This window comes from Triticum dicoccoides, chromosome 5B, assembly GCF_002162155.2.
Source record: "Triticum dicoccoides isolate Atlit2015 ecotype Zavitan chromosome 5B, WEW_v2.0, whole genome shotgun sequence".
Lineage (NCBI taxonomy): Eukaryota > Viridiplantae > Streptophyta > Magnoliopsida > Poales > Poaceae > Triticum > Triticum dicoccoides.
The window spans coordinates 521,843,867-521,915,955 of record NC_041389.1 but is presented as its reverse complement, the minus strand read 5'-3'; positions in this window follow the sequence as shown (position 1 = coordinate 521,915,955).

Below are 72,089 nucleotides of genomic sequence, written 5' to 3'. Positions count from 1 at the left end.
CTGAGCTACAAAAGACACATCCCCCAACATTCTCTCACACTGATAGACCTCTTGAGGCCGATGATTGGCTTCGAGACATTGAAAGGAAGTTAATTATTGCACAATGTTTGAACCGTGAGAAGGTACTTTACGCACCTCACTACCTCACTAGAGAAGCTGCATCATGGTGGGAAATTTCCTACACATGCACCCCAATGAAAATAACATCACCTGGGAAGAATTTAAAGGAGGTTTTCGTGGGGCGCACATTTCCAGAAGCGTTATGAAGATCAAGAAAAGGGAGTTTGATGACCTCAAGCAGAGAAGCATGACAGTGGCTGAGTACAATAGTCAGTTCACTCAACTATCTCGTTATGCCAACGAAGAGCACATGACTGAAAATAAAAAGATGGAAAAATTTCTGGACGGTCTGGCACCAGCACTTAAATGCCAGCTGGTCGTACACACCTTTCCGGATTTCAAAACACTTGTGGACAAAGCCATTACATTGGAAAATGAGTGCCACAGCTTGGAGGATTTTCGCAAGTGCAAAAGAGACAAGACGACTCATGCTCGCAACAACCGGAACAAGGCTGATTTTCAAAAAAGTGGAGCAAACAAATCCACGACCAATGTTCCACACCCAAACCAAAATTTCCATGCAAGGGACAAGGACTTTACATATCGCCCAGGTGTTACTTGCTACGCTTGTGGAGAGGAAGGACACTATGCCAAACAGTGCCCAAAGCCAAGAAACTCGGCCCCCAAGCCAAACAATAGTGGAAATAATTCAACACCCAAGCGAAACAACTTCAACCCCAATAACAATCACAAGAAGGGTCACTTGAACCATGTGACCAAGGAGGAAGCACAGAATGCCCCGGATATCGTACTCAGTATGTTCCCTGTCAACACAATACCTGCCACGGTTTTGTTTGATTCTGGAGCTTCTCACTTGTTCATTTCAAAGAAATTTGCTTTGCAACATGATTTTTCGATGCTTCCCTTGGAAAAGTCCATGATCATCAAGTCCCCCGGGATTAAGCAAATCACTCAGAGTTACTACAAAGGTGTGGTTATTGAGTCTGAGGGACTAAAGTTTTAGGCAAACCTCATTGTATTGGAAAATAAGGGACTGGATGTTATCCTAGGAATGGACTGGTTAACCACCAACAAGGGATTTATCGACCGCTTCAATTAGACTGTAATTCTTACCCATCATCACGGGAAGACGATAAGAATTGCAGCTCAAGAAAGAACAATATCACGGCAACCAAGGTTGAACAAGGTGGATGTTTCAGAGTTAAGAAAAGTTCCAGTGGTGTGTGAGTTCAGGCATTTCCCGACGTATTTCCCGAAGAACTACCGGGCATGCCACCAGACCGGGAAATAGAGTTCAGCATTGAACTAGCACCTAGAACCACCCCCATATACAATAAACCCTATAGAATGGCACCCTTCGAGTTGGTAGAATTAAAGAAGCAAATAAAAGAATTACTGGAGAAAGGATTTATACGAGCCAGCTCCTCACCTTGGGGTTCACCAGTATTATTTGCCAAGAAAAAGGATGGGACACTGAGATTATGTATAGACTATCGAGCACTCAACATGGTCACCATCAAAAACAAATATCCGATGCCACGGATAAATGATTTATTTGACCAGCTCGCGCAAGCCAAGGTTTTCTCAAAAAAATGATTTAAGGTCAGGGTATCATCAATTAAAAGTACGGACAGAAGATATCCCTAAGACAGCATTCACCTCCAGATACAGACTATATGAATTTATAGTAATGCCGTTTGGACTGACAAACGCCCCCGCATATTTTGTCCACCTCATGAACAAAGTGTTTATGAAATTTATGGACAAATTTGTTGTGGTGTTCATTGATGATATTCTGGTATACTCCAAGACACTAGAAGACCATGATGAACATCTCAGAATTGTACTGGGAGAATTAAGGAAACATCAATTATACGCCAAATTCAGCAAATGTGAATTTTGGTTAAGACAGGTTGGTTTTCTAGGCCACGTATTGACCCAAGAAGGTGTTGTCGTGGACCCAGAAAAAGTCAAGGCCGTACTTGGCTGGAAACCACCAGCCAATGTAACGGATGTACGAAGTTTCCTGGGAATGGCAGGATATTACCGAAGGTTTATTGAAGGGTTCTCCACCATAGCAAAACCAATGACATAGTTACTCAAGAAGGATAAGAAATTTGCATGGACTGAAGCTTGCGAGAAAAGTTTCCAAGAACTCAAAAAGAAATTAACAACAACACCAGTATTGGTTGTACCAGACATACACAAAAGTTTTGAAGTATATTGTGACGCATCCCGAAAGGGCCTCGGATGCATATTAATGCAAGAAGGCAAAGTAGTCGCATACGCTTCCAGGCAACTACGAAAGCATGAAGAAAATTATCCTACTCATGACTTGGAGTTGGCAGCAGTCATTCGTGTACTCAAAGAGTGGAGGCACTTTTTTCTTGGAAATTGTTGTGAAATATATACGGACCATAAAAGCCTCAAATATATTTTCACACAACCAGAACTCAATTTATGACAAGAGCGCTGGTTGGAATTAGTGAATGATTATGATGTTGGCATTAACTACCATCCAGGAAAGGCGAATGTAGTGGCAGATGCACTTAGTCGAAACCCCAGCTCGGGCAACGACAGTCTACAGAATCTGAGACCTGAATTTCAGTAGGAGTTCGTCAAACTTAACTTAGTGATGGTCACTGAAGGCAATATGTCAAATTTGGAAATACAACCCACCCTAATGGAACATATTAAGAAGGCTCAGCCTGGACACCCCAGCATCGAAGGCATAAAAAGAAAAGTGAGTCTGGGCAAGGCCTCAGAATTCGTCATAGACGATACGGGAATATTATGGTATGGAGACAAACTTTGTGTACCAAATATAGAGGACCTCAAACAGCAAATTCTAGCCAAATGCCACACCGCTCCATATTTAATCCATCCTGGAGGAACCAAAATGTACAAGGACATTCAGGAAAAACTTTGGTGGCACGGTATGAAGAGGGATATAGCCACATTCATTGCCTTTTGAGATTCATTTCAGCGCATTAAAGCCGAGCATGAAAAACCGGCAGGACTATTACAGCCAAACAAGATACCTGAGTGGAAATGGGACGAAATTGGAATGGATTTTATTGTTAGACTACCTCGGTCACGACACGGGAATGATGCCATATGGGTCATCACAGATAGATTAACTTAGGTGGCACATTTCATCCCAGTAAAGACAACCCACACCACCCAAAAGCTTGCCAAACTTTATCTCTCCCGTATAGTTTGTCTGCATGGAATTCCAAAGACTATAATATCTGACAAAGGCACTCAATTCGTCTCTAGATTTTGGGATCATTTACAACAAGCTCTGGGAACTCAACTAGTATTCAGTAGAACATACCACCCCCAGACTGGAGGACAAACTGAACGTGTGAACCAAATTCTAGAGGACATGCTAAGAGCATGTGTTCTCACCTATGGAACCAGTTGGGAAGAAAGCTTGCCGTATGCCGAGTTCGCATACAACAACAGTTACCAAGACAGTCTGTAAATGGCACCTTTTGAAGCCTTGTATGGGCGAAGATGTCGTACCCCATTAAATTGGTCATAAATAGGAGACAGTTGTATCTTCGGCCCCAACATGCTCAAGGAAGCTGAGGAGAAAGTTAAACTAATCAGGGATCGACTCAAAACAGCCCAGAGCCGACAAAAGAGTTATTACGATCAAAAACATTGTGAAGTCGGCTTTGAACCCGACGAATACGTGTATCTACGGATATCTCCTATGCGGGGCCTGCAACAGTTCAAAGTTAAAGGAAAGCTAGCACCACGGTTTATTGGACCCTTCTGTGTGATTGCACGAAGAGGCATAGTAGCCTACCAGCTAGACCTACCCAAAGAGCTGTCAGACGTCCACGATGTGTTCCACGTCTCACAGTTGAGGAAATATGTAAGAAACCAAGAAAAGCATGTATCTCATGAGAGCATTGACATGCAACTAGACCTCACCTACAGGGAACATCCAATAAAAATATTGGAGGAGTCTGAAAGAAGGACCCGTCAGAAAACAATTAAGTTTTTCAAGGTTCAGTGGAGCAATCACTGTCAGATTTCGGGTTCTGGCAGACCCTTGAGGTTCGAACACTGGGGGTGCACGCGGAGATTACGCCCCCAGACTACTCATGTCTCACTGTCTCGCTAGGATCTAAACTACACAAAGAACAACTCAAAGGACACGAGATTTATACTGGTTCAGGCCACCATTGTGGTGTAATATCCTACTCCAGTGTGTGGTGTGGTGGATTGCCTCTGGGGCTGATGATGAACAATACAAAGAGAAGAACAGCCTCGCGAGGGTCTGTTCTTGTGGTGGTGTTGTCCCTTTGGAGGGGGCGATTCGAGATGCCTCTATACTATGGTGGCTAGTCCTATTTATAGGCGGAGGCCCCGGGCCTCTTCCCAAATATTGAGCGGGAAGGGCGCTAACAATTGGCCATTTTGAAGGGGAACATCTAGTACACTTATCCTGACTAAAGTTGGTCCTCGCCTACCAAAGATCCTGACGATGATGCTGGCTTGGGCTCCACGATGACCTCCGCTCTGTCATCCTGCTGGTCTTGGTCTTGTTGCACCGAAATGGTTGTCTTTGCTTGATTCCCTTGCCTGCGCTTGCCCCCTTTGCACCAAAGGGGAAACAAGGACTCTGCACAGGCCGGCGCCCGCCTGGTGCCAGCCTGGCCTTGGTCGTCATGGCTTGCGTCATAGGCACCTCGTGAGGCACCCCGCCTTGATCTCTCCACCTCCTCGTGAGCCAGCCTGACGAGGCCGTGCCTGAGGAAGCCTCCTCTCGTCTTTCCCCACGAGGCTTGGCCCCTCGCGAGGGTCTTGAGCATGTGTCGATGAAGATGGGCTGTACTGGGCCACTCCTTGAGCCACGCCGCAGGCCGCAGGCAGGCAAGTCTGGGTACCCCCATTCCCAGAACGCCGACAGTAGCCCCCGGGCCCAAGGTGCGCTTGGACTTGGCTTAGCAGAGAAGCGAAGGGGCAAGTGTGAAGCGCCGCGGGCCCCAATAGCCTGCGGCCTTGGGCGGCGCGTGGCGGTTGATTGGACATGGGCGTCCTGGCTCCCCCGCAGCATCTCGGCAACTGCAGAAACTGGTAAGGGAGCAGTACCCGTCTAGGCTTACCTTCTTTGCCTTCTCCTTCGCTGCCCAGATCCCCTTTCTTGCTCCTGTCCTTCTCGCTCCCGAAATCTCCATATCTACTCCAACCCTGCTGATGTCTACTACACAACCTTCTTCTTGTAGAATTTGTTGGGCCTGCAAGTGCACAGGTTTGTAGGACAGTAGCAAATTTCCCTCAGGTGGATAACCTAAGGTTTATCAATCTGTAGGAGGCGTAGGATGAAGATGGTCTCTCTCAAACAACCCTACAACCAAATACAATGGTAAATTGTATAGGTGCACTAGTTCGGCGAAGAGATGAAGATACAAGTGCAAAATAGATAGTAGATATAGGTTTTTGTAATCTGAAATAATAGAAACAGCAAGGTAGCGAGCAATAAAAGTGAGCGTACATGGTATTGCAATGATAGGAAACAAGGCCTAGGGTTCATACTTTCACTAGTGTAAGTTCTCTCAACAATAATAACATAGATAGAACATATGACAAGCCCTCAACATGCGACAAAGAGTCACTCCAAAGCCACTAATAGCGGAGAACAAACGTAGAGATTATGGTCGGGTACGAAACCACCACAAAGCTATTCTTTCGGATCGATCTATAAAAGAGTTTGTACTAGAATAACACCTTAAGACACAAATCAACCAAAACCCTAATGTCACCTAGATACTCCATTGTCACCTCAAGTATCCGTGGGCATGACTATACGATATGCATCACACAATCTTAGATTCACCCAACCAACATAAAAGTACTTCAAAGAGTGCCCCAAAGCTACTACCGGAGAGTCAAGAACGTGTGCCAAACCCTATGCATAGGTTCCCAAAGTGTCACGAAACCCGCAAGTTGATCACCAAAACATACATCAAGTGGCACATGTTATCCCATTGTCACCACAGATAATCACGGCAAGACATACATCAAGTGTCCTCATAAAGACTCAATCTGATAAGATAACTTCAAAGGGGAAACTCAATTCATCACAAGAGAGTAGAGGGGGAGAAACATGATAAGATCCAACTACAATAGCAAAGCTCGGGATACATCAAGATCGTTCCATAGATGGAACACGAGAGAGAACATGAGAGAGAGTGAGATCAAACACATAGCTACTGGTACATACCCTCAGCCCCGAGGGTGAACTACTCCCTCCTCGTCATGGATAGCGCCGGGATGATGAAGATGGCCTCCGGTGATGGGATCCCCCTCCGGCAGGGTGCCGGAACAGGGTCCCGATTGGTTTTTGGTGGCTACAAAGGCTTGCAGCGGCGGAACTCCCGATCTATTTTCTGTTCTGGAAGTTTTAGGGTACGTAGGTATATATGGGTGCAGGGGGTACGTCGGTGGACCTCCGGGTTGCTCATGAGGTAGGGGGCGCGCCCAGGGGGAGGGCGTGCCCTCCACCCTCGTGGGCAGCCCGGGACTCCCCTGGCATGCACTCCAAGGCCATCTGGTTGGTTTCCTTCCAAAATTAACTTCTCCAGTTGATTTCATTCCGTTTTGACTCCGTCTGATATTCCTTTTCCTCGAAACACTGAAATAGGCATAAAACAGCAAATCTGGGTTGGGCCTCCGGTTAGTAGGTTAGTCCTAAAAATAATATAAAAGTGGATAATAAAGCCCAATATTGCCTAAAACAGTAGATAAAGTAGCATGGAGCAATCAAAAATTATAGATACGTTGGAGACGTATCAAGCATCCCCAAGCTTAATTCCTGCTCGTCCTCGAGTAGGTAAATGATAAAAAAGAATTTTTGATGCGGAGTGATACTTTGGCATAATTTCAATGTAAATCTTCTTAATTGTGATATGAATATTCAGATCTGAAAGATTCAAGAAAAAAATTCATATTGACACAAAAATAATAATACTTCAAGCATACTAATAAAAGCAATCATGTCTTCTCAAAATAACAAGGCTAAAGAAAGTTATCCCTACAAAATCATATAGTCTGGATGTTTCTCTATCTTCATCACACAAAGTATTTAATCATGCACAACCCCGATGACAAGCCAAGCAATTGTTTCATACTTTAATAATCTCAAACACTTTCAACTTTCATGCAATACATGAGCGTGAGCCATGGACATAGCACTATAGGTGGAATAGAATGGTGGTTGTGGAGAAGACAAAAAAGGAGAAGATAATCTCACATCAACTAGGCATATCGACAGGCTATGGAGATGCCCATCATGTCACATCCCTGGTCCTGTTATGCACTAGGCTAGACCTCATGTGAGCATCATGTTTTAATTCAAATGAAATTTGAATTGAGGAATTTTCAAAGCCTCAGAAACCTTCTAAAAATGATCAACATTAAAATCTCCTCAAAGAAGTCCAAGAAAATGTTCCTCTTAGTCTCTGAAAATATTGCAAAGAGGTAAAACTCAAAACAATATTTTTGGTATCTCAGAGTTAATTATTTTGGGTCTTTGAATTAAATAAATAGCTATTTGCATTGGATATATATTTGATATATATAAATAACATATGTCCAATAATTACTGGAACATTTTATGTGGTTTGGTATATTTTAACTCTAGCCACATAACTATTTTCAGGATTTTATAAAATGGTTTAGTATTTTACTAAACTAAAACAACACAGAACAAAATAGATAAATAAAAGCAGAGAGAGTGAACTTACCTCAGCTTACCTGGCAGCCCACCCGCAGCCCAACACTGTGCAGCCCAGCAGCGGCCCAGCCCACCACCGCCTCCTCCCTGTCGTCTTCCTCCCTCGCCAGAAGGACGGAGGCGCGTGGCCGCCCCACGCCGGCCACCTCCTCCCTCCCTGCCTGTCTGGCTCTTCCCCGGCCCCTCCTAACGACGCCACGACGATGCCCCGTGTCCCCTCGCTCCTCTCCCTCACTCGCTGCACCCTCTCCCCTCCTCTGCTCTCTCTCCCTCTCACCACCGAGCGCCACCGCCGCCGCCGTTCACCATAGCCGTAGCCGCAGCTACCCCCTAGCCTCGCCGATGTGCTCAAAGGCTCCGCCTCAACCCCCTCTTCTTCCCCACCGATCCACGGCCCTCTGGAAGCCCTGGATGCTGCCAGCTTCGCCGTTCCCCTCCTCGGCCACCGCAGATCGCCGCCGTCAAATCCTCCCCCGTCCGGCCTCCCTCAAGCTCGCCGTCCACCTCCACAGGGTCTACGTGAGCTCTCCGTCCGTTTCCCCCTCTCTGTTTCGTCGTTCGCACGCCGTAGCTAGGTTATCCACCGTGGCCGAGAGCTTCTCGCCGCCGGCCATGGCGTGGCCGTGGCCACAGCCACCGCAGCTCGCTCCCGAGCCCACCGTCGTGCTCACCGCAACCCCAGGAGGCTGCAGCGCCCTTCCGTTTCCCCTCTTGTGCACCGTAGCGCCGTTCCCGCCAACGCCCGAGGTCCGGCAGCCACTGAGCTCGACGCCGGCAAGGATTACGGCCGCCCTAGCTTCTCCCGTTTGCCCTGTTAGATGTGCGCGAGCCTGGGCATTCCGTAGATGCCCTCCGCCGCCATTTGGTCGCCGGAGCAAGAAACCCGAAGGCCTCCGCCGCCTCGGCCTCGCCGGCGACTCAACGCCGGCGGGATTGAGTCGTTTGACCAGGGGTTTGACCTCCCCTGGGTCTATGACAGGTGGGCCCCCGCCGTCAGGTGATTAGTTTAAGCTAATCACCACCTAATCTAACCCCCTGACACTGACATGTGGGCCCTAGTGCCCTAATCTTTAATCAAACTAAAGTAACCCCCCCCTGTCTAACCTGTGTCACTGACGTGTGGCCCCCACACGTCAGGTTTGACCCTGGGCGACCCAGTTGACCTGCTGACCTCAGCCTTACGCCATGCTGACGCAATATTCCTTTTCTAGAATTTAGTTCATTTTATAAATATTCAGGAAATTCCAGAAAATTGTAAAAACTTCTAAAAATCATAGAAATTCAACCGTAACTCCAAATTAAATAAATTATATATGAAAAATTATCAGAAAAATTCAAGGAATCCATCTGTACCATTTTCATGCATGCTAGAACAACTTATAGCTGCTGTTTAGCACAAATCAATTAAATGGCATTTGAATAATCACATATGGAGTTTGAATTTGAATCTTGTATTCAAACCAACTTCATTTAATCTGTTGCTAGTTGCATTAGCTCAAAACACATTCATATTGCCATGTCATGAGCATGCATCATATTGTGCATTGCATTGATTGTATTTCTTCTTTGTTGCCGGTATCTGTTCCCTCCCGATAGACGATGTTCCGACGTTGTGATCGTTGACCCTGATGAAGACTCAATGTTATCTTCAGAAGTGCCAGGCAAGCAAAACCCCCTTGTTCATTCCGATACAATCCCACTCTCTCGCTCCTGCTCTCTTTTACTGCATTAGGACAACAACGATTCATCTGTTACTTGCTGCGGTAGCTGAACCCCTTTATCCTCTGCATGACCTGTCATTCCACAGTAAATAGATGAAACCCACTAGCATGAGTAGGAGTTGTTTGAGCCCTGATGTGCCTACTCATTTATGTTTGTTTGTCATGCCTGCTACTACTTAGAGTTGAGTCGGGTCTGATTCATCGGGGATGAATCAGAGGCGTGTGAACCTGTCCTACTGTGTGTGAGCTAAGTGTGTGAATACGATTTGGTAAAGGTAGCGGTGAGAGGCCATGTAGGAGTACATGGTGGGTTGTCTCATTGCAGCCGTCCTCAGGAACTGAGTTCTGTGTTTGTGATCCATGATTCAGCTACTACCACGCATTGGGCTCGAAACCAATGGACCCTCTCGGCTTCTTGATCACCCTTGTCCTCTGTCCAGGAGTTGCAAGTAGTTTCTGGTGTTTGTAGTATGCTGGAGGCCATGCACAGCGCTGACCGTAGGGGTGGGCTGTGATGCGGTAGGCACGTGGCCGGGCAAACCGGGCGCCCATTTGGTGTCACGGAACCCTGTACACATCGTTTGGGGCTGTGAGCGAAACTCCTGCCGGATCTCCTCATGGATGGAACCCGAATAGGCGATAAACCTGGACTAGAGACTCGAGTGTTTAGGTAGGCCATGGCCGACACCCACGTTGGGCTTCCGCTTGAAGGTTGCCGAGTACATGTCGTGTAAACGGCGGTAAGTGGTGAGAGCGTGTGTGAAGAAGTACACCCCTGCAGGGTTAATATGATCTATTCGAATAGCCGTGTCCGCGGAAAAGGACTTCTGGGTTGCTTATATCAGTTCATAGACAAGTGAAAGTGGATACTCTAAAATACGCAAGATAAGCGTGAGCGCTATGGATGGCGTTCTCGTAGGGAGACGGGAGCGGATCCATAGTGGTGTATTGATATGGTGAATATGTGGACTCGTGTGCGCCACCTCAAAAGAGTTACTTGCAGTCGTAGTTCAGGTTAGCCACCGAGTCAAAGCTGGCTTGCTGCAGTTAAACCCCACCATCCCTTTGTTGATAATGATGCATATGTAGTTAGTTCTGATGTAAGTCTTGCTGGGTACATTTGTACTCACGTTTGCCTATTTTACGTTTTTGCAGAGAGACTTCGGTCTCGCTAGTAGTATCGCGTGGACTTCAACGTTTAGCTTGTTACCTCAGCTACGATCTTGTGCCTCGGCAGGATCTGATAGATAGTCAGGCTTTTCAGCCTTTTTCATTTATAGATGTCTGTACTCAGACATGATAGCTTCCGCTTGTGCTTTGACTTGTATGCTCTGAATGTTGGGTCGTGAGACCCCTGTTTGTAATATCTCGCTCCTCGGAGCCTATTGACAAATACCTGAGTTATAGAGTCATGTTGTGATGCCATGTTGTATTTGCACATATCGAGCATATTGTGTGTATGTTATTGAAATGCTTGGTATGTGTGGGATCTGACCATCTAGTTGTTTATACTTAGTAGCCTCTCTTACCGGGAAATGTCTCCTAGTGTTTCACTGAGCCATGGTAGCTTGCTACTGCTCCGGAACACTTAGGCTGGCCGGCATGTGTCCTTCTTCGTTCCTGTGTCTGTCCCTTCGGGGAAATGTCACGCGATGAATACCGGAGTCCTGTTAGCCCGCTACAGCACGGTTCACCGGAGTCCTGCTAGCCCAGTGCTACAGCCTGGATTCACTCGCTGATGACCGACACGTTCGATGCTGGGTCATGGATGCCTGTCCCTGTAAGTCTGTGCCACTTTGGGTTTACGACTAGCCATGTCAGCCCGGGCACCTTATCATATGGATGCTAGCGACACTATCATATACGTGTGACAAAAGGCGCAAACGGTCCCGGGCAAAGGTAAGGCGACACCCGTGGAAATACCGTGCGTGAGGCCGCAAAGTGATATGAGGTGTTACATGCTAGATCGATGTGGCATTGAGTCGGGGTCCTGACACATCAATAGATATCGATGTGAGTGAGTAGGGATTGCCATGCAACGGATGCACTAGAGCAATAGGTATATGAAAGCTCAACAAAATAAACTAAGTGGGTGTGCATCCAACTTGCTTGCTCACGAAGACCTAGGGAACTTTTGAGGAAGCCCATCATTGGAATATACAAGCCAAGTTCTATAATGAAAAATTCCCACTAGTATATGAAAGTGACAACATATGAGACTTTCTATCAAGAAGATCATGGTGCTACTTTGAAGCACAAGTGTGGTAAAAGGATAGTAGCATTGTCCCTTCTCTCTTTTTCTCTCATTTTTTTTGTTTTATTTTGGTGGGCTTCTTTGGCCTCTTTTTTTGTTTGGGCTTCTTTGACCTCTTTTATTTTTCATAAAGTCCGGAGTCTCATCCCGACTTATGGGGGAATCATAGTCTCCATCATCCTTTCCTCACTGGGACAATGCTCTAATAATGATGATCATCACACTTTTATTTTTTCTTACAACTCAACAATTACAACTCGATACTAGAACAAAATATGACTCTATATGAATGCCTCTGGCGGTGTACCGGGATATACAATGAATCAAGAGTGACATGTATGAAAGAATTATGAACGGTGGCTTTGCCACAAATACAATGTCAACTACATGTTCATGCAAAAAGCAATATGACAAAAGTAATGTGTGTCATATGAACGGAACGGTGGAAAGTTGCATGTCAATATATCTTGGAATGGCTATGGAAATGCCATGATAGGTAGGTATGGTGGCTGTTTTGAGGAAGGCATATGGTGGGTGTATGATACCGGCGAAAAGTGGGCGGTATTAGAGAGGCTAGCAATGGTGGAAGGGTGAGAGTGCGTATAATCCATGGACTCTACATTAATCAAAAGAACTCATGCACTTGTTGCAAAAATTTAGAAGTCATCAAAAACCAAAGTAATAAACGCATACTCCTAGGGGGATAGATTGGTAGGAAAAGGCCATCGCTCGTCCCCGACCGCCACTCATAAGGAAGACAATCAATAAATAAAATTGTGCTCCAACTTCATAACAAAGCGGTTCACCATACGTGCATGCTACGGGAATCACAAACTTCAACACAAGCATTTTTTAAATTCATAATCACCCAACTAGCATTACTTTGATATTATCACCTCCATATCTCAAAACAATTATCAAGCATCAAACTTATCTTAGTATTCAACGCACTCAAAAGAAAGTTTCACATATCTTGAACACCAAGTATATTAACATTAAGCGAATTACCATGCTATTAACGACTCTCAAAATAATCTAAGTGAAGCACGAGAGTTCAATAGTTTCTTTAAAACAAATCCACCACCGTGCTCTAAAAGATATAAGTGAAGCACTAGAGCAAATGACAAACTACTCCAAAAGATATAAGTGAAGATCAATGAGTAGCTAAATAATTATGCACCTAAACGAAGGCTCTATCTCAATAAAGAATTTTAGATCTTGATACTTTATTCAAACAGCAAGCAAAGCTAAAGAAAACTACAATGCAAGGATAGCACAACGCATGTGAAGAAGCAAAAACTTAGGCTCAACCGATACTAACCGATAGTTGTTGAAGAAGAAAGGTGGGATGCCTACCGGGGCATCCCCAAGCTTAGATGCTTGAGACTTCTTGAAATATTATCTTGGGGTGCCTTGGGCATCTCCAATCTTGAACCTTTTTGTCTCCTTAATTCCTCTCATATCATGGTTTCTCTTTTTATCAAAAAGCTTCATTCACAACAAACTCAACAAGAACTCGTGAGATAGGTTAGTATAAACCAATGCAAAACCTTATCATTTTCTACTGTAAAAAATCACTAACATTATTATTCAACATTGCATACTAAATGCCTCTGCATACTTAATACTCCTATCATCAAATAGAATCATTAAACAAGCAAACATACGCAAACAATGCAACCATAACAGCAATCTGCCAAAACAGTACAGTCTGTAAAGAATGCAAGAGTATCAATACATCCCTGACTCCAAAAATTATGAAATATAATTCCCACTGTAACAAATTTATCATAGATCAATATGCAAAAATATTCAACATTATACCATGCTCTGACTTTTCTAGGGAATTTTTGCAACAGCGGTAAACTTTCTGTTCTCAAACAGCAACATGCAAACTAGCAAAATAAGCATGGCAAAGGCTATCCTTGACTTTTTTTATTGAAACTAAAGACGAAAAACATTATTCTAACTACAGCAAGCAAAAACTAACAAAAGAAAATGATGCTCCAAGTAAAACACATATCATGTGGCGAATAAAAATATAGCTCCAAGTAAAGTTACCGATGAACGAAGACGAAAGAGGGGATGCCTTCCTGGGCATCCCCAAGCTTAGGCTCTTTGTTGTCCTTGAATATTACCTTGGGGTGCAATGGGCATCCCCAAGCTTAGGCTCTTTCCACTCCTTATTCCATAGTCCATCGAATCTTTACCCAAAACTTGAAAACTTCAACCACACAAAACTCAAAACAAAACTCGTAAGCCCCATTAGTATAAGAAAATAAACCACCACTTAGGTACTGTAATGAACTCATTCTAAATTCATATTGGTGTAATATCTACTGTATTCTAACTTCTCTATGGTTCACACCCTCCGATACTACTCATAGATGCATCAAAATAAGCAACCAACACATAGAAAATAGAATCTGTCAAAAACAGAACAGTTTGTAGTAATCTGTATAAAACGTATACTTCTGTAACACCAAAAATTATGAAATAAATTGCTGGACCTGAGAAATTTGTCTATTAATCATCTGCAAAAAGAATCAACCTAAAAGCACTCTCCAGTAAAAAAATGGCAGCTAATCTCACGAGCGCTAAAGTTTCTGTTTTTCACAGCAAGATCACATAAACTTCACCCAAGTCTTCCCAAACGTTCTAAAACATGATTACTACAGTAGCATAATCATGTGTACACACAAAAAAAGTAAGGATAAATATTGGGTTGTCTCCCAACAAGCGCTTTTCTTTAATGCCTTTTAGCTAGGCATGCTGATGACAATGATGCTCACATAAAAGATAAAAACTGTAACATAACGGGAGCATCATGAAGCATATGACTAGCACATTTAAGCCTAACCCACTTCCTATGCATAGGGATTTTGTGAGCAAAAAACTTATGATAACGATAATCAACTAGCATAGGAAGGTAAAACAAGCATAGCTTCAAGAATTTAAGCACATAGAGAGGAAACTTTACATTATTGCAATTCCTACAAGCATATGTTCCTCCCTCATAATAATTTTCAGTAGCATAATGAATGAATTCAACAATATAACCAGCACCTAAAGCATTCTTTTCATGATCTACAAGCATAGAAAATTTTCTACTCTCCACATAAGCAAACTTCTTCTTTATAGCATACGTATCATCACAATAATCATCATAAATAGGAGGCATGCTTTCATCATAGTAAATTTGCTCATCAAAGCTTGGGGGACAAAAAATATCATCTCCATCAAACATAGCTTCCCCAAGCTTGTGGCTTTGCATATCATTAGCATCATGGATATTCAAGGAATTCATACTAACAACATTGCAATCATGCTCATCATTCACATATTTCATGCCAAGTATTCTATGTAATTCTTCTTCTAGCACTTGAGCACAATTTTCCTTTCCATCATACTCATGAAAGATATTAAAAAGGTGAAGCGTATGAGACAAACTTAATTCCATTTTTTAGTTTTATTTTATAAACTAAACTAGTGCTAAAACAAGAAACAAAAAGATTCGATTGCAAGATCTAAAGATATACCTTCAAGCACTCACCTCCCCGGCAACGGCGCCAGAAAAGAGCTTGATGTCTACTACACAACCTTCTTCTTGTAGACGTTGTTGGGCCTGCAAGTGCACAGGTTTGTAGGACAGTAGAAAATTTCCCTCAAGTGGATGACCTAAGGTTTATCAATCCATAGGAGGCGTAGGATGAAGATGGTCTCTCTCAAACAACCCTGCAACCAAATAACAAAAAGTCTCCTGTGTCCCCAACACACCCAATACAATGGTAAATTGTATAGGTGCACTAGTTCGGCGAAGAGATGAAGATACAAGTGCAAAATAGATATTAGATATAGGTTTTGTTAATCTGAAATAATAAAAACAGCAAGGTAGCGAGCGATAAAAGTGAGCGTAAATGGCATTGCAATGATAGGAAACAAGGCCTAGGGTTCATACTTTCGCTAGTGTAAGTTCTCTCAACAATAATAACATAGATAGAACATATGACAAGCCCTCAACATGCGACAAAGAGTCACTCCAAAGCCACTAATAGCGGAGAACAAACGTAGATATTATGGTCGGGTACGAAACCACCACAAAGCTATTCTTTCGGATCGATCTATAAAAGAGTTCGTACTAGAATAACACCGTAAGACACAAATCAACCAAAACCCTAATGTCACCTAGATACTCCAATGTCGCCTCAAGTATCCGTGGGCATGCTTATACGATATGCATCACACAATCTCAGATTCATCCAACCAACATAAAAGTACTTCAAAGAGTGCCCCAAAGCTACTACCGGAGAGTCAAGAACGTGTGCCAACCCCTATGCATAGGTTCCCAAAGTGTCACGAAACCCGCAAGTTGATCACCAAAACATACATCAAGTGGCACATGATATCCCATTGTCACCACAGATAATCACGGCAAGACATACATCAAGTGTTCTCATAAAGACTCAATCCGATAAGATAACTTCAAAGGGGAAACTCAATTCATCACAAGAGAGTAGAGGGGGAGAAACATCATAAGATCCAACTACAATAGCAAAGCTCGGGATACATCAAGATCGTGCCATAGATGGAACACGAGAGAGAACATGAGAGAGAGAGAGATCAAACACATAGCTACTGGTACATACCCTCAGCCCCGAGGGTGAACTACCCCCTCCTCGTCATGGATAGCGCCGGGATGATGAAGATGGCCTCCGGTGATGGGATCCCCCTCCAAGAGGGTGCCGGAACAGGGTCCCGATTGGTTTTTGGTGGCTACAGAGGATTGCGGCGGCGGAACTCGCGATCTATTTTCTGTTCTGGAAGTTTTAGGGTACGTAGGTATATATGGGTGCAGGGGGTACGTCGGTGGACCTCCGAGTTGCTCATGAGGTAGGGGGCGCGCCCAGGGGGGAGGGCGCGCTGTCCACCCTCGTGGGCAGCCCGGGACTCCCTTGGCATGCACTCCAAGGCCATCTAGTTGGCTTCCTTCCAAAATTAACTTCACCAGTTGATTTCGTTCCGTTTTGACTCCATCTAATATTCATTTTCCTCGAAACACTAAAATAGGCATAAAACAGCAAATCTGGGTTGGGCCTTCGGTTAATAGGTTAGTCCCAAAAATAATATAAAAGTGGATAATAAAGCCCAATATTGCCTAAAACAGTAGATAAAGTAGCGTGGAGCAATAAAAAATTATAGATACGTTGGAGACGTATCACCTGCATCCTAGCAAGGCATGGCGCCTCGCCCGACCCCAGCTGGAGCATGGTACTCGCCCGCCTTCGATCCTCCGAATGTGTCGGAGAAGAATCTTGCGCGGACGCGCCAGATGGTGGCGGCGCAAGGCAACGATGGGGCGGCCGTGCTCAAGGCCGGCTATGCCCTTCCTGAGGGCAGAGGAAGCACCTTCTACCCGCTCTTCGTGAGCGCCATCACCGCCGGTCTGGTGCCCACTTTTTATGAGTTCTTCATTTCTGTTCTCCACCATTACAACCTGCAAGCTCTGCACCTCTATCCCAACTCCATTCTTCTCCTGGCGATTTTCGCCTACTACTGCGAGGCTCATGTCGGGGTGAGGCCTTCGGTGGACTTGCTGCGCCATTACTTCTACCTTTAGGTCTCCCGCGGCCCCATCACCGCGTGAGCAAGATTTTTCACGCACGGCAGTTCTAACGCCATCTCGAAGCCCAGGAAGAGAATCGAGGGCTTCAGGAGCAAGTGGGTCATGGTGGACGCTGGGCGCACCCACTCCCGACTGATTCTGCCCACGGGGCAGCCCAAATCTGTTGACGCTTGGTCCCACGCGGAGCTCGTTGATCCCCGCACGAGGCCGGTGCTGGAGAAGATGGATGCGGACCTGTGGCCGGACAACATGGCGACGGCGAAACTGACCGGGGCGTCGCTCCTGAGGGAGTTTCTGGAGCATCGGGTGGCTCCGCTTCGGGAGCACTCGCTTCCGCTGTGGAAGCTTGGGAGGGCCGACGCCGCCCTTCGCTCGAACCCCGAAGCCCTGGCCGACGAGGATCTGGCCGCGGTCCTCCAATCTTTGGTTGGGGGAAACGTGGCGAGGTTGGAGGATGCTCCCGTGCCCTTGTTCCTTCAGGATGATTGGGAGCAGGTGGTGAACTCCATGTCCGCCTTCAACAAGGGCGGGCCTATGCCCTCGGAGGTTCCTGAGGACCCGGCGGCCCTGGCGACGGTGAATGTATCCTCCAGCGACTCCAGCGGAGAGGAGGAAGAGGAGGAGGAGGAGGACGAGGAGCCCGATTCGGAGGCGACCGACGAAGAGTCGAGAACGCCCCTCCCTCGGTGTAGGTCCCGCGCTCTTCGCCTCATGCTGGATAACGACGAGGACGGTGACGAGCGGGGTGGCGAGAGCTCGCCCTTGATCCCGAAGAAGGACATGATGGGGTTGGTTCCCCGCGGGTCCGCTCCGACTCCGAGGTGATCCGCAGACACGCCTCCTGCTCCCGAGCCTCTTGAAGTTGACCCCAGCATCCGGCTCTCGGCCTTCAAGTTCGGCCGGAGGTTGCTTGAGCCCCCGAGCGACGATGAGTAAGTGCTCGATTCTCGATTGCTTCCTGCTTTTTTTGTTGAGGCGTGACGTCCATATTCCTTGGCTAGGCCTGTCCCTGCGGCGAAGAAGCTGAAACGGGCTCCTGAGGCTTCGTCCGAGGCAGCACCCCCATCCGCGGGAGAAGGGGGCAACAAGACGCGAGCCTCTCCTGCCCGGTCATCCTCGCGAGGCCTGGCGGGGCTAGCTGGAGCGAGCTCAGCCCCCATGGCCCAAGCGATTCCCGCGGTGTCTTTGCCTGGCGCCACTGCCGCAGTCGTCGGGGCGCAGAAGGCCCTGACTCATGGCGTTGTGATTACGCTACCGTCTTCACCTCCTACTCTGCCAACCGCTGTCTCTCTGGCTCCTGCTACTGTTCTGGATCGTGCTGCTGCTGAGCTGGACCGGCTGCGGAAAGATCTTCTGGGCGCCGACCCTCACTTGGTGGCCGGGCGCCTGGAGTTGGTCTCTGGCTGGGTCCGCTCTGATGCTTCAATCGGATCGGCGCTGGCTCAGGCCGCGACAGCCTGCGACGAGGAGAAGTAGGCCGTCCTTGAGGCGAAGGCCGCTCGCGACGCTGCCTTGGGTGAGGTTGCGGATGTCTAGGGCCGCTACAAGGTGCTGGAGAGCGAACTGCAAGGCCTGCGCGACCAGCTTGTCGAGGAGGCCCGTGTCCGCCAGGAGAAGGAGGAAGGCATGAAGGCCCGCGAGGCTGCCGCCAAGGACTGGGATGCTGAGCTTGACGAACGCCAAGGCCGCTTGGGTTCGCTAGAGCAGGAGTCGGAGGCGAAGAAGATCGAGCTGGACGGCAAGGCGCGCGTCCTGGCCGAGGACCGCGTGGCCTTTGCAAAGCTGGAGGTGAAGGCTCGCACCCTACTGAAGTTGATGTATGACAGCGGCCTAGAAAGCCCGCTGCCCGGCGCCGAGGAGGGCCCCGCCAAGCTGCTTCCCTTCCTGGTCCGCGCGCTTGAAGATGTTGCCCTCGGCCTTGGCCCTACGGCTGAGGCTGAGGCGCGCGTCCTTGCTTCTGCGGCGCTAACGCATGTCCTTACCCATGTATACCTCCGCGACCCCAGCGTTGACCTCGACAGCCTGCTGGAGCCTGTGAGCGGCGAGCTTGCCGCTGTCGCTGCCAAGGTCGTGAAGGGTCGCGCGGAGGCTCTGCTGGCGAAGTTCCGGGCCTTCAGCACCAAGCCGAAGAGAGGTGCTGCCGGTCTTGAGGCTCCACGAGGCGAAGCTGCCCAGCGTAGCACCGTCACCAGCGATGGCGCCGCCAAAAAGTGACCCCTTTGCAGCTCACGTCCTGCTTTTAATTCCTGCAACATGCATTCTGCCTCGTGGAGGCGTTTAAACTTGTGTTTGGCATTGTCAAAGTACTCTATGGACTGTAACATTTGCTTTTGAATTTCTTGAGATTTGCGTTTTTCCTTCCTACTTGCTTGTGTTCTACGTCGGCAGAGCCCAGCCCCGCGCATACCTCAGCCGTCGTTAGCCCCGACCGGAAACCAGGACGGGACCAAGGAGTGAGGGGCTACGTGACAAGTTAGGCTCCTGAGTCGCGATGCTCAGGAGTCCCCCTTAACGCACGAACATCAAGTAGGGAGGTGAGATGCATGGGTGGATTTACCGTTCTATGTCGGCAGAGCCCGGCCCCGCGCATACCTCAACCGCCGTCAGCCTTTCGGAACTAAGGGGTCAGGGGCTACGTGACCAGTTAGGCTCCTGAGTCGCGATGCTCAGGAGTCCCCCTTGACGTTCAAACAGCCTTCGTACCTTGGCTCTGCTCGGGGAGAGGCATCCGACGAACCAGGCCCGAGGGGCCTGGCTGGGTGGCGTGCGCCTGGGCGTGACCCTGGCGCAGCCCCCGTGCCCAGCCCCCTCACGCGGCACTCCCGAGGGGAGGCGTTATGATGAGGCCGGACATTGAGCTCTGGGCTCCCTGAGGTTGATGCGGCCGGGGGCCACCCTCAGTTCTTTATCACCAGCGCGGAGCATAGCGCTTCCGTATGTGTACGGGCATAGCTGCTCCTCGGTAGTGTCGTCAGCCAGCGCGGAGCATGGTGCTTCCACTGGTGCGTGGGAGGGGGCTCCCCTCCGGGAGGAGCCCCTGGGGCGTGTACAGCCCCGCCCTGACACGTGGCTGGCACGGTAGCGCCTGGCGAGGTGTATTTGGGCACCCGTGAGCCAGCGCGGGACTCACGGGGCCCTACCTCAAGGCGGGTTGCGCCTGGCTCTGGGCCTTTTCTTGTAATGTGTTCCTGCAGATTTGGTTAGATGTTGGTGCTCTACGTCCTTGGGTCCCGCCCTCGAGCGGGGCTCAACCGTCGCTGGTATGCCAGGTCGTGATGCCGTGGACAAGGCCAAAGGGTGAGGGCTGGAGAGCCAGTAAGAGCCCATGAGTCGCGATGCTCAGGTGCCCCCCCTTTAACGTGCAAGCGGCCGACATGAAGAAAGAAGGGTGCCCTAGGCAAGCATCACACAATGATAATGATGGGTCAAATGCACGACCCGGATAAACGCAAGAGGGATACATGCCACCGGGTCTGGCCCATGTGGCTTGGGGATAATGCAGCCCGAGGGGCGCCCCCAATAAAGTAAGCTGAAAACATGAACTAAAGGAGATACATGCCGCAGGGACGGACCCATGCGACCTGGGAATAATGCAGCCCTGGGGGGGCGCTCCTAGCTGAAAATGAAACTCGAAGGATGTCACCCGATGATGCTGAAGATGGAGGAATGTTGAAGTAGCGGACGTCGTGTGCTGCAGGAGACGATCTTCACGAGCCCCCAGGCCCAGGGGCCTCAGGAGGCTCCGGAGGCACTGGCGGCTCCTCGCGGACCATCTCCATCTCTGGCAAGACTGCGGAATGCCTGACCGCCTGAGCCTCCAAGACGCTCCTCATGAGGCACTGACACACAGCAGCCGCGTTCGGTAGGTCGTGAGGCATGCGAACATAGCTGTGGGGTGGACCTTCACAGCGTCCCACGCATGAGGGCCAGAGGCGCTCCTAAGAGGCGGCAAGGTTGAGTCCTGGTCTGTCGATGCAGACGCGCAGCCCGCCATCCTCGCCTGGATGGGGAGCTACAGTGGGTAAGCGGCGGCTGCCACTCATCACTCTTAACTCCTGCAGTTCCCGAACGTTCTCGCTGATGAACTCCTGGGGGTTTGGCCCTCCTTGTCTTGCTCCTTCTTGAGGGAAACATGCTTTGAAGCACGCCTCCAAGTGGTGCCCGAGCGCCTCCCTCGTGATCTTAGCAAAGTCGATGGCCCTCCAGGAGAGAGCCCCCGAGCCTTGCTCATGGAGGGCGCCGGGCGCACCTTCCTATGCAACAGAAGGAGGTGCCCCCTGAACGGGCGCGGACCCTGAGGGGGCTGCCTCCCGAGGGGTCGGGACAAGCAATGTCTTCTTCTTCTGGGGGGCGGCCTCGAGAAGCCTCCCGCTTCCGCGATCTGGGTCTTCAATTAATGCGGCTTGGAAGGCGCGTTCCAGAGAACACACAACATCTCTCTCTTCACAGGGCACCGTGATGACTCCACCGCTTCCTGGCATCCTGAGGACATTGTAGCCATGATGGGTCAAGGTCATGAACTTGGCCAGGGCTGGGTACCCGAGGATGGCATTGTACGGCAGGCGGATGTGAGCGACGTCGAAGTTAATGAGCTCGGTGCGGTAGTTGTCGCGCTTCCCGAAGGTGACAGGAAGGCGCACCTTCCCTATCGGAACTGTGGAACCTTCGGTGACTCCTGAGAAAGGCTTGGTCGGCTGCAGCTGATTGTATGGCACTTGGAGATTGTTGAACGTCTCGACGGATAGGACATTGAGCCCTGCTCCGCCATCGATGAGGGTCCTGGTGACTTGCAGATTGCTGATGATTGGGGAACAGAGCATCGGGAGGACTCCTGCTGTGGCCGCGCAATTGAGCTGATCGGCTGAGCTGAACGTGATAGCGCATGATGACCACCTGAGAGGGCGCGTGGCCTCAAGCTTGGGGAGGACTGCATTCACTTCGCGGGCAAACTGCTTCAAGATGCGCTGAGAGGCCGGGGCTTGAGCGCCGCCCAAGATGCAAGCGATTGTGCGCGGCTCCTAGAAGCCCCCAGCCCCCTCATCTTGGTGATGGTCTTCGTTCCTTCTTGGCAACGGTGGCAGAGGAGGGAGGCCCGCATTGCCTTGTGGGTGATCCTCGCGAGGCTGATCTCTCCAACCTCCCTCGCGAGGCTGGTCCTGCCAGCAGTCCTCGCGAGGTCCGTCACGCCACCCTTGGCAAGGGCCACGGTCTTCCCATCGTCCTCCACCTCTTCCTCCTCCTCGGCCGTAGCCCCGGTTGCTGCGCTCGGGCCATCGGCCGGCACGCACGTCTCGCACAGCTCTGAGCTCTTGGCATTCGTTAGGGTTGTGGGTGTGGAGGTCGTGGTACACGCAGTACCGGCTGCCCTTGGATGACTCTGGCTGATCCCTGCCTCGCTTGGTGTCTAGCTCTGCTGCAAGCACTGCAGCCCCCTTGCGCTTCACGTCCTTGGTCTTGGGCTTCTTCTCTTCTGGGTCGGCAACTGACAGCTCGAGGAGGGACAGGCACCCTTCCTCAGCCCTAGCGCACTTGGTCGCCAGATTGAATAGGTCCAAGGAGGTGCACAGGTCTTCATGGATTGGGAGCTCCTCCTTCATCTTGACGTCACGCACGCCGTCAAAGAAGGCCGAGATGATGGCCTCCTCGGACACCTTGGGGATCTTAAGGTGAGCGTTGTTGAAGCGCTGGATGAACTTCTGCAGGGTCTCCCCCAGCTGCTGCTTGATGCGATGCAAGTCGCTCATGGCCGGAGGCCGGTCGTGGGTGCCTTGGAAGTTGGCGATGAATCGGGTGCGCATCTCATCCCAGGAGGATATCGTGCCTGGAGCCAGGTTCAGGAGCCAGGTGCGGGCGCCGTCCTTGAGAGCCATGAGGAACCAGTTCGCCATGACCTTCTCGACCCCGTTGGTGGCTTCGATGCCCAGCTCGTAGAGCTGGAGGAACTCAGTAGGGTATGTCGTGCCATCGTAGCGTGGGGGCAGGTCTGGCTTGAACTTGCCCGGCCAGGCCACACTGCACAGCTCGGCAGTGAAGGCGCGGCAGCCTGCGGTGGCCGCAGGAGGCCTTGGGCGATGGAGAGCTTGATCTTGGAAGTCCTGGTGCGCTGCCTCTAGGCGCAGCGCAGGGTCTTGATGCACCGGAGCAAGTGCGCAGTCGTGCCAAGCCGGTGCAGGGAGCACGCGGGCGGCTTCTTTGGGACGAGGGATCTCCTGGCAGCTCTTCTCTTGCTGCGCTATCGCCGGATGGAGTAGGTTCCGCCCAGGGGCCATGCGCCTTGGGGCCAAGGCGCCTTCTTGCGGGGGAGGCGGCTGAGGCTCCCCCGGAGCTTCGTCACCCGCGCAGGGCGGGGCGCGATGCAACAAGAGGGACAGTGCGGGGGAGCCCCCAGCGGCGCTGACGATCTCGGTGATGCGGGCGAGCCACTCATCGTAGAGGTCATTGACGGGACGGTAGTGCAAGAGCTCTCGCTCCAGGAGCAGCGCGGCGTGCGCGTCCGCATGAGCGCGACGGGCATGGGACGAAGAACCAGCTGGGGTCAGCGACGGGGTGGCGGTGCGGCCTTCTCGCCGCACGTACGGATGCAGGGACGACGCCTGATGTTTGTTCCCCGTCGGGCCGGTGGCGGCATTGACGGCGGGCGACGGGGAACAGCGGCGGCACCCGCCTACGGGGGCCGTCTGGGTGACGTGAGTAGCGAGAGCGGCCCGGCGCTCGGCGCAGGCTCGACGGGCGTCGGACATGGATGGAACGAGCGGCGAAACATGAGGCGACGGAAGGCGGATTCCAGTGCACCCCTACCTGGCGTGCCAAATGTTGGATTTTGGGTTCTGGCAGACCCTTGAGGTTCGAACACTGGGGTGCACGCGGAGATCACGCCCCCAGCCTACTCATGTCTCACCGCCTCGCTAGGATCTAAACTACACGAAGAACAACTTAAAGGACACGAGATTTATACTGGTTCAGGCGACCATTGTGGTGTAATACCCTACTCCAGTGTCTGGTGTGGTGGATTGCCTCTGGGGCTGCTGATGAACAATACAAACAGAAGAACAACATCGCAAGGGTCTGTTCTTGTGGTGGTGTTATCCCTTTGGAGGGGGAGATTCGAGATGCCTCTATACTATGGTGGCTAGTCCTATTTCTAGGCGGAGGCCCCGCGCCTCTTCCCAAATATTGAGCGGGAAGGGCGCCAACAATTGGCCATTTTGAAGGGGAACATCTAGTAGACTTATCCTGACTAAAGTTGGTCCTCGCCTGCCAGAGATCCTGACGATGACGCTGGCTTGGGCTCCACGATGACCTCCACTCTGCCGTCCTGCTGGTCTTGGTCTTGTTGCACCAAAATGGTTGCCTTTGCTTGATGCCCTTGCCTGTGCTTGCCCCCTTTGCACCAAAGGGGAAACAAGGACTTTGCGCAGGCCGGCGCCCGCCTGGCCTTGGTCGTCATGGCTTGCGTCATGGGCACCTCGTGAGGCACCCCGCCTTGATCTCTCCGCCTCCTCGTGAGCCAGCCTGACGAGGCCGTGCCTGAGGAAGCCTCCCGTCGTCCTTCCCAGAGAGGCTTGGCCCCTCGCGAGGGTCTTGAGCATGTGTCGATGAAGATGGGCCGTACTGGGCCACTCCTTGAGTCACGTCGCAGGCCGCAGGCAGGCAAGTCTGGGTACCCCCGTTCCCAGAACGCCGACAATCACACCGAGGGTGAACCAACGTGGGAAAGAGAGGATTTTCTTCGGACAGAGTACCCACACCTATTTGAGGATCAGCTGAAATCTCGGGGACGAGATTTTTCCTAAGGGGGTAGGTGTTGTAACACTCCAAAAATTTTGATTTGGTTTTTATCAAATTCTTTAATTATTTGGAAGGAGGTTATTTAATTTTTTTAAAGACTCTCCTTCTCAAAAAAATTCTTTTATGACAATTTTTTTTGGGTTCTTCTCAACCTTGATTTTGGGTCTTGAGGGTTTTTCATCTTGTGTTGGCTCAACACAAATAACCTTGGAAAGTTTTTAGAATTCTTTCTATTAAAAAGAATTTCTATAAATTATGAATTTATTCTTTCCCACTCAAAGATTTCTCTCTTGCCATGACCTATGTAGAATATTTCTTCCAGAACCCGCCCCCTACTTTGGGTCAAGTCAAACATCCAATTCCAGCAAGTTTCAACCTCTTTTAGATTTTATTTCTATTTATTTTATCCTCAAACATTTTTCTATAATTTATTTTGGACTCTTGGGATTTACAAAGGAAGTACCAGATCCCTTAAGTTTTTGAGCCCAAGAAAATTACCCTAGTTACTCCTTAGTTCCCTCAACCTAGACCCATCAAGATCTACTGGTCCACGGTTCAAATTTTTCAAAATGTGCTTACTGCAAGTTCGGACCAGATTTGCCATTTTTGGTGAAATTCATTCCTTTTATTTTCCTAAAAATCTGAGATCAACCAGGCAGCCTCTAGATGCATCAAGAGATCACTTCACCAAGTCCCATCTCCAGAAAAAATTTCCACGTGCCTAAATCATTTCGTTGAACAGGTGGTCAGCATTGTTTCTGTCAAGATTCAGAGTTTAGTGTTCAGTTCAGTCGACAGTGTTGTTTTCTTTAGAACCGCGGCATCAATATCACTAGTGCATGCATTGGCGCCTTGCTCACTGCTCCCCCTTCTTATCCAGTGCGCCGCACGGTCGTTTAGACAGACGCGAGCGTCGGTGGCGGCGTGTCTCGCCAACACCAGCGTCTTCCGCGGTGGCAGAACCACCCGTGGCGGCCAACAGGGGCCAGCCCTGCCATACAGCGCCGTCCAGCACCGCCCACACCACCTGGAGCCTCCGCGTGGCTGTCCTCTTCCCCGTGCGTGCTGCAGAATAGTCACCGTGGCCTGAGAGGCGCATAGCACTCTCTCTGCCGCCGACGAGCCCGTGAGCTCCATTCCATCGAAACCACGGGAGCAGGCCAAATCCGACCAGGTTTAGACGTTGAATGGTGCCAGTGGACCAACACGAAGCTGCCTAGTCACCTAACTCCCCCGTCCAGCCACTGCCTCGCCGTAATCACTCGCGGGAGTGATCTCGTTCTCGTCAACCGCCTCGGGCCGGCTATAAATGGAGGCCCCAAGCTCGTTCTCGACCTAGCATTCCCCTCCTCGCCTCAGAACCCCGCCACGCTCATTAGAAGGCCTCGGGAGAGCCTTCTTCCCCGGCTTCGGCCGCCCCGATCCTCTTTGGGCTCCGGCAAGATCCTCTCTGGTGAGAGCACCCCCGCCTCCGAAAATGCGTCAGTAGCCTCCTAGTACACCCACTCCTCTAACCCGCGCTACAATTTGGCGTCTACAGCCCTCCTCGGTGAGATCCATCCTCGACCGAACCGTCGTCCGCCGGAGAGGAGGCCGCCATCGACGTGGTGCTCGCCGACGACCAACTCCACCACCCACAGACGCGGGAGAGCTCCGTGAGTCTGTAGGTACCCTCCACTCCCCCTGCCTCATCGTGGATCGACGCGGGCGACCACCGCAAGCCTCGGGCGCCGGCGGGACTCTGTTTTGATTTTTAAACCTGACAGGTGGGACCCCCTCATCATCTTTTTCTCTTTTATTCGAAACATTTTCTAAAAGCGCCTTCGGGCAAAGTACGTTTTCTAACCAAACGTTTTTCTGGCTTTTTTAAACTAGCCCTTCGAAAGTTTCTGTTTCATCACACATTAGTCCCTGGACTAAAACCCTTATAACTTTTTAACAAAAGACGATTTTGAGTCGATTCTTTTTCCATCATCTTTACTTTTATATCTAGTTTTTTATCATATTTATTTGAAAAATAGTTGGAACAATTTTTATGCACGCACGGTATTTACGTTAGTATCCGATTTCTTTTATAACGTAGACACCGAAGGAGGTGACGGAGCCGCGAACTTCACCGAGCTCGACTACGACTACTCCGAACCAGGCAAGCATGTTTAAACCTTTGATATGATGAGTGTCTTGCATGTTTACTTGAGAAGTTCTCTCATGGCATGTTTATATAAGCACTAGTGAATGTTATATTGCATGCAAGGCATGCTACAAGTGAGCTTCGAAATTTGCTGTGTTTATATGAAGGTAAGATAACCTGATCATGTGGTGGCATGATAGGTTGCAAGCTGGTATTGTTGAAGCATGCCAGTCTTATGCCAAACGTTTAACTCCAGTATTAACGTGGATCAAGTCATGTTCCCGTTTGTCCCCTTTTTCGTGCTGCCACATGTCTTCTGCAAAGAATGCGGTCTAGTCAGTTGCAAACCTCTTTCCTTCTGCACACCAAATAGAGGGGCCGTGATGAGGGTTCCATGGCCCTGGATTAAATCCCATCATCCGGTCAGGGGGCATGGGTGTTTCTGATTGGGACCGAGTGGGGGGCACCCCTTAGAGCGTGCGATATAAATTTGATCCCATGCTACTCGAGGTTGTGGCCTCCCCGTCTCAGAGTTTTTCTTGAACGTTGCCTAGGGTGATTCCTGGTAGCGGGATGTGGAATGGGTGTGTACTGGTTAGATGTGTTTCTTCTAAAATACCGTAAACGGAACTAGTCCTTTGTGACTACGGAAATCCGTTGGCTGTGGGTAAAGAGTACAAACTCTGTAGAATCAAAACCATTCGAGTAACCGTGTCCATGGTCAAGGACTGTGATCAACATTTCAACGTCAGTATCAGTGTCAGTCTCAACGTCCGTCTCAGCGTCAGTCTCAGTGACAATCTCCGGTGAATAAACATGAGTGGTAAACCCGGCTGAATGTTATTCCTATGGATGGACTAACCCGTTTATTATTATGTACTAAGTATTTCCTTGGGATGATTTAAATTCATGAGCTACTTGAATTCGAATGGTGAAATATAAGCCCTTTATGTGATGTTGCTCAGACGTCCGACTGTGGCATTCTTGTTATTTACTTTTGATATAAGCCCTTTATGTGATGTCGCTAAGATGTCCGACTGTGGCATTCTTGTTATTTACTTTTGATATAAGCCCTTTATGTGATGTCGCTCAAACGTCCGACTGTGGCATTCTCGTTAATTACTTTTGATATAAGCCCTTTATGTGATGTCGCTCAGATGTCCGATTGTGGCATTCTCGTTATTTACTTTTGATATAAGCCCTTTATGTGATGTCGCTCAGACGTCCGACTGTGGCATCCATGTTATTTACTTTCATTATAAGCCCTTTTTGAGATGTCGCTTAGACGTCCGACTATCCCACGCACTGTCATTTACACTTCAATATAAGCCCTTTATGTGGTGTCGCCCTGACGCCCGACTGTGGCATGTTAATTTATTTGTACCTTTCGAGGCGTCGCGTCAGACACCCGATCGGTCTTCAGTTATTTTATTGGGATTTCGGGAGGACTACCGCCTGACTTCCTTTTTTAACATGCCGTGCAAATTTATTATTTGAGTGTGCATTACTAATCTGCTCATGTGCATCATGTTTGCATTTGTTATATCTTACGTCCAAACTGTCTTGCGAGTACATTCATGTTGGAGTATCGACAAAGAGCTAGCTATGGACAGGGGTGCGTGGAAGCTTGCTATCCATGTGCCAGAGCCATGAGTTGGTTGCGAGATCTTATGGGTTTCACCTCTAGCCTACCCCAACTTGTTTGGGACTAAAGGCTTTGTTGTTGTTGTTGTTGTTGTTGTTGTTGTTGTTGTTGTTGTTGTCTTGTGAGTACATTCAAAGTACTCACCTGGCTTGTTGATTTGGCCAGTGTTGATGAAGGCGATCTTATGGATGAAGAGTACGATAGCAAGTCCGACGCCTTCAGGAGTCCTAGTCAGTCCCGTGCGATCCTGGAGTTCGTCACTTGTATCATATACGCTTCCGCTACCCTAATAAAATCATCGAGCCTCACTCCGGCGCTTGATGAGCTGTAAGATTTAGGAGTCATGTCACCCACTTCACTGTGACATATCCACCACCACTTTTATTATGAGTCAGTAGTTATGCCACCATACTCCTTGTGTCATATCCTCCTTTATGTATAATATCGGCATGCTTGTAATAGATTGTTGAGCAGCCTCAGCTCAACCTTGTATAATATTTAGTACTTTTGGATTTCTGTATCAAGGATTTGTCTACCAGTAAGGAGGATTTTTCTATACTGGTCGGATAAAATGGTCGATTTTTCAATAAATATTTTATTGGAAAACCGGTCCTGACAGTTAGAAGGAGTAGCGAAGGAATCGCTCGATCGGGTTCAGTTAACAGCCATCGATCAATCGCTCGGGTTCAGTAACATGTAGTCTGCAGTGCAATCGCTCGGGTTCAGTAACATGTAGCCTGCAGTGCAATTGCTCGGGTTTAGTTAGAGCCCAATGCCTCGCTCGGGTTCAGTTACAGCCCAACGCCTCGCACACACGCGCGTATGTGTACGAGAGAAATACGCATCGCTCGGCCCCTGACCACCCACCGTAACCGGGAACTCCCCGATATTTTCCTCGCCCTCGCTTCTACCACGGTTTTTTCCATCATGGACGGCCCAAAGAATGTCATGCAGCTGCGTCTCCGGCCCGCCCAGGATGAAAAGCCCATTTTCTCTCATGAATTTTTGTCATAGAAGTAGGAGCCCACCACATCTATTATGATACCGGGTTTTGTCACAATTATCATCATAGAAGTGTCAAAGTATGACAGAAAAAATTTCGTTCGGCCCAAAATGTCACGGATGTGTCTTTTTTTTGTTGTGTTGCCACTTGGGGGCTAATGTCTACTGAAAAATTATTCATGCAACGGTTTATGTGACTAAGTCCCAAGCACTTTGCGAGCAAGAGTACTTGGCACTTGGCGGCTAATGCATATTGCTTGTCCTCTTATTACTTTACGGTGACCTGGTTATGTTGCAAACGGCCACAGCCGGCTCATGTGAACTATACAAATCCTTTAAGTCGGATCTTTAAGCAGTCTGGCAAAGAGTATTGTTTATGCTCATAGCTAATCTAAGTCTACAGCATATTCATCATAAATAGTAGACTTGGGGGCTGGCAAGATGAGTATAACTTATTACTGGAGGAGCTCATACCTGAAATTTTTGGTGCATTTGTTTCACCATGTCAACTTCAAGTTCATGGCTGTTGTGTACGACTGAGAAATCCGGAGTATATTTCACCAATGCTCAGTTGAGAGTAGTTGGCGACGTCAAATCTCACTTTGTGTAGGTCGAGGTGTTCTTCTTTGGCAGAGTGCTTAGCCAAAACAGCAGGCCTTCCCAGCTCTTTAAAGATGGTGTTGGTGATCACCACATCATCATGAGTATCAGCCATCTTCACTGGACTAGATGCTTCAGGACTCATAGGGTCATCTCTTGCTTGCTCCATAGGAGGGTCAGAAGTAACTGGCGGGTTAACAAGAACCGACTGTGATGGTGGAGGAATAGAGTTTTCAGGGGCTGTCGTTCGTTGCTCCGGTTCACTAACTCTCGGGTCTTTGGCCGGCTTGTTCACCTTTGCTTTCTTCCTGGGTTTGGCTTTTCCACTTCATAAGTCAGGAGAGGTCAATATAACAGCTGGTCCGAGTCTGACACCGGCTCTCATGTTGTTGTTGCTTCAAAAGAAAGTGAGGATCCAGATGAGCTAAGGGGTGTGAAAATCTTGCTTTCCGAGTTACTCTTTGAATTTTTTGTCTTGTCAAGGGCTCGGAGTCGGAGGAAATGATAGTTACCTCTTCTTCAATTGCTTGACAGGTCCCCGTGTCATCCTGATGATAATCAATGTCAATAAGATGGTTGAAAAAGGAGCCAAGAGAGCCAAGGGCTACCTCCGACTCAGAGCTATCGTCTAGTTCAAGCATCTCAGAAGTACTTGGGGTCTTCTTTCCCTTCTGCTTCTTGGCGGTTTTCCTGGTGGCTTTCTTGGCTTTCGTGGCCCTCTTGGCAGCTTCATGGTCATATTCTTTCTTCCAAAAGTCATCATCATCCTGTGAAAGTCATCAAGCTTGAGTTAGAACAAGGTATTTAAGGGTGAAGGCAAAATAAATGATTTGGTGGCTTACCTCTGGTGTCGGGTTAGATTTGCAGAAAGGGCTCAAGCCCACCTTGTCGTGGTCTGTTGGGCTTTCATGCAGAAGGGACTTTGTCATCTCGTTGATGGCTTCGACAGTTAAGTCCAGGAGCTGTGGCACAGTGGATCCTTTTCTCAACCGTATAGGTACACATTAAACCGGCACGTCATCTCAAGGGAATAACCCGCCATGCAACCCAGCACCGGACCAAGTCAATACCGGTTAAGTCGTTCCCCAACAGAGCTTTGACCTTGGCAATGGTGGGGGCGAGTTTCTTGCCTTTAGCTGCTGTAAGCTTGTCAGGGAGAGGGTGATTTGATTCAAGACATAGGGCGCGAAAGCCGGCAGTTGGTTCTCATCAGCCGGAGAAGTATCCTTGCAGTAGAACCATGTCTGGTTCCAATCCATGGGATGACTCGGCACATGAGCATAAGGAAATATAGCATCTCTCCGTTGCTGGATTGAGATCCCACCAAGTTCCAAACTGGGTCCATTAGAGTACTCTTCTGGCGGTTCAAATTGAAGTACTCTCTGATTAGCTCCACACTGGGCTCCTCTTGAAGGTACACCTCATAGAACACTTGGAAATTGCATATATTTGACATAGAATTTGGTCCGATGTCTTGAGGATGAAGGTTGAAAAAGTGCAGAACGTCCCGGAAGAATTTAGAGCCGGGCAGTGAGAAGCCCCGGTTCATATGATCAGTGAAGACAATGACTTCATCATCTTTCGGTTGAGGTTTCTTTTCTTCCGACTTAGGAGAGCAGTACTGCATGACGGACTTCTTTGGCAAATAGCCTGTTGCTACGAAATCTTGGAGTGTTTTCTCAGTGACAATGGAAGGAACCCAGTTACAGGAAGTGGCTGTCTTTGGGACCATTGCAAAGAAGCCTAAAGAAGAAAAGAACAAATTTGCCAGTTCAAATTAAGCCGGAGGGAAAGTATTTCAGCACATATTCAGAATGGCGGCTTAAAAAGGGGCCTAATGCACTACAAAAAAGACACATCCGTGACATTTTGGGCCCAACAAAATATTTTCTATCATACTTATGACACTTCTATGACGATAATAGTGACAAAACCCGGTATCATCATAGATGTGGTGGGCTCCTACTTCTATGACAAAAAATCATGACAGAAAATGAGCTTTTCGTCCTAGGTGGGCCGGAGACGGAGCTGCATGACATTCTTTGGCCCATCCATGACGGAAAAAACCGTGGTAGAAGCGAGGGCAAGGAAAATTTTGGGGAGTTCCCAGTTACAGTGGGTGGTCGGGGGCCGAGCGATGCGCGTTTCTCTCGTACACGTACGCGCGTGTGTGTGAGGCGTTGGCTCTAACTGAACCCGAATGAGGCGTTAGGCTCTAACTGAACCCGAGCGATTGCACTGCTGGCTACGCATTACTGAACCCGAGCGATCGATCGATGGCTGTTAACTGAACCCGATCGAGCGATTCTTTGCTACTACTGCTAACTGAAGCCAATCGATGCTGCCTCTGGGTGAACAGTGAGTGTTGCGGGGGGGGTGGATGAACAGTGAGCGGTGGGGTGGATGAACAGGACCCCGTGGCGTTGCCTCTGGATGAACAGGACCCCCAATCGATCGAGCCGGTTGGGGCTGGATGAACAGGACCCCGTGGAGGGCTGGGTGAAAAGGACGACCCTGTGGAGGGCTGGATGAATAGTAGAGGGTGGAAGAACAGGAGCCCGTGGAGGGGTGGTTGAACAGTAGACGGTGGAGTAGCATGCGGTGGAGGCTGGATGAACATGAGCCCGCGGATGAAGAGTCGCAGGTGGAGGCTGGAGGAGGTCGACGGTGGATGAACAGTAGCCTGTGGAGGTTGGAGGAGCTCGACGGTGGAGATGACCAGTATCCCGCGGAGTCCCGTTTTGCGGTACGCCACACCCCTTTTGATGAACAGGACCCCCGTTTCGACCATAGCGCTCCAACACAAGTCTGTTCGTCCGTTTTGCGGTACGCCACACCCCTCCCGATCAACAGGACCCTCGTTTCGACCATAGGAGGTCCGTTTACTCCGTTTTGCGGTACGCCAGACCCCTCCCGATGAACAGGACCCCGTTTCGAACGGGGCTGGTTGAACACAAGGTCGTTTCCTCCGTTCCGCGGTACGCAAGGCCTCGTTTCCATCGCGTGTTCCGTCCAAGCCCTCCTGATGAACACGACGACGCATTCCGTTCCGACCGATGGGTTGGCTCCCCATGAACACGACGACGATGTTGTTTCTCCTTTTCGACCCAGCCATGTGCACGAGCCCTGACCATATGTATGCGCGAGTAGGCGTTCGAGACCCCACCCGTATGTACGTACGTGGCCGTATTTTCTTTCTTGCACCCTGCCCGTTGTATGTACGTGTACATGCTACGTGCGCGCCTCTACTATGACACGTGCGCGCCTCTACATCGACCAGTTTATATGTACGTACACGTTCGCGACCAGAATGACAATGCTACATACACTTCGACCAGGTGCGTCCCGACTGTCAGGCACTTCCTTGCGTGTGAAGATGTAGCTGGTGGGTCCCAACAGTCAGGGGGGCGAATCCTTTTTTTTGCCCAGACGCACTTACTTGCATGCGATGATGTAGCTGGTGGGTCCCAGCAGTCTGGGGGGAAACGTTTTTTCACAAAATACGGTGGCCCGTCCGGTGGGTCCCCGCTGTCAGGTGGAGGAATAATTATTTTGCACGTAATAAGGAGGCACTTCCTTGCGGCTGTCGTGGACCCAGCTGTCAGCCTCTCCATGTAAAGTACTCTTCCAATGGAAGTCAATCGTTGAACACATTGACCACGCCGCGCCGAGAGCACCACAGGTTGGACGACGGCGAGGCCTCGGAAGGGGGCGACACGGAGCCGGGGAAGACGCGGCAGTGGATGCCCATGCTGAGAGGAGTATGAGGGTTCACTGGTCCGGCTGTGGTGTCAGGCTGTCGTCGCCGCAGAATAATAGGGGGGTGGGTGAGTAGAGGGATGGCCTGGCCAGCGGTGGGAGTAGTAGGAGGCGGTGAGGCCTCCGCGGCATCACAGCCGGCCATGGGAGGCAGGAGCATGCGGCACGACCGGCACTGCTTTGGGCGGCAGGAGCAAGAAGACCAGAGGTTGAAGAAGCACTTCGGCCGTTGGATGGACATCGTACGGTAACTGGAGCTAGAATTGTCCATATTGACTAAAGTTGACAAAGGCCACCGTCCCAGTCAACTTAGTAGGCCAACAAGTCAGCCTCCCACCAAGGTGGGTCCCAGCTAGCAGGGGGTATTCATTTTTTTGTGCGTAATAAGGAGGCACTTCCGGTGGGTCCGAGATGACAGCGGGGGAAACGTTTTTTCGCGAAATACGGTGGGCCGACCGGTGGGTCCCAGATGTCAGGTGGAGGAATCATTTTTTTGAGCGTAATAAGGAGGCATTTCCTTGCGTGCGGCCATGGACCCAGCTGTCAGCCTCTCCATGTACAGTCCACTTCAGATGCATGTTGGTCGTTGACCATGTTGACCACGCCATGCCGAGAGCACTAGGGCGATGGACGACAGCGAGGCCTAGGAAGGCAACGACACAGAGCCTGGGAAGACTCAACAGTTGTTTCCCACGCGGAGGGGAGTACGACTCTACGAGAGTTTACTGGTTCGTCTACCGTTGCCGGAGAATAACAACAGGTGTGGGTGAGTAGAGGGATGGCTAGGCCAGCGATCGGAGTATGGTGGGGCGGTGAGGCCTATGCGGCAGCACAACCGGCCACGGGGAGGAGGGAGCAGGCAGTCCGCCGGTGCTTGTTTTAGCGGCTGGAGCAAGAAGAGCAGAGATTGAATAAGCACGACGGCCGTTGGATGGACATCCAACAGTCACTGCTTGTGCGTCAACCTTTTTTTAGGAAAGCCTCAAATCGGTGGAAAATAGCATACAGGCCATCTTCCATTATTTCTAATAATTTACAGCCCATTTGCTCATTCTTACGGTTTTTTGGAGCCTGTATACTTTTTGTTAGCATTACAGCCCATATTGTGGCCACGGTTAAAAAATTATACGAAATTTTGCATATGTCGGTGCGGTCTGAACTGTTTTTAATCCCTAAATTTTGAGTCACATTCAGACTAATTTTCAAAATAAATATATATCAATATAAAATCCAATAAATTGTCCGCGCATAAAAATCAATGCAATTTAAAATCTCGAAGTGAAAAAAAGATATTTGAAACTAATTGCCAGTTTGATGTGTTTTAAAAATGTACAACCCATTTCTCATTACTGATAGGCCATTTTCTCGGCCAGCCGAATGAACCTCTCCTCGTCTTGAAAGATTTGCAGCCCAACAGGCCTGACAAATCGACTTACTTGACAAATCACAAAAAAAAAACTGGCTAGCCATTTTCAGAAAGAAAAAAAAACTACTGGCCTGGTGTGTGATAAACATAAATGAAAAGGCTGTCTAGACAGGCCAGAGTGTCCCGCACAGCCCAGTTGACACCCCGCATCCGTCTCAAAAACAAATTAGATAAATGCCACTCCAATTATGGTAAATCATAAAAATGCCACTGCAATTTCCAAACTTTGAAAAATGCCACTGCAATTTTTGCAAACTTTAAAAAATGCCACTGTAGTTTGCAAACTTTGAAAAACGCCACTCCAGACTTCTACAAATGCCACTAGAAATGGCATGAAATGGCATTTTGCAAACTTCGGAAATTGCAATGGCATTTCTCGGAAACACCAGATTTGGAGTGGCATTTATCAAATTAACCCAAAACAAAAATAACTAGGCGAGCTGCTGGGTCCCTGGTGTCAGCCGCTCGTTGTGCAATTCTCTCGTTTATTGACTACGTTGACAATGGCATGGGACCCACATGTCAGAAATCCATTAGGAGGAGTCCTTTTTTTATTGGCTTGAAATAAGGAGGCACTTGCTTGCGTACTGCCATGACCTTGGCGGGTCCCTGCTGTCATCCTCTCCACGTACAATCATCTCCTGATTGTGTACGCATCAACTTGGTAGGCCCACAAGTCAGCCTCTAAACCCGTGGAGGACAAATACAACCCATTTAAAAAAATAACAGCCCATTCCATACGTTCAAATGGAAAGTTCAACATTCAGAGCAAAGTAATAGGTCTGATCCACATATAGAGTACTGAACTTCCACGTTGACAACCATCATAGCCAAGTTAACTACCTACTCCCAGTAATACTCTAGTAGCGTACAAGTACTAACTTACTCTTAGCTAACTAGATGATGTCGGCCGCCATCTGCGGTACACACTAAACGCCGGCACCAGTGTCTTGCGCCTCACCTCGGACTTGCCAGAGGTGCGATAGGGCGCGTTGCTCGTGCACGTTGGCCCTTTCCATGCCGGCGTGGTCCACCGAAGCTTCGGCTTCCAAGCGGGAAACCCACTTGACAAGCTGGTAGTAAAACTCGGCATCGCGAACGCGTGCGTGCCCGACAGCCTCCAGGGCTATTTGCCGGGAACCGGCCTCCACATAGTCGGCCCAGTTGCGGGCATTCTGCTCGCGACTCAGAGCGTTGGTGCACTGCTGCTCCATGTCCCGCTGGCGGCGCAAATCGGTGATACGCTGCTCCTCCGCCAGGCGGTCACGCTCCAACAACTCCTGCTCCTCCGCCAGGTGGTCGCACTCCAACAAGTCCTCGATCTCCGCATTTCCATCTAAAGACAGATAGAATGCCTCCTCCCTCCGTCCGCCTTCCGGTGAAAAACCAAACACTAGTTCTGGCGATGACCGCCTCCGGCCTCGCCTACCGCGGATGGGCAGGGGCATGGCAGACGTGGCGAGCGACGTCGGGCCGGTGGGGGCTTATGAGGATATGGCGAGTTGGGTCATGGTGCCACCGGAGAAGGCTGGGAAACAGTACTTATAGGCGGAAGGTAGTGCGACGGTCATCAGAATTCAATGCATAAGCAGACATGGCTTAGCGCGCCAACTTGTCGTGGAAAACTAGAGAAACTGAAATTATGACTGTGCCGTCCCGTCCCGTCTGGTTCGCACACCGACATGACGGTCAAACAAGTGCACTCGAATTATCTCTCTCCTTGTCAATAATGTTTCCACGGATTTTAAAAAGCCCGCAACAATTAAAGCGCATCTTTTTTTGCATCAGTTAGCTACCTTAATTACGGTCGGCTGCATGCAGGCACTCAAAATCGCTCGCAGCCAGTATGCAGAGCAGCATGCAACAAGTCCTAGCCGAGGGCACGCATGCAGCCACTTAAATCGCTGGAATTAATTAGGCTTAAACTTCTGCATGCCGTTAATTATTGCCATGCCTTGGTCTTGCTACTTTGCTCACGTGTCTAATAAACCCGGACGGAGGGAGTACCTTACTTGGTGAGAGGTTTGAATTAAGCCCTGCAAACCGGAAAGGAGGTACTAGTACGTGCGTGATCCACTATTTATTCGTGTAGGATCGAGTAGGTCATTTCTTGAATTGAGCCCTGCAAACTGGAAAGGAGGTAGTACGTGTGTGATCCGCTATTTATCCGTGTAGGATCGAGTAGGTAGGATAGTGTAGCTTGTCAGTTCCTTCAGAGGTAGGCATTTTTATTCAAAAAACTGCCACTTCGGATCTTGCGTCGCAAATAAAACTGCCAGGAGCGCATTAGTAGGCTAGCTAGTGATTGATCAGTAACTTGTAAACACTGAGCGAATAGAAATAAGTAACTGTTAATGCATCTCAATGATTCACAGATCATATACAAATATGTAGCTCCAAAAGCAAAGACCAGCCACTTCGGATCTTGCGTCGCAACTAAAACCAACTAGTACGATTCCCATACATAAGATCAACATGTTAATGCATCTCAATGATTCACAGATCATATAAAAATATGTAGCTCCAAAAGCAAAGATCTAGAAAAAACATATGTTCTTCCTACTAACATGGATGCTTCTCTGGGCCAACATTCAGTACAGACTGAAAGACAAATTCGTTTGTGAAGTCTACAATTCCTCTTGCAAACATAAGTGGTTTCACCAACAGCTGGAACCATGAGAATGAACCACACATGATGGAGGAACATCCACTGCAATATGATTTGGTCTTATCTCGATCACACCGCGAGACTATTTTCGGAATACAAACTTTAACTTAGGAAAAATGATGCCCATCCGCAATGAAGCACCTAGTGTTGGCCAATAAATAGTACAGTACTACTTTTCTGTAGTCCATGAAGTGACTATCCAATCTTCCTGTGTCTATTTTCAAATGGCACTGCATGCAGTGACTATAATATTCTCTTGTGCAGTTCAACCAAATTTGTGGTCACTTTGTTTGTTTGCCAAATAGCAACGGGCAGACATCTCTGTCTGCACAAATATCAAGTAGCTAGTAAACATATACCACACCTTGTATTTTTCGGTTTAAACATGTCTCTTCCGCTTAGCATCTGTCATGTTCTGCACTAGATAATTTGATACAGTTATGTTTTTCCCTGGACAATTTCATACTGAATTGATTTGTTGGTTCAGAGCAGAAATATAGCACCTATTCTTCATCAGACCAAGGATATCCATGTTCGCAGTGATGGAAGAGGTGAAATCGATACAACCGAAATTGAGCATCCAATGATTGAATCATGTCTTGCACCTCCAATGTAGGTCCACCCTGCCAATAAATTCACATGCAAACCACTAGTATTACTATCTAATGACAGTACAAAAACAGTAGCAAGATAGTAGAAAACCATGTACCTTCGTAATGAACAGCTCATAGTGCCACAAATTGGATATAAAGGTTTGGAAGAAAACATGCTCCTAATGTTGAACCAGTTGACCTTTTTGTGCAGTTCCACTAAAATCGAGCATCCCTGTTTGCATAGATATTGAAAGTGTGATTACTGTAAAAACGACACTAGTTGAAGCATAGACTCACAAATATAAGCATTCCAATTTCTTAATGGAAAAGGTAGCAAGACTGTTTCTAACCACCTGTTTGAAGGAATAAATAAGGCAACAACGACTGATGTCAGAAAGTCATATATAGTTCTTTTTGATAGAATGATCGACTCCTGACCTTTCCTCTTCTTTTAAGCATATTTTGTGCAGTTCAACTAAAATAAAATGCCATCACCGCCTTGACAATTCAGTGACGCAGAACAAAAGCAAATGACTTAACATTACATCATGATGTCAGGTATGTAGTCGAAAGGCATTAGAGACAAACATACAGACCTCCTACGATAACACAATGAACATTAATTTTAACAAAGGTGTGACTAGCTTTACCGAGATAATTTGAGTGAACTCTACACCCTCTGTTCCTTAATATAAGACGTTTTCGCGGTTCAATTTAAAGTACCCAAACGTCTAGTATTTAGAAAAACAGGTAGTAGTTTTCTTGAGCACATATCTGGGAAAGCTTGCCACACTTTATTTATGTCGATACGCTAATGCAACACCATTCGAATACTACAAATATACACTAATCCAGTGGCTAGTGCAACAGTAGAGTAGTTAGTTTGTTACAGGGTATAGTACAATGGTTTTACTGAACAGATTTCAATGGACTCTAGCACTGGAAGATTTCTATAAGAATTAACAATACAAAATGTAAAGGTAACAAGTTTCATCATTGGTATACTAGTTGTGCATGAGCATTAAACCAAATACAAAATTCTGAAGGTAACTAGCATTATTAACTAATGACAGCATAAAAATTGCAAACCATGTACCTCCAAGGTAAATATCATTTTGAACTCGTGGGGACCTAAAAAATTGCTATCCCAATCTTGATAATCGATCAAACATAAAAACTTGATCGTACGAATCAAGAGAACAGCCGGAGGAGGAGGTGCCCACTCTTGACCTTTCCTCTTGTCTTCATAATTTTTTGTGCAGTTTAACCAAAATAAATTGACATCAGCGCCTTAGCATTTTGGTGACACTGTACAAAAAAATTAACGTATCTCATGAAAGTGAGTTCTGTAATCTATAAGCATTAACAGTGCAAAAATCTGACGGTAGTAACAAGTTTCATCACTGGTATACTGGATGTGCAACGGCATTAGAATGCCTTAGCTGGAAAATCTTTAATACATCCACAATCAACAGCTAACCCTGAAATAATCGAGTGACATTAAATGGCATTGCTTAAATTTATCGGTGGCATTAGACTGAGTGTGGCATTAGTTAAATGTGGCATCACTTTAGTAGTAGCATTGCTTTACTCGGCTGCTGGCGTTATACTAACAACAAAAAAGTGGCAATAAGAGCATGGGAGGCCCATTCGGACAGTGGGCGCACCAGTATGATGTACCTACACGGACGTGGAGTTGTGAGGGAGGTATGGTTGCCCAGAGCAACAAATATCTAGGCAGCATATGTGGATTATGTCCCATTTTTGTTCTCTTTAGCCACCTTTTTCTTATGCGAGGACAACAAACCGATCGACCTGGTCATTATCTATTGCGTTGTCATGCCTTTCTACCCTTCTTCAACCAAGAGACACGAGACACGTTCCGTAGCTACTGATTTTCCCCTTTTCAACCTAGATGCGGGTTCGATGCCTACTCTCTTGGACAGTATAGTCTCCCTTCCTTTCTTTATTAAACCCAGACATGGATTAGTCTACATGAAGTAGGGTTTCCTTTAATAGTGCAAATTAAGGTTTTCGTCTGCATGGCCAGCAAAGCAGAGGATAGCAAATTGGGAAGATGGTGGAGTGGAAAAAGACCCACATGCAACAACGTGGCAGATGGGGCAATAGAACAAGGGTATGGTTCGGAAAGAGGTAGCATACCTGAGGGTCGGCGGGAAGTGGCTTCGCTCGTGGTCGTCGTCCTTCACACACACTACAGCAGCGAGCTTTGGGACAGAGGCCATCCCGCACAGGCGCTAGGTCTGAGAGGACGGCCTTGCCGTCAGTGCGTGACCTCGCTCGTCGACGACGAGTGTGTCAATGCTGCACGTCCTTTTCTTCCCCGGCGGATGTGTGACCACCGGTAAGGAGGGAGAGAGAGGTCATCTTTTTTAGATCTGGAGAGAGGGTGATAGTGTGAGAAGCAAGTGGGCAACCCTTAGCAAGAAAGCGCTGAAGCTCCAGCCTATATATCTTTTTTATACTACTAGCACTAGAGGTGGAGTAGTGGTAGAGTAGTTTATATTTTCTCTGCGTACAGTACCAGTTTAGTCGTGCTTCAAAACTGAACGGCACGCCATTAAAAAATAAAGGTCGATAACTAATGCAGCACCTCGGGCCAACGCGGCCAGATTGCATTTTGGACGAGAAATTACACACCATGTTTTGTTGACATGTGGTCCCGTTCCAACATATTAGTGAGATGACGGCGAGTCCTTTTCTACTAGTATTTCCGAATGGACGTGTAGGCCGGGGTGCCTCTTCATGTACCGTGTCAAACTGGCAACCGTCCACCGACTCTTCGCCTTTCCCTCTCGATTTGGAACTGTTGTCGCACGCTCTTCCTCTCCCTCCTCCATTTTCCTTCATCCTTCCTTCTACCATTGTTCGACTGTCTTCTCCATGGAGGGAACAGGCCGGAAATGACCCCGTTATTCTTGCCCCAATCTGAAAGATGACGTGGTGGAGGAACTCATTGATCGGTGCGAGGTCATCACCTCGGCTAGCATGGCAGGTTCGTTCAAGACCATTCTTGACTCAACTAATAACATCATTACAAGGAACCCAAGGGTCAAGGAGCGGTTTGATCTCCCCTATCTTCTTTGCCGTGACGTTGATGACTAGCGCGGGGACGACGGAGGCCTCGCCTTGTGCAAGTTGATGTCGCTTGATAATGATATGAATAATGTTAAGATGCCATCGCTTGAGGGAAAGGCTTGGGCAGGCACAAATGGAGATTGGGTTGTTTATATTGGGTCCAACTGCGAGTGGGAACTTGTAAATGTGTACACTCGTCAATGGGTTCCACTTCCAAAAATCTCAGCAGACTGCCCAGAAGTTGAGCACACCGGTATTGTACGCACGTTCATATGCGATCATGGTGACTGTCTTCTACGGAAGATAGCAATTTGTCGAGTTCCCAACCGCTCTTGGAATTACAAGAACTATGAAGTTGTTTCTATCTTCGACAAGCTTGTTGCCGTCCTTTGTGGTTCGACTGGATGGATATTGCTCAAAAATCAGTTTCTGTACATGGATGAGTACTGTGATGCAATTCAATACGAGGGCCTTGTGTTTGCTTCCACCACACATGGCACTGTTTTTGCATGGGATCCTCGTAGTTTCGGTACGTTTGTCTTCCACCGTAATTATAATTGTTTCATCCACATGCATGCGGGTTAGCAAGTTTCCTTTTACTAATTAACCTTCTTCTTGTGTTTCCAAGGTCCTGTGAACATTCCACCACCTATACTTGAAAAATTTATAACCAAGGGGGAGATGACGATGGTGATGATCACGAGCATGAGGACGAGCAGCGCCCATATACTCTGTGGCGCCTGGCAACTAATTCCAATGGATCACCTCTTCTTGTGTGTATACAGCCCACTGATGATGTTACTACTAAGGAAGTAGGTGTAGTCTCCCATGGTTGCACTCTCCGGACCTATTCCAACACCCGTTGCATGGTATTCAGGATGGATACTAGTGTGGTAGCGCCAACACCTTCTCCCTAGTATAGAATTGATAGTCTTGGAGAAAACTCGCTCTTCCTTGGATAAAACTATCCAATGACGGTGAAAGGAGATCCAACTGATGTTGACACAATGTTACTAGTACCATTTAATTATGAGAAGCAACTGTATCTATACCTCGGACATTTGGGTGGTTCCCTACCCTGGTACTGATATAGTAGGCCACTTCAGCCAGGATGATCAGTCATGCGTTGGTCTCGAGATTGACAATGGATGGCCCGTCCCAGAGAATCACTTGTGGTTCAAAGCAAGCGTTTCCAACGCCGAGGATTGGTTGAGTTGAAGTTCATTTCATTCCTTGTTATTTTTTGTGTGATGAAAACTTTAGTATTTATAATGTATCCTCGTTGTCGATGTGGGTTGATGACCTGTTGTATGTAATAAAATGATATGCCTGTGATAAACTTACTAAATTTATGAATGGCTTTCGAGTCGCTTCTTTGAGTTAGTGGTGCGATGAGGCAAAAAAATATTTTCTGAATACATAATTGTACGTGCATTGCAACAGGTTATCGGATGAGGCCAATCAACAATAGTAGTACACTATTTGTACTAGCTTCACATGCTTCGCACGTCGGGCGGGTGTTTTTACTGTAGCATTATGTTAATGTGCTCACTGTATGTAACCAGCACCTCAAATCCTCGATGCTAGTACTATATAAGTAGTAGGAGTAGTAGGGTGGCATGGGCCAGAACAAGCATTCACGTCCAGGAGTACGGCACACGCTACCAGCACGACATCCATCTGACACCATATTTCTTGGAGTCCGTGCTAGAGCAATCTCTTCAACCTCGTCGTTTCTCTAACTTCAGCCATCGCGCGGCGGGCGAGGTGGGGTTTTGCCGATAGTCGGTTTCCTCAACTACGGTCCCACTTGTAAGGCAAACTCCAACGCATGACCCAAAGGGACCTCCATTTTTCACGAACTCCAACGATAATTTTGACTAGAAAAGCAAGACCAAATAAAACAAGAACCACAAGAATACATTTTCGAAGATATCCAACTTCCATAACTGCTCCTGTAAGTTGGATTAGTGCCTTCTCGATGCATTCATTGTTGATCTGCGGAGGCTCGATCTTGCGTGCTTCTTTATTCTTCGAGTGTAAATAAGTAGACGCTGCTTCCACGCATCTAGTCTCATGTCTAGCCTCTATTCTAGTAGGAGTATCAACAAGTGCACTAGTCTCATCTCTAGCCTCTATGCTAGCTAAAAGTGCTAGAACATCTACTAAATTGCGCTCTATCAATATATCGATGTACTCTTCTTCCCAGTACCAAAACTTGCATCCATTCTACTCCCTCAGTTCCACAATACATGCCTTCTATTTGTCAAAATAGAGATGTATCTAGACATGTTTTAGTATATAGGTACATCCATTTTTAGACAAATGGATGTCAAGTATTTTGGAACGGAGGGAGTACACAATAAATTTTTTAAGTTAGCACAACTAGTCTAATCCGAGAGCACAACCGAAGATTTGGTCGGGTTCTTCCTCCTTTTGCTAACACGTGCGACATCCAGCATCCAGGTTGTGTCATGCAAGAAAATAGAGTGGTAGTTGAATCCACGTGATGTGCATCTTGGGTTAAACTGTAAATAGAATCTTACTACTCTTGAGTAACTCCTAAAGCGGCCACCGAAGATCTTTATTGGATTTGTTTTTCCCCACCAGCACGTCGAGGTGAAAGATGTGTAGGTTTAGTGGGTCCTCTTGCATTTTCACTGACATGTGGGAGCGCATGTGAGCAAACAGACGATGGGCTCTGTGCGTCCGCTGGCTGGCTGAGAAGAGAGATAGAGGAGGGCTGAGCACGGACTCCAGGAAATTTGTTCTACGTAACCAGCACCTCGATATAGGCTCGATATAGTGGGGTGGCATGGGCCATAACTAGCATTCACGTCTAGCAGTACGACACATGCCACCCCCATGAGTCCCATCCGACACCAATTTTCTTGGAGTCCATGCTACAACCATCTCTTCTCCCTCCTGTTTTCTCAGCCATCATGCGGTGGGCGGGGTGGGGCTTTGCCGATAGTCGGTTTGCTCAACTGTGATCCCACTTGTAAGTGAAAATGCAACACCGCACATATTCCCCCTTGAGCGGCATGCCGGACCAACCGTGTGGGGGTGCGATGCGAACACGGCAACCTTTTCCTTTTGAACTTGTAACTTGTAAAATTGGTTCTGCTCCATGGCGCGACCGATACATAGAAAATAACAATTTGCCCTAGAGTAATGAGAAGTTTGGCTCTGGCGCCGTTCATAAATGGAGTATGTAAGAAAACTATGAAGTTGATGCGAAAGGTAAGATAATTACTAGTAGTACCATATACTACTACATGGATTTGACGGAAAGATAAAAATACATACGGATCCATCAACAACATCCTCACGCCCTAGTGCACCGGGTCACCAACCGACGTGTGCGGAGTAGCGGCGTTGGCAGCGAGATCAATGTGCTTCTGAACAATGTCGTCCAAGGTTGCCCTGCGGTCGAAGAAGGCCAGCATCCTATCGTCCTCCTCTTGCATGTAGTAGTCCTTGTGGACGATTTGCGCGTAGACGTGGGTGATTATGTCGATGGTGTCTTGCTATGCGGCGAGTGCGACCTCGAGGTGGACATTCTCCGGCGCGACGGCGGGTAGTCACAGGGCCACCAGTGCATCGAAGAGGTTTTCACCATAGTGGTCACTGAGGGTGGCGGGCATCGCAGAGCCTGGGTGCGTCGGCTGGAGGCGTACATCAAAGTCGTCCGTGAGCTTCTTGACGACGGTGAACTTCTCGAGGAAACCGACGAGGACCTCATCGAACAAGGAGACGAAGCTATCGTCCAAGCGGCCCCTCGCCCTGGCGGCCTCAAGCAATACCTGGAGACGTTCCTCAGTGTCGGGCCGCAGGCCGGCGTCGTGGACCATCTGGCACAGCCGGCTGATGCTCGCGCTCATCGCCTTCATGGGTCTAGCTCAGCTTCTAGTCAACTGATCTTGTGATCCGAGTGATCACTCTTGCCCTTGGTTAGCGTACGTAGGTGTGTAGGATTTCGTACTACTCCTCGTCCCTCTACTGCACCTGCCTTTGGCTGTATCATAGGTGGGCCAGCCACCCGTTGGGCCCACATGTCATTCACCCAAAGGCAGTTGCAGTAAGTCAATGAAGCTGTGTCCCCCTTCGTGCCGGTGCAGTATATAGTCATCTCACCGGACCTCTAGTTGGGGCCAAACAAGAGGAGTTTGATGTTTACTGGTTTATTGGTCCCCTTTGCATTTTGTGCCAAGTTTTGACCTTTGATTTAACTAATAAAATGTTAATGCATGTAAACAAAAATGTTGTGTAAGTCACCTTACAAAAACCAAATAATCCCAAAACACTTAGGCACGGTACATTAACTCCCTCCTCGTTTCTTATTTCGTGACATATAAGCCAATGAGAGATGTGGGTCGTGCATGCTTTCAATGACTTGAGACTACCAAACATGACATGCAGTGTTTAGTGCATTGCATGTAATCATATTAGTTAGCAAAAAGACATTAAGTTCTCTCGCCGATAGGAATAAAACAATACACCATGTATTTATTTACAGAGGGAGTAGTACATTTTTTGTGACATGCATTACAAGATATTGCTAGTCAAATACTAAAATCTAGATGGACGTGATAGTACTCCTAAATCCAGACGGTGGTGCTACTAGTACTAGTAGTAGTACTACCAATGTAGTAGGAGTACTAGCACTGTACTACCCGTTGGTCAAATTATTACGTGTTGCTCCTCACAGTTAAGTGACAAGACCCTGCGCCGGAGATGACACCTAAGTATAGGCACTGTGTTCAGCATACCATAGTTAGCCTCACCGTCTGCAGTCACTATCATCATGGCTGTAGAGCTAGCCTACTTACAACTAGCCCTATTCGACATAATTTCCCGTGCGTAGATGCCCGTGCATTGCACGGAACACCAAGATTGGGGGTGGACGGCACCGGCAGCGGCCATCACGCCAGATTTTTCCACGGCCTTCTAGATGTGGTGGGGAGGAGATAAGGCTGATTGTGAGAGACAAGGAGTTGTTTGTAAATAGGGAACAAGTGCGGACATCTTTTTGCAAAAATGGAGAAGTTTGGTTTGTATGCGTCAGATCTAGATCCGACGGCTATTGGTGAAATATGGGAGGCACAACATCATCACCAACTCAGGACCTGTTTGATTTGCAGGATTTTGAGAACGCGGGAATAGGACACGGCAATATTACAAGTTTCAAACTGATATTACAAATGTTAGGAGTAATGTTGCACCTACGAAGAGGGAATTACTAGGAAGTTTACGTAAGAACTTTCGTTACTTTAGGTGGATGCAGCATTATCGTACAAACTAAAATCCACTGCCCTGACAAGTCACTAATGGGCAAATAAGTTTTCGAGTCTCAGGCCACTTGATGTTTCAAAAACAAATTTAGCTTCTGCGGAGACTTTGTCATTTAGGCTTAGACGCTTGCGGTGATCAGCACGCCATTCATTATTGCGCCAGAGAACACCAAACCTCATTACCTCTCCCATGCAGTGTTTTTTCATTGCATGAGTTAATTTGGCACCGGAGCAATGTAGGTGATCCAGATTGGGGCACCAGGTGAGCAATGGAGGGGCATCGATACCAAATGCATCACAAGTGAATTTGGCATGTGTTTTGGCCTACATAGCCCACTTTTGTACTCTCTCCGTCCCAAAATTCTCGTCTTAAATTTGTCTAAATACGGATATATCTAGTTACATTTTAGTGTTAGATACATCTGTATCTAAACAAATGTAAGACAAGAATTTTGGGATGGAGGGAGTACTACCTCCTATTTAGTATAAAATTTTGACCATAGATTTACCTAAGAAAATGCCAATGCATGTCACTAAAAATTACACCATTTGAAATTATGTTCAAATACGAATCCAACGATATAGTTCTTAGTGACATGCATTAACATTTTGTTAGTTAAATCTCTGGTCAAATTTTGAGACTACAAAATTGGAAGAGTAAACCAGGATGGAGGTAGTACTTGCTCTTAGGTTAACCATAGAGTTACTGGAGTAGTCTAAGTTACTTTCCACTATGACTAGCCTAGGCTACTATAATAGTACAACATAAAAACAATGCATGTGATCACGTGAGAAAAAAATACTAAAAACATTTCTCAGTTAAATCTATGGTCAAATTTTGATACTACAAAATTGGAAGAGTAAACCAGGACGGAGGTAGTACTTTCTCTTAGGGTAACCATAGAGTTACTAGAGTAGTCTAAGTTACTTTCCACTATGACTAGCCTAGGCTACTATAATAGTACAGCATAAAAACGATGCAGGTGATCATGTGAGAAAAAAGTACTAAAAACATTTCTTTCGGTGCAGTGCGTAGATGCAGTTTTGAACACTACACTTGTCATCGTAATTTGGGAAAATTACGAAAAAAAATTGAGCTATGTTGTGATTATGGTTTACTAATAGGAAAGAAGTTTCACCTCGATGAGTAGCTTCTCCGTGCACGGAAAGCATGTAAGGAATCCAACAACTTGATCCAGATTGAGGTCGATAGATTTTAGTGCCAAGATCTTCACTGTGCGCGTGGACTGGGTCAAGCTTGTGGGAATCATTTTCTGGAAGACGGTCGTAAATACATCAAGAAGAAATTTAAAAATGTGAATTTCAAGAAGATGGAGAAGAAGATGAGTGTTGTACCTGAACGATTACGGATCCAATAAAGAGTTCGGAGAATTTGGCAGATGAGTACACCAATGCTATCAATTTTGGCGCGCCAATGACCCTGATTTTTGTTGGACCTTCTAGATCCGATATAAGCAATCTCTCAAGGAAAGGCCCATTCTCAATGACCATAACATGGAACAGCTGGAGTGATCCCTTCCCAATTGATGTCTTGTTGTAGGGCCAAGAAGACACATAAATCCATCAGAGATTCGTCGAGGCGATGTGGAGGCTAATGAACCCGTGGATCTGCTCAAGATGAAGGTACTCGAGTAGAGTAGAGCTACGGAGCAGGTACTCCATAGCCTTCTTCGAGATGACAACGTCGAAGATGTCGAGCTGCTTGAGTTGAGGGAGAAGAAGGGCGGGCGCGGCATTAATCTGGGGAAGATAGCAGGAGCTGAAGCTGGCGCGGCGCAGCATTGGCGTGAGGCGGAGCGCGGATGGCGGCAGAGAGCGACATCGTCCAGCTTCAAAGCTGAGCTCCTCGAGCTGATATAGGGCAGGGGATAAGAATCACTCGTCGAACTTGGGTTGGACCTTGCAGTTGGTACTGAACATGCAGATCTCAAGGCGTCTGGCTGGCCCAGGGTGCGATGAAAGGATCTTGGAGACTGCGGCCATGCGTTTGCAATCCCCGTCACAGACGCAGCTGTCAACGGTGAGGTTGAGGTGGACATGGCGCCAGAGGGGGCGCCACCGCCAGGAGAGCAGGGCGGTCCGCATGGCAGATTTGGTGGGGAGGAGGCCGATGATGACGAGCAGCATGTCATCGGGGAGGCTGCTGATGAAGTCCAGGCTCGCCGTATGCGGTTTTGGCTCGAGCCGCCTCCGCTTGCTGGCTGCCTCGCCGTCCATCTCAACCAGCGGCGACGTCGGTGTACACGTGTGTTGGTGTGTGTTGTGTGCTAGGTGTGCGCGCGTGCGTCCTTCTGTGCATGCCACCGTGTAGTGGTGAATTTTGCGCGAGTGCATCCTTCACGTGCAAGAAGTGTGTCCTCAATGCGCCCTCAATTTACTAGCATGTGTGGTGCTACCCCGAGTGGTTTCAACTTTGTTTACTTCACCGTGTGTCAGATGGGCCTCTATTTTACTTATTTTCACCCACTGCCACATGGGCGAGCACATGAAGATACAGAACACGAGCTGACAAGGCAGCATGTGGACTGGTTGACCGGTGAACTAAACAATATGCGGAGCTTTACGCTGACACAGTGAGCGTATAATCCGTTGGTATAGAGAGTTAGAGTGAGAAGGGAGGCCCGTGAGAGATAGCAGAGAGAGAGAGAGAGAAAGAGCTACTCCCTCCGTTCGATAATGTAGTTCCAACATTTTTTAAAGTCGAACTTTTGAAACTTTGACCAAGTTTATAAAGAAATTACTTATGTCTACAATAACAAAGATAAACGATAGTATGAAGTAAGTACATGTTGTGATTAATCTAATGATTGTTCCAGATGTAAATGTTTTTCTCCACATATACCTGGTCAAACTTTTATGAGGTTTGACTTTTCAAAACATCCATATGCTTATGGACGTGAGAGAGTCCCTAACTAGAGAGAGAGAGAGAGAGAAATAGAAAGAGTGAGTGAAAAAAGTGTGTGTGTGTGTGTGTGTGTGTGTGTGTGAAAGAGACATGGACAACACACGATAAAAGTAGAGAAAAAGCGTGTGTGTCTTATGCAAACATATCACACATGCATGTGACAGCCTGGTTTTTGCCCCCTCTTCTTTGCCTGATTTTTAGTTGGTTTCAATTTGAGTTTGGAGTTTTAGAATCTCTTCATTTGTACTTAACCACTTGGTTACCCCTTGACTTTCACCCAATTGCTTCATATCCCTCCCAAACCTTCACTCCATCTCTAGTTCATCTCAAAATATCATTTGGAATATTTTTCTTTAATGAAAAATATTCATTATCCCCTCCCAAACCCTAGCTAGCTCAATGTGCTCCAAAGCAACCCCAATTTTTCTTGCCCATAAAATTCTGAGAAAAAATCAATTATTCCTTGAACCCTAGGGCACCTTTGTGAGCAAAAATATTTCATCACTTTTTGGAATATTTTGGCTACAGTAAATATTTTCATTTCTGGACAGAAATGGTAGTTTCTACAGCAACTACCATTTTACTTGCTCCATTGTAGCTAGTTTTTCTTGTGCATCTTCACATTAGTAAATGTTGGCTAGCCTCCAAAGCTCAGCCCTCAACTCCCAGTGGTTTGACCATAGTAAACCTCCAAAGTTATTGTCCAGAAACTTACCAGGAGTGTAAACTCATTTCTACTACACCTGGAACCCAACCCAAGCTTGGTAACACTCAAAACTACCACGGTTAACATGCCAGACATGATATTTGGGCTTAGGTGGGCCTGATGTCATAGTTCACACGGTGACTGCGTTCATCCAGGCGTGCTGGCATACAAAACACGCGCTCTGAGTGCCGCCGAGCACTCTATTGCGCGTGTGCTCGCTGCCCCGCCTGACCGAGCATGCCAAACCGTGCCACCATCACCGTCTCGACTCACTTAACTCCGCCCTGGCACTCGCCGATGCCGGAGCTCGCTGTAGCGGGCACGGGCGCGGTCTGGCCAACGCCACAGTGCGCGGCGCACTGTGCTCGTCGTCTTCCCCTCGCCCCTGTGCTCGTCCCCGTTCGCCAACAGTCCCCGTGTGAGCTCCGTCTTCTTCCCCCTCTCTCACTGACGCTGTTCATCGTCGGGCATCGTGGACAGGTGTCCAACGGCAGAGCCCGAACCCCCTCACCGCTCGCCTATAAATACGGCCACCCCCAGCATCCTCGAGCACCCTCATCCACTCCCACATGCTCCACAAGCTCGTAGAAATCCGTAGCCCGGCTGGGCAGGCCGCGGCCGCCGTCCCCGAGCTCGAGCTTGTCGGCGATCCCCTCGGGTCGTCCCCGCAGCTCCAGCCCCTCCCAGGCCAGGGCAACCCTTCCATGGCCTCCGCCACTCTCCGGTGGTGCCGTTCCGCCCGGTTGGAGCCTCTGGAGCCGCCCCTAGTCGCCGTCGTCTTCATCTCTGGCGACTGCTGTTCTCTGCCTCCACTGGAGAGGCTGTTTCTGGTGCTATCCGACCACCCCTAGCCACTCGACGGGTACGGGCAGGTGCGCCTCCGTCTCCTCTCTCGATCCCCCCTCTCGTTTTGGCCGAAGAGCACTCGCCGACGGCGTGCGCTCCGATGAAGCCTCGCCGCTCCCGGTTTCCCTCTCCCCTCCACCTCACCTGACTAGCAGGGCCCGCTAGTCAGCCACTCTATACGCGTGTGAAGCGGTAAGAGTGGTGGCGCCCTGGGCTTTTATGCCTTCGACGTCACCCCCCCCCTCTAGTCTGTTTAATTTTAATTCAAATTTTGTTTAAATCCAGAGAACTTCAAACGGCCAAAACTTTTTAACCATAAGTCCAAATGAGTTGATTCTTTTTGCATTGTGTTCTTTGTTCAAAAATCTAGCCGCTCACCAAAGATAGGATTTTTTTCCTCCTGTCTAGATTTTCTAGTGAATTTCAGAAGGTTTCTTGATGATTTGTTTTTGTGTTTTTAATTATTTTCAGAAGGTCAGGCTTGTCTTGAGGATCACCAGGAGGATTGTGAACCTCACCTGCACTAAGGCAAGCCACAACAACATTTTCATAATGCCACTACAATATTTGTGATTTTCTACTTGAACAAATGATTATCCATGCATTTAAATTATCAATATGTTAGTTATATTCTGTTAGATGCTTGTTAAAGTGAATATGCTTGATTTACAAAAAGTTTGAAGTGAACTTAGTTGGTAAACTAGCAAGGATTTAGTTTTTGGGTGATGAAAGATTAATATGGCTATGGATATGAATAATTAGTGGAATTATTTTCTTGCATGAGTAAAAATGATAAATTTGCTAGAAAAGGTTCTGGTTGAAGTGAGGCTTGATCTTAACCAGAGAAGTATCATGAGTTGTTGATGCTCAGGGTGAGCGTAGTTGACTCAGTCATTTCCGTTGATATGTGATGCATTTGTTGGTGATGCATGTCATGGCATTATGACGCCGGTTATTTTCACTTTAAGTTGAACTTGATAATAACTCAACTTGAATATGTTGTTGACTGGGTCATGGTGCCGCTGAATCGAGTCTTTCCCAGTGCAACCACATTTGTCGGTATGGGACGGCCTTTATTCATTTCATTATCATGCCTTCGGTCGGTGCCTCCAACTAGGGAAGGTTATGGGCGTGCTGTACCCTGGCCCGGTAAGCAGGCATAACCTTGTCTGCCCGTTGTTGAGTTTTTGGTACCGGGTCCCCGTGTGGGATCGTTTGGCCATGACGGTGGTCGTTGTATCTTTGGTAGACACGGGGCCACCCAGGACTTGCCCGATGGGGAGTGAGTCGGAGTGGTCGGGAGAGTGTCATGGCAATGGAGGGGTTTCATCAGAATGTCATTGGTCCACCCGAATGGGAGTACGAGGCTATGGGTTCCGTGGTATGGGTCCAGTGCGCTACCTCTGCAGAGTGTATTAATCTCTCGATAACCGAGTCCACGATTAAGGACACGCTCAAAAGTAGGTCACACCATGGGTCAACATTAATAAATATTGCACACTAAGTTTGAAGTTTGCCTTGTGTTGGTGGCGGGAAGGCCATCGTGTTGATTGGGACCAGATGTTGGTCGTGGTTGTGATCGCCATAAGGATCACGGGCCAAATATTGGTCGTGGTTGTGATTGTCGTAAGGATCACAGGCCAAATATTGGTCGTGGTTGTGATCGCCATAAGGATCATGGTTTGTGGCCAAATATTGGCCATGGTTGTGATCGTCGTAAGGATAACGAGATGTCTCTAGTCTGGTACGTTTGTGATCCAGGAACGATCACATTTGGTAAGCCAGTCCGAGGGACGATTATCACAAGAGCATGGTCACAGCATGTTGGATATATTGTTGCATTGTTTTAAATTGGTTAATTGTGATGATATTGTTTGTCATTATGTTTATGCTTGTTGTGATCTTGCAAGTACATTCAATGTACTAACCTGGCGTGTCATGCCAGATTTCAGGAAAGTCCCGTTGGAAAGGAGTGCTATCCGCGTCTAGATCGTGTCCACATTGGTGTCCCTGTGCTATGGAGTTCCGCTACGACGTTGTTCCGCTGCCGCGTAGTTGCCATGATCGAGGCCCCTTTATGTTCACTAAATAATATACATGTTGTTCAGCCGCACCGTGTGTGCTGCTTGGCCTCGCCAACTGTTGTAATATAAACTCTGATGCGCTAGCATCAATAAAGCAGTTGTTTTCGGTACCAAGTTGTTGTGTGTTGCCAGAACACAAGGTCTCTGGGTTGGCAATGCATGGTAAACAGGTTGCTCTGGGCTGGGGTGGCACAACGCTTGGTATCAGAGCCGCATTGATTGTAGGCCATGCTAGACTACGACATGTTAATCGGACGCTAGATACGAGTTGTAGTTGAGTGCCGGTAGCATTTGTAGCTGGTTGTTGCATTGCATGCACCTGTTTTATTTTTATGCTAACCTGCTAATGGTTGTGAGTGTAGATGGCTCCGGTGCCGTATCCGTGCCAGTTGCAGCTGATGTCGTACACGTCGTCGCATCTCCTTCATAACATGTGGCGTCGGCTGTACCCCCTCGGTGACAACCCAGCCGATCGTGTCTACCGGGAGCATCTATGTGACTCAGTGTGTGAGTATCACGCAGTGGTTACTCTGCGCACCAGTTCCGATTCCAGCACTTACACTCGTACCTCTCGGAGCGGTTATGCTTCTACCGCTTCTCAGGCTGTCCAGTTTGCTGCATTCGAGGTCCTTCTTGAGCTTCGCTACAATGAGGTCTGGATGCATAACCACTCAGGTTTCTTCTACTATCCTTCTCTGCACGACAATGGTCATGTTCATTTCCCTATCAGTGATCCAGAGTCTGATAGTGTTGCTAGCCACCTTTCTCGTTATATCACTGCTAGCTATCTTATGATCCACGAGCTAGCTCGAGAGCTGACTCGTGCCCGTATTGCTTTAGCCTCTACTAGATCTGTTGCTGCTCCATCATCTATGGGATTTACTCCCTATATTCCAGCCAGTTCTAGTTCTCCTGTTTCACCGGTTACTCCTCCGAGTAGCTTGGGCACCGCGACAGTGAGTCCGCTTAGTGATCCTGTTGAGTGGGTTTCACTTCTTGCCACTCCTGTAGCCCCGATGCTTCACCCTACACCTGCCCCGGAGGGAGAGCCCTTGAGGCAGCGTCGTCGTGTCACCTTTAACCTGGAGGTCTCAGTTAACCATGTCAGTTCAGGATCCGAGTCCGCTTCAGGAGAGGACCCTGCAGCACCAGCAGAGTAGTAGAGCTTCCGAGTATCCGCAGTCGTCAGGGTGGTGTATTGATGTAGTCGTACGAGTCATGATGTTTCGTTTCATGTATGAGAGTAGTGAACCTGGCATGTTGTTATCTTTCATGTATGAGTCTATGTATAATTATGTTGGATCTCTATTTATTCGCCGCATTTTCTTCATCTTTTCGGGTTTTTTCGGGCTTTTATTGCTGGCTTTTCCCCAGTGTATTTTGAGTGCTTCTCATCTTGGTTGCATTGCCTTGGGAAAAATCACAATTGGATGACGCGGGGATGCTGCAGTAGCAACGTTCATGAGGGTTCCCCTGTTCGTCGTTCCGCGCGACAGGCAGGACACTCACCTGAGCCGTACGTTCCACCACCGCCTCCACCACAAGATCCGCCCTCCACCGAGCAAATTATGCGTATGTTTGAGCAAAGACGGAATAATGATCTGATTGAAATATTAAGAAGTGTTCAAGCTGTGGTTGGACAGAATGGAAATCAGCCCGGACATCACTCCAAGCTGTAAGATTTTCAAAGGACCAAGCCTCCGAGTTTCAGTCAGGCTATTGACCCCTTGGGTGCAGATGATTGGTTGCGAACTATGGAGAAGAAACATGAGATTGCTCGTACTGAAGAAGGAGATAAGGTTCCATTTGTAACTCATTATCTTGAAGGCGCTGCTGCCATATGGTGGGAAAATGAAAGAGCCATGTGGTCTGCTGATGAAGAAGTCACATGGTCAAGATTCAAGGAACGATTCCAAAAATATCATATCCCTATGGGAATTATGAAGACTAAGTGGCATGAATTTCTCTCATTCCTCCAAGGAAGTCAATCTATGGGTGAATATTTGCAAAAATTCAATCATCTGTCACGTTACTCCCTATATGATGTGGCCACTGAAGAAAGAAAGATTGGCCGATTTCTTGGTGGATTAAACCCGCAACTCAGGTGTACTCTCAGTATGTTCGATTTCCCAGACTTCCAAACCCTGGTGAACAAGGCTTTCATTGCTAAACGGGAGAACAAGCTTGTATCAGATAATAGGTCTGCTAACAACGATCACAAGCGCAAGTTTGAGCCAAGGAAGGAGGTACAACCAGTGCAAAAGGCTCGTACCTGGCAACAGACTCAGGTGGAATACAAGCCTAATTGGCAACAGAATGTTAACAAGACCACCACTCAAGTCAACAATGTCGTATCAAACCCAGTGCAAGAGGAGCATCTGCGCAACAATTCTTGCTTCAGTTGTGGGCAAACCGGACATTATGCCAAATAGTGTCCCAAGAACAACAGGTTGAATGCTATATTCAGGCCACGAGTCCATTTTATGGAGGCATGCCCGAACCAGCAAAACATCACGGGATACATTCATCACCTCTCCGCCGATGAAGCCCAAGAGAACCCTGAAGTTGTCATTGGTATGTTTTCTGTTAATAACATACCTGCAGTGATTTTATTTGACTCTGGGGCTTCCCACTCTTTTATTTCTCGGAGTTTTGTTGCCCAAAACAAATTTCCTTGTTTGCTTTTGGGAAAGAATATGCTGGTACAAACCCCGGGATCCCTAATTAGAAGCAATCTGGTTTGCCATAATCTGGAAGTCCATATCAATGGAGTTTTTTTTCAACTTCCCTGATACTTATTGAGTCTGATAAGTTGGATGTTACCTTGGGTATGAATTGGCTGACTCAGTATCAAGTATGCATAAATTGTGCGACCCGAGAAGTCACTTTGACCAGCCAAGAAGGGAAGACTACAAAATTCTATGCTCGCAGAAGCATACCCACAAAAGAAATGGTCTTCACCGCAGTGGCTGAATTGGATTTAATTCCTATGGTCAGTGAGTTTCCTGATGTATTTCCAGAAGAACTGTCAGGCATGCCACCTGATCGAGAGCTTGAGTTTGCAATAGACCTTGTGCTCGGGACCACCCCAATACACAAGAAGTATTACCGAATGCCTTCATCAGAATTAGTGGAGCTAAAGAAACAGCTTGACGAAATGCTCCAGAAAGGATATATCCATCCCAGCTCTTCACCGTGGGGATCACCTGCTATCTTCGTGGACAAAAAGGATGGCAGCCTCCGCATGTGTGTGGATTACTGTCAGCTGAATGACGTCACAATCAAAAACAAATATCCGTTGCCAAGGATTGATGACTTGTTTGATCAGCTTAGTGGGGCCAAGGTATTCTCCAAGATTGATTTAAGGACCGGATACTATCATATCAATATTAAAAAGGAGGATCTTCCTAAGACCGCCTTCACCACTCGATATGGTCTTTATGAATATACCGTTATGTCTTTTGGTCTCACCAACGCCCCTGCCTTCTTCATGCATATGATGAACAAAGTATTCATGGACTTCCTCGATAAGTTCATGGTAGTCTTCATCAATGATATACTTATTTACTCAAGAAGTGAAGAAGAGCATAAAGAACACCTCTGAGCAGTGTTACAACGACTCCATGAACATCAGTTATACGCCAAATTCAGTAAATGTGAGTTTTGGCTCAAGCAAGTTGGATTTCTTGGGCATGTGCTATCCGCCGAAGGTATAGCCGTGGACCCGAGCAAAGTAAAGGATGTACTCGATTGGTTGCCACCCACAACCGTATCTCAGATCTGGAGTTTTCTTGGATTAGCCGGATATTACCGTCGTTTCATTGAAGGGTTCTCCAAGATTGCTAAACCATAGAGCTGCTCAAAAAGGGTAAGAAGTTTGAATGGACTCAGGACTGTGAGAAAGATTTCAATGAGTTAAAGATACGGCTGACAACTGCCCCGGTATTGACTCTTCCAAATATCTACCGCGGTTTTGATGTGTACTGTGACACTTCTAGACAAGGACTTGGATGCATACTTATGCAAGACGGCAAGGTAGTAGCCTATGGCTCACGGGAGCTACGACCCCACGAAGGAAATTATCCTACTCATGATTTGGAGTTGGTCGCAGTGGTTCATGCTTTAAAAATTTGGAGACACTATCTCATCGGAAAGAGCTGCCAAATTTTTACTGATCACAAAAGTCTCAAGTATATATTTACTCAGCCAGATTTAAATCTCCGTCAACGAAGATGGCTTGAGTTAGTCAAGGATTATGACCTTGGAATAAATTACCACCCGGGTAAGGCCAACGTGGTTGCCGATGCGCTCAGTCGAAAGCCAGCCAGCCTAAATGTCATATTGGAATCATTGCCTCCTGAACTTCAAGAAGAAATTGCTCAGCTCAACCTGGTCATAGTTGATGTTGGCCTTGCTAATATTTTGGAAGTTACCCCCACACTTGAGGAAGAAATCTGCAAGGCCCAGTTGGATGACACCGATTTACAGAAACGTGCCAAGCATATGGTAGCAACTCAGACTTCCGATTTCTCGAAGGATCAGTTTGGTACCCTCCGATTCTGGGGAAGGATTTGTGTGCCCAATCAAGCGGATTTAAAAAAGAAGGTCCTATCAGAAGCACATGAATCCTCGTATTCAATTCACCGTTGAGGTACGAAAATGTACGAAGACCTTTGACAAACATTCTGGTGGGATGGAATGAAGAAAGACATTGCCTATTTTGTGGCCTGTTGCGACATATGCAACAAAGTAAAGACAGAGCATCAAAAGCCAGCCGGACTTCTCCAACTGCTGCCAGTGTCACAATGGAAATGGGATGATGTCTATATGGATTTCATCACAGGACTACCTAAGACTCGATGGGGCAATGATGCAATCTGGGCCATCGTGGATACATTAACCAAGGTAGCCCACTTTATCCCGATCAGAACCACATATCGAGCAGATGAACTTACACAACTGTATGTATCTAGAATAGTCAGTCTGCATGGAGTCCCCCTAACCATCACTTCTGACCGAAGTTCACTTTTTACCTCCGCTTTTTGGTCTCGTCTCCATCAAGCCTTGGGGACAACATTGAAGTATAGTACCGCTTATCATCCTCATACTGATGGACAGACAGAACGGGTAAATCAAATACTCGAAGATATGATGCGAGCCTGTGCTTTGGCCCAAGGACCTAAATGGGAAGACTATTTGCCTTATGCTGAGTTTTCTTATAACAATAGCTTCTAGACCAGTTTAAAGATGTCACCATATGAGGCTTTGTATGGCCGTAAGTGTCGCACTACTTTAAATTGGTCTCAAACTAGAGATAGCCGTATTTTCCGAACGGATCTCATGCTGGAAGCTGAGAAGCAAGTCAAGGAAATTAGAGAAAGATTGCAGTTGGCCAAATCTTGATAGAAGAGTTATTATGATGCAAAGCACTGACAGATCAGTTTTGAACCCGGAGAACACTATACCTTCTAGTCACGCCTATGAAAGGAGTCAAGAGATTTCAGACTCGAGGAAAGTTGGCACCCAAATTTATTGGTCCATTTCCCATTATGTCACGAGTGGGTATTGTTGCATATCAGTTGGAACTACCCCCTGAATTGTCGGACGTGCACAACGTGTTTCATGTCTCACAGTTGAGGTGATGCATATCGCCGCCTGAGAAAAAGACTGATATGAATGAAATAGAACTGGCAAAGGATTTAACCTATGAAGAGAGGCCAATTAAAATCTTGGAACAGATGGAAAGAGTCACTCGCAGTAAAGCAAGGAAGTTTTACAAAGTCTAATGGAAGCATCACACAAAGTCAGAATCAACATGGGAATCAGAAGAATTTCTAAGGGCACATTATCCAGAATGGTTTTCCCAAGCAACCGAATCTCAAGGACGAGATTCATTCTAAGTGGGGGAGGTTTGTGATAGCCTGGTTTTTGCCCCCTCTTCTTTGCCTGATTTTCAGTTGGTTTGAATTTGAGTTTGGAGTTTTTGAATCTATTCATTTGGACTTAACCACTTGGGTACCCCTTGACTTTCACCCAAGTGCTTCATCTCCCTCCCAAACCTTCACTCCATCTTTGGTTCATCTCAAAATATCATTTGGAATATTTTTCTTTAATGAAAAATATTCATTATCCCCTCCCAAACCCTAGCTAGCTCAATGTGCTCCAAACCAACCCCAATTTTTCTTGCCAAAAATTCTGAGAAAAATCCCAATTATTCTTTCAACCCTAGGGCACCTTTCTGAGCAAAAGTATTTCATCACTTTTTGGAATATTTGGGCTACAGAAAATATTTTCATTTCTGGACAGAAATGGTAGTTTCTGCAGTAACTACCATTTTACTTGCTCCATCGTAGCTGGTTTTCCTTGTGCATCTTCACATTAGTAAATGTTGGCTAGCCTCCAAAGCTCGTCCCTCAACTCCCAGTGGTTTGACCATAGTAAACCTCCAAAGTTACTGTCCAGAAACTTACCAGGAGTGTAAACTCATTTCTACTGCACCTGGAACCCAACCCAAGCGTGGTAACACTCAAAACTACCACGGTCAACACGCCAGACATGATGTTTCGGCTTAGGTCAGCCTGATGTCATAGTTCATGCGGTGACCGCATTCGTCCAGGCGTGCTGGCATGCAAAACAAGCGCTCTGAGTGCCACCGAGCGCTCTGTTGCACGCGTGCTTGCTGCCCGCCTGCCCGAGCGTGCCAAAATGCGCCACCATCACCGTCGCTACTCACTTAACTCCGCCCTGGCACTCGCCGACGCCGGAGCTCGCCACAGCGGGAACGGGCGCGGTTCGGCCAACGCCACAGTGCGCGGTGCACTATGCTTGTCGTCTTCCCCTCGCCCCTGTGCTCGTCCTCGTTCGCCAACAGTCCCCGCGTGAGCTCCGTCTTCTTCCCCCTCTCTCACTGAAGCCGTTCGTCGCCGGGCGCCGCGGACAGGTGTCCAACGGCGGAGCCCGAACCCCCTCATCGCTCGCCTATAAAGACGGCCACCCCCAGCCTCCTCGAGCACCCTCATCCACTCCCACATGCTCCACAAGCTCGTAGAAATCCGTAGCCCGGCCGGGCAGGCCCGGGCCGCCGTCCCCGAGCTCGAGCTCGTCGGCGATCCCCTCGGGTCGTCCCCACAACTCCAGCCCCTTCCAGGCTAGGGCAATCCTTCCAGGGCCTCCGCCACTCTCCGGTGGTGCCGTTCCGCCCGGTTGGAGCCCCTGGAGCCGCCCCTAGTCGCCGTCGTCTTCATCTCCGGCGACCGCTGCTCTCTGCCTCCACTGGAGAGGTTGTTTCAGCGTCGTTCGACCACCCCTAGCCACTCTACGGGTACGGGCAGGTGCGCCTTCGTCTCCTCTCTTGATCCCCCCTCTCGTTTTGGCCGAAGAGCTCTCGTCGCCCGCGTGCGCTCCAGTGAAGCCTCGCCGCTCCCTGTTTCCCTCTTCGCCTCCACCTCACCTAACTAGCAGGGCCCGCTAGTCAGCCACTCTATACGCGTGCGAAGCGGTACGAGTGGTGGCGCCCTGGGCTTTTACGCCTTCGACGTCACACCACCCCTCACCCCCTAGTCTGTTTAGTTTTAATTCAAATTTCATTTAAATCCAGAGAACTTCAAACGGCCAAAACTTTTTAACCATAAGTCCAAATGAGTTGATTCTTTTTGCATTTTATTCTTTGTACAAAACTCTAGCAGCTCACCAAAGATGGGATTTTTTTCCTGCTGTCTAGATTTTCTAGTGAATTTTAGAAGTTTTCTTGATGATTTCTTTTTGTGTTTTTAATTATTTTCAGAAGGTTAGGCTTGTCTTGAGGATCACCAGGAGGATTGTGAACCTCATCTGCACTAAGGCAAGCCACAGCAACATTTTCATAGTGCCACTACAATATTTTTGATTTTCTACTTGAACAAATGATTATCATTGCATTTAAATTATTAATATGTTAGTTATATTCTGTTAGATGCTTGTTCAAGTGAATATTCATGATTTACAGAAAGTTTGAAGTGAACTTAGTTGGTAAACTACCAAGGATTTAGGTTTTGGGTGACAAAAGATTAATATGGCTATGGATATGAATAGTTAGTGGAATTATTTTCTTGCATGAGTAAAAATGATAAATTTGCTGGAAAAATTCTGGTTGAAGTGAGGCTTGATCTTAACCAGAGAAGTATCATGAGTTGTTGATGCTCAGGGTGAGCGTAGTTGACTCAGTCATTTTAGTTGATATGTGATGCATATGTTGGTGATGCATGTCATGGCATTATGATGCCGGTTATTTTAACTTTAAGTTGAACCTGATAATAACTCAACTTGAATATGTTGTTGACCGGGTCATGGTGCCGCTAAATCGAGTGTTTCCCAGTGCAACCACATTTGCCGGTATGGGACGGCCTTTATTCGTTTCATTGTCATGCCTTCGGTCGGTGCCTCCAACTAGGGAAGGTTATGGGCATGTTGTACCCTGTCCCGGTAAGCAGGCATAACATTGTCTGCCCGTTGTTGAGTTTTTGGTACCGGGTCCCCGTGTGGGATCGTTTGGCCATGACGGTGGTCGTTGTGTCTTTGCTAGACACGGGGCCACCCATGACTAGCCCGATGGGGACTGAGTCAGAGTGGTCGGGAGAGTGTCATGGCAATGGAGGGGTTTCGTCGGAATGCCGTTGGTCCACCCGAATGGGAGTGCGAGGCCATGGGTTCCGTGGTGTGGGTCCAATGCGCTACCTCTGCAGAGTGTATTAATCTATCGATAGCCGAGTCCACGGTTAAGGACACGCTCGAAAATAGGTCACACCATGGGTCAACATTTAATAAACCTTGCACACTAAGTTTGAAGTTTGCCTTGTGTTGGTGGCGGGAAGGCCATCATGTCGATTGGGACCAGATGTTGGTCGTGGTTGTGATCACCGTAAGGATCACGGACCAAATATTGGTCGTGGTTGTGATCGTCGTTAGGATCACGGGCCAAATATTGGTCGTGGTTGTGATCGCCGTAAGGATCATGGTTTGTGGCCAAATATTGGTCGTGGTTGTGATCGCCGTAAGGATCACGAGATGTCTAGTCTGGTACATGATACGTCTCCATCGTATCTACTTTTCCAAACACTTTTGCCCTTGTTTTGGACTCTAACTTGTATGATTTGAATGGAACTAACCCGGACTGACGCTGTTTTCAGCAGAATTGCCATGGTGTTGTTTTATGTGCAGAAAATAAAAGTTCTCGGAATGACCTGAAACTCCACGGAACACCTTAGAAAAAACAATACAAAATCGTCGCCAAATATGAAGACCAGGGGGCCCACACCCTGTCCACGAGGGTGGGGGGAGCCCCCCACCCCCCCTGGGCGCGCCTCCCTACCTCGTGGGCCCCCTGGTGGCCCTCCGACGCCAACTCCAACTCCATATATTGGCTTTTGGGGAGAAAAATCAGAGAGAAGAAATCATCACGTTTTACGATACGGAGCCGCCGCCAAGCCCTAATCTCTCTCAGGAGGGCTGATCTGGAGTCCGTTCGGGGATCAGGAAAGGGGGATTCGTCGCCATCGTCATTATCAACCATCCTCCATCACCAATTTCATGATGCTCACCGCCATGTGTGAGTAATTCCATCGTAGGCTTGCTGGACGGTGATGGGTTGGATGAGATTTATCTTGTAATCGAGTTAGTTTTGTTAGGGTTTGATCCGTAGTATACATTATGTTCTGAGATTGATGTTGCTATGACTTTGCTATGCTTAATGCTTGTCATTAGGGCCCGAGTGCCATGATTTCAGATCTGAACCTATTATGTTTTCATGAATATATGTGTGTTCTTGATCCTATCTTGCAAGTCTATAGTCACCTACTATGTGTTATGATCCGGCAACCCCGAAGTGACAATAATCGGGACCACTCCCGGTGATGACCTTAGTTTGAGGAGTTCATGTATTCACTATGTGCTAATGCTTTGTTCCGGTTCTCTATTAAAAGGAGGCCATAATATCCCTTAGTTTCCAATAGGACCCCGCTGCCACGGGAGGGTAGGACAAAAGATGGCATGCAAGTTCTTTTCCATAAGCATGTATGACTATATACGGAATACATGCATACATTACATTGATGAACTGGAGCTAGTTATGTGTCACCCTATGTTATGACTATCACATGACGAACCGCATCCGGCATAATTATCCATCGCTAATCTGGTGCCTACGAGTTTTCCATATACTGGTTCTCGCTTATTTACTTTTCCGTTGCTACTGTTACAATCACTACAAAATACCAAAAACATTACTTTTGCTGTCTTTACTTTTGTTACCATTACCACCACTATCATATTACTCTGCTACTAAACACATTGCTGCAGATACTAAGTTTCCAGGTGTGGTTGAATTGACAACTCAGCTGCCAATACTTGAGAATATTCTTTGGCTCCCCTTGTGTCGAATCAATAAATTTGGGTTGTGTCAGGACCCCGACTCAATGCCACATCGATCTAGCATGTAACACCTCATATCACTTTGCGGCCTCACGCACGGTATCCCCACGGGTGTCACCTTACCTTTGCCCGGGACCGTTTGCACCTTTTGGCACACGTATATGATAGTGTCGCTAGCATCCATATGATAAGGAGCCCGAGCTGACATGGCTAGTCGTAAACCCAAAGTGGCACAAACTTACAGGGACAGGCATCCATGACCCAGCATCAAACGTGTCAGTCATCAGCGAGTGAATCCAGGCTCTAGCACTGGGCTAGCAGGACTCCGGTGAACGATTTGGTTATTTTCTATGAATTTTGGAAGTTTTGGTTATTTTCTGGAATTTCCTGATTTAAATTTAAATCCAGAAAGAATTAACTGCGTCAGCCTGACGCCAGCGTGAGGTCAGTGAGTCAACGGCCAGGTCCAGGTCAAACCTGACGTGCGGGGTCCACACGTCAGTGACACAGGAACTAATCCCGGTCAAACCCAGCGCTGACTGGGGTTTGACCAGGGGTGGGGCCCACTGTCAGTGGATGTAGGTTGTTTAGTTAGCTGGGTTAGCTCCTAATGACGGAGCCACGTCGGCTCGCTGGAGTTTGGCCGGCGGCGACCATTCCACGCGGCGGAGCTGCTACTGGGTGGCGCTAGGGGCTGCGTTTAGGTGCGGGGAGACCACCAGAAGGGAGCCCGTGCTCTTCCGCATCCAACGGAGCAGGAAGGAGCGGGCGGGGTGCGCTGTACTCGCCGGAGTCGAGGTCACGGCGGCGGCCGGAGTTCGGGCGAGCTCGGGGTCTGTGTTAGCGAGCACAGCAGAGGGTGCGGATGGGTGCCATGGCCTCCTGGGGGTGCACTAAGCACGGCTGCGTGCTCGGTTGCAGCTCTAGGCAACGGTGGCTACGGCGGCGACATGGCCGGCGGCGAAGAGCTCTCGGCTCCGACGGGTATCGGTGTTAGAGGAAGAAAACGAGTCAGGGGAGAGGGGGAAACGACAGAGGAGCTCACGGCGGGTGCAGCGATGGCATCGACGAGCTCGGGGAGGCACCGGAGCGAGCGGAGCATCGAGGGGGATCTCCGGCGGCCGGCGATGGAAACGAAGACGGTGGCGCTGCTTCAGGCGTCCCGCGGTAGTAGGCGATGAGGCGGAGCCGATGGGCTTGGCGGTTGGTCGAGGGACGGCCAGAGAGCACAGTGGTAGTGAGCAGCGGCAACGGCCGTGCTCGGGTGTGCGTGAGTGAAAGAGCCAGAGAAGAGGGAGAGTGAGCGAGGGGGTCAGCGGGATCGGGACGACACGGGAAAGTCGTCCACGCGTCCAGGGGATCGTCGGCAAGCAGGAGGTGGCCGGGAACGCACGCGCGCGTGCCACGCTTCCCCTCTGCCTACTGGCAGGAGGAAGAAGACGGCTCTGCCCTCGGTGGGCTGGGCCGCTACAGTGCCAGAACAGGTAGGCCGGCCCAGGTAACTCTCTCTCTGTTTTCTAATTTAAATGGTTTCTGTTTTCTATTTATTCTGTTTTGTTTTGATTTAGTAAAATACTAAGCCATTTTATAAAATCCTGGAAATAATTAGGGGTGCTGTCTGAATTATTCCAGTGACCCATAACAATTTCCAACATTTTTGGAGCACCTAAAATATATATAGCATTTAAATAGCTCCAATTCAAATATGTTTGAATTAATTCAAAGCCCAAATATGTCCTGAAAAAATGTAAACCATCTTTGGTAGATGCTTCCACCTCAAACCAGAAATGTTGAACATTTTTAAAGGGCATTTTGAGTTCAATGAAAAAGATTTTATTTTGACCCTAGCCGAATTCATTTGGTGCTAGGGTTTGAGAATCCCCATTTCAAATTTCCATGAAAGTTAAACATGATGCAAGCACTAGGCAGCACCAGAAGCTAGGGACGTGACAACTCACCCCTACTAAACAAGAATCTCGTCCCGAGATTCAAGCGTAGGGTAAGATGGAAGGGGAACGCAACTAACACATTCTTCACGGTCCAGGTTGCACTTCATGGGGGCGTTGATTCGATCACCATCTTGGTCTCGATGTCTTCCTCTAAGAACTCCAACTAACATGACAAGAAGAGGAAAGGAAAACTCTAGAAGAATTGATCTTCTCAAAGACCGAACAACTCAGGATCAACTCATGGGATGAGACATAGCAACACCACTCGAGCTGAGACACAAAACACACATCTAGAGGGAAGGAGTGGAACAAATGACGAGGGTTCACTAGGTAGACAACAATTCCATGCTTAAAAGGGTGGTGAACGATTGTCAACGTAGCAAGGAGTTGAGTTGCCATGATACCACAACGAGACACCTTAGGGATGGTGACTCGTAGATATATCCCCTTAGGTGGCAAAAAGAATTACCTTTGATTCAGAGATCATTGAAACTCTTTATACCAGCCTATGGCAATTCTCGAGCGATCGTTTGGAGGGTTCGGTAGAATGGCATACTCGGACTGGAATGGATGATGTGGATTACCTTGTTGAAAACAACACAAGGGATGATTTTAGTAACTGGGGAGAAGCTCAACAGAAGAGAGTGAGTCCAGTGTTTGAGATGTTATAGCATAATCGAGGAAACTAAGAGCAATCCCGGTTAGTGCCGATGATAACACCTAGTGCTTGCGCGTGCTCTCAAGAACTTGAGCATTTCCATATTCATCAAGGTTTTACCAATATCCGTGTCAAGGAACCTGGCAACACAACGTACTACCATGATGAATAGTGATGGACAATGCAGATGCAAAGGAAGACAACACCTTCTCAGATTTCACCTTAGCGAGGCCAAGGGGAACAAAATCTGGAAGATCGACCGAGAGACATTTAGCACTCCGCTTCTAATGTTCTCCTTGATGTACTAGTGTAACCCATTCATAGATATGGTTTGATATCTAGAACATCAAGTAAAAGGTCGGACTTCGGGAACACAAAAATCCATAAGGAACAACTAGGGAGTAAATCCTACGAAATCCTTATGGCGAGGTGGCCAACTTTCTCAATCAAGATACTACAATAATAGGTCTTTCGGTTGGGTGTGTTGGCCATGACATCCACTTTACCGGTTACAGAGAGACCATTATTATAGTTCTTGGGAAATGTTCCAACCATCATATCTGCCTGAGATTCAGATCTGGTTGGTGTCAGAATAATCCAGACTCATCGAGTCTAGGAAGAAAAATGAAAGTTTGCAACACAAATCGACGAGATAACGTTGCGAGATTCTCGGGAAATGAACTACGATAGCAAGCTCCAAAACATGAGCTGGTTCTGCTACACACATGTGAACACGATGTCCCAGACAAGCATGAGCACGTAGTAGTCTTATAATAAAACACTACCGAGTTCAGGTGGGGAACCATCATCGAGGATATTGGAATCCTGTGCATGAACTAGTATTCGCACAGCAATTCCTTTTCCTCGAACAAATCAATCAGTGGCTTGGTGTGCTACGGAATACATATGGAGTGGAGGTAATTAATCTACCAAACCACATTATACTTTGCACATGCATGACTGACTTGGGACGATTCCAGAGGAAACAAAACAAACCTTTCTCAAACCCACGGCGGCAACTTGCACCAAATGCACATGAATTAGAGGAAGTCACTTCTTCCATCCAAGCATAGGCTTCACGAACGGAACACAAAGGCATTGCTTACAAAGTTTCCAACACTAGCTGGATGTTCAACACAAATCATGGAGGAGACAAAATGCTGCTGATGGGCTCAACAGCAACTCATCAGAATTTTCATATCACTGGACTTCCACCGTTATGTGAACAAGGTGATAGTATTGGTCAGACCAAAGGATGTAATGGTGTATGCTCGAGGAATCAACCACGAGTAAGACAACAGTACGAATATCGTTGGTTCTGATTTGATTTGAGGATAGCCCACACTCAAATCAAAGTTTTGACAAGACAACAGATCCAACAACTGATCACGAGGACCAATCGATGAGAATATCATCTTTCTTCAACACACACACACAAGGGTAACCCTTTGGAATGAGCTGAGTCGGACAAGCTTTTATCTTCCAACTCTCCAAGTTGTTGTTTAGCTTATCCAACTAGCTCAGGGTATCCAACACGGATTCTTGGAGAAAGGGTGGTTTCGAAAACCAACTTGGTCACGAGCTCGATATAGCAGTCAGGTGACAACCTGGTGATACTTCCGAGAAGATAATCGAAAAATCACGAACCACTGATATGCTATTAAGCTCGAGAACAATCTTGCTTTTCAGGGCAAGAAGAGATGATCAAAAGGCGAGGGATTGACAAAATCCTAACTCATCAATCAAAGAGTGCACCAGGAGATAAGGACTAGGTAGCACAATCTATCTTAGAATGATGATTCAATAACCAACATGCTAAGAATGAGAATATTGTCCATTTACTACCAAGCAACTAGTTGCTAGGGGTATTGATTTCACACATCATAGTTCATCCGTTGGCATTCTGGTTGCAACAACACGGAAGCCGAGAAATGAATAATGATGGTGAGAAGTATCACTGCAACAAGAATTCATAAGAGGGTGTGCAATTCCAATGATATTCCTGATATAAAAATGGCAATACCTCAATGTAGAACAGACCAGAAGCTGGATTGCAACTTGATCTGCGGAACACAACTGCTTTGACCCAATCCTGGAAATGGAAAAGGGTACTGGAGTTTGTTTCTCCTAGTCACTCTGGAATAGAATGGCTTGATGGACCACAAGAGTAATAGGCATCGATGAACAAATGCACACATACTCTTGACTATCAATTGATAGACGGGGGTCAGAAGACAACTAAAGAGGGACAACTCAAAGGAATATACGGTTTTCTGAGTTGTGGATGCATAGGTTAGTATGTCAAACAAGTTTAACATATTTCTTCCAGATAACCCATGCTGAAGAGGAAGGACTGGCAGATTCACAATATATAATGGAGAACTCATCGAGGATATTCCTGTTGTGATCTTTTGATTCAACAAACTTCTGCCATAAAGTGGTTCATAGTATTTGGAAGAAGGAAATACCACGAACTTCGAGGACTATCACAAAGGTTACTAATAACCTAAGGGAGCTAGCAATTACTATCAACATGAAGTAAGTAGGGTGAATCTCGGGTTCAAAACCCAGAAGTGAAATGCCTACTAACTAAGTGGCATCACGGGATGCTTTCGAGGATGACGGCCAGAATGATCACACTGGGAACACAAAACATGGCTAGACTACTAGATGATCCCCTGAGACACCTAGGGTCATAATAATAACTCCAACATAAATGTCGAGGCAATAGAGTACCTCAACTCACCGTCTAGTGTGGTTAACCTGGCCAGAGAGGACATTGGGAACGGGAAGAAGGAATTTGCAAATGCATCGGACTGTTTAGAAACCTGGGATGGCTCGGACAGCATAACGGCTGTAAATGCTCAAGAAGATTGGAGACATCCTACAAAATGGTGGCATAACCACTCAATCATCACAATATCAAGATTTCGAGATCAACAGTTAACATACACAGGTGGAAGCTGAACTGAGGCTTAAATCCAACAATCTTATAAGTCTACATATTACTAACACGTGATCCTGATAGAAGAGGAGAAAGCCTAGTTTCTTAACCCCGCAGGAAAGATAAGATGACTCAGATCAGAAGGGCATGAGATATAAGGAGTAAAAAGAGCCTTACGTTCCATCCCACAATCAATTCCCTTATATAACTAAAGAATTTCTAGACTCAACTTCGACCAGTTTGGCTTGGTAATCCTACAGGCAGTCAGGCTCTGATACCAAAGTTGTCAGGACCCTGACTCAATGCCACATCGATCTAGCATGTAACACCTCATATCACTTTGCGGCCTCACGCACGGTATCCCCACGGGTGTCGCCTTACCTTTGCCCGGGACCGTTTGCGCCTTTTGGCACACGTATATGATAGTGTCGCTAGCATCCATATGATAAGGAGCCCGGGCTGACATGGCTAGTCGTAAACCCAAAGTGGAACAAACTTACAGGGACAGGCATCCATGACCCAGCATCAAACGTGTCGGTCATCAGCGAGTGAATCCAGGCTGTAGCACTGGGCTAGCAGGACTCCGGTGAACCGGGCTGTAGCGGGCTAACGGGACTCCGGTATTTATCGCGTGACATTTCCCCCAAGGGACAAACACAGGAACGAAGAAGGACACATGCCCGCCAGCCTAGGTGTTCCGAAGCAGTAGCAAGCTACCATGGCTCAGTGGAAACACTAGGAGACATTTCCCGGTAAGAGAGGCTACTAAGGATAAACAACTAGATAGTCAGATCCCACACATACCAAGCATTTCAATAACATACACACTATATGCTCGATATGTGCAAATACAACATGGCATCACAACATGACTCTACAACTCAAGTATTTATTCAATAGGCTCCGAGGAGCGAGATATTACAAACATGGTCTCATGACCCAGCAATCAGAGCATACAAGTCAAAGCACATGCGGAAGCTTAACATGTCTGGGTACAGACATCTACAAATGAAAAAGGCTGAGAAGCCTGACTAGCTACCAGATCCTGCCGAGGGCACAAGATCGTAGCTGAGGTAACAAGCTAAACGTCGAAGTCCACGCGGAACTACTAGTGAGCCTGAAGTCTCTCTGCAAAAACACAAATTAAGCAACGTGAGTACAAATGTACCCAGCAAGACTTACATCAGATCTAACTACATATGCATCATTATCAACAAGGGGATGGTGGGGTTTAACTGCAGCAAGCCAGCTTTGACTCGGTGGCTATCCTGAACTACGACTGCAAGTAACTCTTTTGAGGTGGCGCACACGAGTCCACATATTCACCATATCAATACACCACTATGGATCCGCTCCCGTCTCCCTACGAGAACGCCATCCATAGCACTCATGCTTATCTTGCGTATTTTAGAGTATCCACTTTCACTTGTCTATGAACTGTACAGGCAACCCAGAAGTCCTTTACCGCGGACACGGCTATTTGAATAGATCATATTAACCCTGCAGGGGTGTACTTCTTCACACACGCTCTCACCACTTACCGCCGTTTACATGACATGTACTCGGCAACCTTCAAGCAGAAGCCCAGCGAGGGTGTCGGCCATGACCTGACTGACCACACAAGTCTCTCGTCCAGGTTTATCGCCTATTCGGGTTCCATCCGCAAGGAGATCCGGCTGGAGTGTCGCTCACGGCCCCAAACGATGTGTGCAGGGTTCCCAAGCCCACCATCCGGGTGCCACTTGGTACACCAGGCCACTGTGCCTAGTCTGTCCCAAGCCCACCTATACCGGGTGCCACTTGGTAGACTACTAACACTACCTACAAACACCAGAAACTAGTTGCAACTCCTGGACAGAGATCAAGTTGATTAATAAGTCGAGAGAGCTTGGAGTGCCCGGAGCCCAATGTGTGGTAGTAACTGATCATGGATCACAAACACAGAACTCAGTTCCTGAGGACGGCTACAATGAGGCAACCCACCATGTACTCCTACATGGCCTCTCACCGCTACCTTTACCAAATCGTGTTCACACACTTAGCTCTCAACAATAGGACATGTTCACACACCTCCAATTCATCCCCGATGAATCAGACCTGACTCAACTCTAAGCAGTAGCAGGCATGACAAACAA